Genomic DNA, 72089 nt, shown 5'->3' with positions numbered 1-72089 from the left:
ATTTTTTGGGGTGGGGGTGGGGGTGGGGGTGGAAGGGTCAAAAATAAATAAAATGCTTAAGGTCGCGGACCGCACGAACACCTAACAGTTCCTTATTACTAATTATACATATTAATTAAAATGCATATGTTCACAAGAACTCCATACATGGCCGGAGGCTGCACAATGTAACGGACAGAGCCTCATGCTGCCCGCGGCCTCGGGTTGGACACATCTGATGTATGAACTTCCTTATTCTAGTCACTTATATCGACGCACAGACTTCTTTATTCTAGTCAGGAACATCAGTGTACGGGATTTCTTCGTCTATTTAGGCACATAAATGTGCGGGTTTTCTTTTTTGTTGTTAGGGGCATGAGTGTATGAGCTTTCTTAGTTTATTTAGGCACATAAATGTACGGGCGTTCGTTTTTATTGTAGGGGCATCAGTTGAAACCCAAGTGCAAAGTAAAGAATTCTATGCTGTCCGTCATTCTTTTAATACTTTTACTTATTTCATGTCTAAATCAGGTATGTAAAATGTTTAATAAATGTTCATGTACATTATTCATCTGGCTTGTATTTAAATAATTTTGTTTCAGTTTTGTTTTCCTTCGAGCTAAAGATTTCCATACTCAGTTTGCCCTCCTACCTGGTTATTCCGTAAGTTCGATCATTAAGTCTAATTAAATCTATAGCGGAACAAAACGGTCAAATTTTTAATGATTTTCTTCTTCAAACACGGTTCAATGTCATTGCAAAATTCATTACAAAAATTGATTGCTACCACAGTAAAATCTACTCACATCGACGTTTCCGACTGACTAATCTCGTTGTCCTATTGTTATTATTTTGTTTAAATTCAGTATAGTCATACTTCCTAATATTTCTTTTAATTTAAAGACGTATTAAAGGTGGTTGAATTATTTTCTCACTTGCGAAAGTGTTTATGTTGGTTGTTTTGACAATTATATATTTCCATAACATTTGACCTTTGACTTTATAAATAATATTGGCACAATGTTCACATCGCATATGTATGTATGTATGTATGTATGTATGTATGTATGTATGTATGTATGTATGTATGTATGTATGTATGTATGTATGTATGTATGTATATGTGTGTGGGGGGGGGGATAATGAGCTCCATTCCTTTTTGAGGGTGTTAAAGGCTTGTCTGGCGTTCCCAATTTTGTTTTGGATATCTTGTTCGGACCTTCAAACAGTCGAGACATTATTCCTTAGGTAGGTGAAATGTTCACCCTCCTCTAGGTCGATTCTGTCGAGTTGTGTTGTACGTTGTTGTTTATTGTCGATTTTCATTATTTTTGTTTCTCTGCTGAATGCGAAATCCAATATTTCCTGGTTCATTTGGCAGGCAGGCTGGTCTTGTCCTGTATACACTAGTGTTTGAGAGACATGAGGCCCAGGTCATCTGCAAAGTTCAAGTCTTTTAGCTGTTTTATGGAGTCACAATGCATTTCAGTTCGTGTTCGCTTAAACGTTGCCTTCATTATTCAGTCTATCACCATCAAAAGGAACATTGGCGAGAGTAGGCATCCCTGCCTGACTCCAGTACTGACTTGCAAGTATTCTGAGAGTTTTCCGTTGTGGATCATTTGGTAAGGGGATTATTGTACAACTGCTTCATTAAAGATATGAGCTCTAATGTGGTTCCGTAATGATTCATCAGTCTCCGGATTACTTCTCTGTCCATACAATTATAGACCTTATTAAAGTCCAAAAAGTTAAAAAAAATAAATAGAGGGGTAATAACATGGATAGTTGGGTCTATGCAGGAGTTGTCTTTGCGGAATCCTATCTTTTCTTTTCTCAGTCTTGCTTCAAATGAATTCTTCAGTCTTTTCAGGATGATTTTGGCGAGGACATTTCACGTAGAGCAAGATTTCCTTTCATTTTTAGTTTGACCATATAGTCCTTGTCCCATTCTATGGGGACTTGCTTACTCTCCGTTATTTTAAGGAGTAGCCCATGCATCCTTTATGTTGTCTGTTCAATGTCAGCTTTATGAGCTTCTGGTATGATACCGACTGTGGATCAGGCCCTGTTGTTTTCTTTATGGCTTTCAGAGCTTTTAGAGTTCTGTTCAGGATGGAGGTGGGTCGTATTGTCTCGTCGGATCAGTTCCTCTGTATGTTAGGCATTTATTTTGGTGGAAGCCTGTTGAGGATTTCTTTTGCTATGTATATTTGATTTAATTATATCTGATTTAATATATATTTATTTCAATTTAATTGTTAGTCAGTTTTAAACAATTTATTTTTCATTACATGATATTGTAATGTAAATTTATTCACTAGAGATGATATTTTTTTAGAAAATAGTTTGACCTTGACTGTTAGTTTATAAACACCAGGTGTTTCAGAATATGTAGCAACCTTCGTAAACAAGTTCTAATTTATTTTAAAATGATTGGTTGTTACCAAGGTCATGATGGGACCTTATCTTTAAGATATAAACAATAGTTTTAATTGTTTTATTTCTTAGCGTAAAAATGATTGGTTTTCGTCAGGGTCACACTGGGTAAACGTGATATGTAACAAGTATTTGCTAAACTGCTAAAAGATGATCACGTGATTCTTGGTTACGTTTTAGAAGGCCCGAATAACCCATGTTTTGGAGAATTAATCTCATTAGAAGCTGGGCTGTTAAACTGTTAGTTGTATGTTGTGCCTGTTTGGAGTTATTTCCAATTACTTGGTTTGGAATTACTTGGTTTGGAATTATTTCAGATTACTTGGATTCAAAAGGATTAATTCCATTATTTTTTTGGAAAATACGTGTGCTCGTGTAATACTGTGGAACAAGAACAGTTTTCTTTATAAAAATATATTCAGCTATCAGAAACCGGAGTTATAATTTTATTTCTACAAGAAACTGTTGACTTCAACACTACAGAAATCAGTAGAAAATTTTGTTATTAGGACTACTGAAATTGTATTCTCTGATTATTTTTTAATTTTTACAGAATTTTCCGGGAAGTAAATTATTGTATTTTTTCAAAGCTTGTTGTTTTCACTCTTTCTTGTTTTACTGTTTTTTCGAGCCTAAACAAGTGACATAAGACTTTGAATTACTCATTTCATCGCCGTCGGTGTTTCTTCTCTTTGTTGAGTATTGTCCCTTCTTTGTCTCTGACAAGTTGTAACTAGTTACTTTTTCTCTCTGAAAGTGTGCGCGTGATGTCGTATAGTCTCTTTATATCTTTCTTTCCTCCTGCTGTCTCGGCTTCTGTGATCAGCCCATTTTTGTATTTCTTTCTTATCTTTCTTGACGCTTTGTTTACTTATTTGTTAACCTACCCATACCGGGCTCTGCGTTCCTGTTTATTTTGTTAGTCTGTGCATGGATATCTTCGTGAGTCAAGGCTCCAATGTTATAACCCCACCTACACCTTGGCAGATCGTTCAGATATTTTGGTGCTTCGGGTTGCGAATTTCAGTCGATACGGCGGCCGCATCCAATCCGAATCAAGTTGTTAAAATTTGAACACTGTTCCTTCAAGAGAAGTGGAGCACACCACTGGAATAGACTCATAAATAATTTTCCACTGCCGGTCCATGTTTGTACAAATACATCCTTTCCGTCAAATACACACGTAATGGCATCTCTTTGGCACGTAGTCATACTTTCGATGTTAAACTTGCAAAGTATCCTTTTGAGGTAATTCCTCCGCCATTTTCAACCGACGTACAACGCACCGTTGTTACACGCAGTATGTGAGTATGTGAGTTGGCATTACATACTAAAGGAGACAACTCATGAAATCCAACAGATGTCACTAGGACAGAGCTCTCAAATTCCTGTACGGTCCGCCAAGGTGTAGATATGGTTAACATATCGGAACATTGACTAGCGAAGACGGTGCATTGATTAATCTGTTGTTTCAATGTTCTACGATCGTTAACTAGCGACTAGATCTCTGGTGTCAGCCATTCTTTGTCTTCTATCTTTCTTGTCCATAATTGTGCTACAAAGATACTGCAACAGCTCTCTAAGTTTGTTCTAGCTGATATCGATGGGTTCCTCTCTCAGATTGCCAAGTGTAGTGTGTCTGTTGCTAATTTTGCAGCTGAATTCCTTATTTTATGTCTTAGTGCTTCAAATTGCCCACTTTGAACTTTGTACATGTCGCACCTGTCTCTAGTTCCTGAGTTCCGTTTCGTAATGAACCCACTACTAGGTGGTGAGCGGATGTTGCTTTTGCGTTTCTTTTAACGCGTATATATTGGAAAGGTCTTCGCCACTTGCGGCCAATGGTTATGTGGTCAATCTGATTTTCTACTTTCCCATCCGGTGAAACACACCATATTTTGTTGGTTGGTTTGTGGGGAAATACAGTGCCTCCAGATATATAGTTGTCGGATAGTATATAACTGAGTGTTGAAAGTAGATATTTGGTTGGTAGATAACAGATAACTAGTTGGTTGAAAGTATATTTAGTCTGGGCTCTGGATAGAATATAACTAGGTACAGAATAATATATAAATGGTTGTTGAATAGTATATAATCGAGGTGTTGGTGGTATATATTATATAACCTGGTTCTGGATAGTGGATACAAGGGTGTTGGTAAAAGATAACTGGTAGGTGGATAGTAGATTACTGGGTACTGGATAGTAAATAACTAAATATTATATAACGCTTTATTCATAGTTGATAATTGTTTGTTGAATAATAGGTCCCTGGATGGAGGATAAGTATATAATTGGGTATTGATAGAAGATAATTGGTTGTTTGGTAGTATATAACCGAAGGAGGTACAGTAGAGAACTGGATACTGATAGGAGATAATTGGTTAATAGATACTGTATAATTGATTGTTGGATAGTAGATATGTGGGTGTCGGATAATATATAACTGGATGGTAGATACTAGATAATTGGTTGGTGGATCACTGGGTGTTGATAATAGATTATATGTTTGTTGATTTTAGATATGAGGGTGTTGGATATTATTTGCCTGTTTATAGTAGACAACTGATTAGTGGTTAGTATATACATATTGGTTTTGGATATTAGACAACTAGGTTGTGGATAGTATATAATTGCGTATTGCTGCTTACAGAGTTTGAGGATATTATTATTTTATTTAATGATGTTATGGGAGGTAAAAGGCTATTATTGAATGGGTTTTATCTTTTATCTTTGTAAGAGGTATGTTGTTGATAGTAGAAAACTGTTCTTTAGATAGTAGATAATTGGACTATAACTCTTGCTCTCTTTCTCCGTGTGTCCCCCCCCCTCTCTCTCACACACACACACATGCTTTGGTTGGGTGGTTTTCAACAACTGGAAACCAAATTTAGATTCCCTTGGAGGGTAGGATACTTATAGATGAAAACAGAAATTAGGATTGCGTTTTAAAAAATTAGACTCGAATGGGATGCCATGTTTCTTAAAAATAGGGACATTAAAGATGGAAATAGAAGTTATGGTTATTAGATTTTTAATACCACTTGTGTATCTTACTCTGGGTGTTCAGTGCATATCTGAATGTTAGTCATTACAATAGTTGTGTCGATGGATATTTTAACAATACATTTTTTATATATACAAAGAAGAAGAACTATACACATGATAACCATTATTACCCGCTTAATGGGGACGGCATGTCTAATAGTCATTTAAGAAAAGGAAGTTGGTATGTGTCGTATTAGTCAGAGTCGAGTCTGTCAAAATCTAACGGAAGAAATAACTATCTTGGGGAAGAAGTTAGGAACGGCTGATTACGATTGGTCAGTTTAATTTAAGGCGTACACCCTGGAAGAAATGTTGAATTTAAAGTAATGAATTTGGGCGAATTTCCTCAGTCCGAGATTTTTCATACAAGAGAAGCACGACTCGTCTGATTCCGGGGAAAGCAAAAAAGTAGTTCTTCCTCATTAAGACAAATAAGGGGACCAGGTGGCTGTCTTGTAGGCAAAAACAGGCCTTTAGTGCTATGACGCACATTTTCATGGAAAGAACAATATTTAGGGAAACATCTCTCTGGAACAATCCGAAAGACGGAAGTCCGGCTAAGAGATCAAGCGTTTAGGATAAAAGGATCAAGAAAGCTCAAACTTATACACGTGAAGGTGGGAAGACCTGGGATACACGGAGACGTAGACGGGAAGCGACCCTAGGTGATGCAAATCAGGCGTGGACATTGTGGTCGTTTCACCACTCTCGTTATCATGATGAAATGAATCAAAAATAGGACACTGCTATTGAAATTCTATAAACGTAAATTTGTTTGAATTGAAGCTGACAGTATTAGCTTTTGTCATTGATTAAATTGTTATTCTCTTGTCTAAATGAGGCTCGTATTGTGTTATTTCTTCTCAGTAGTTATGCTCAGTTCTCTGTTGACGTTTTATCTATCAACTCTAGATTACGACTGCCAAATCTGATTAACCACCCCTCTTTTGTGTAGGGGGAACATCGTTATAAAAGGTTTACTACTGAACCTTGTAGATGCGAAAAGAAGGAAAAAACATGCCAGTGTGAACTTAGAGATACTTTATGTGTAGTCACTAGGTGACTGGAGAAAAAAATATCTCTTGTACTAAGAACTCTTCAGTTGAAAATGGCTGTTGTCTTGAGGTTCTTGAAAAAAGGGAAACAATGGCTTTCAAGCCCCGCTCAAGGAAGTATTTGATTCGCTCATTATGAGGTCGATTGCGTGCAATAATGCATTTTAAGGGAGATCCAGTGTGCTACCTTAATAAAGATGTTTTCATTAGAATAGTATAACGTCAACCAATAAAATATCCAGCTATACACCACCTTAGTGGACCTGACCAAGGCATTCGACACTGTCAGCCGGGATGGCCTTTGGAAGATCATGGCCAGATTTGGACGTCCAGAAATCTTTATTGAAATGGTGAAACATTTTCATGATGGCATGCTTGCCAGAGTCCAGGACCAGGGTAACTATTCCAAACCCTTTGCAGTTACGAATGGTGTGAAACAAGGATGCGTCTTAGCCCCCACTATCATCACCATCATGTTTTCCGCAATGTCGATGGATGCTTTCAAGGACAGCGATGTTGGAGTAGGTCTCCGATACCGTCTGGATGGGAAGTTGTTCAACCTGAGGAGGCTCCAAGCCAAAACTAAAGTCCAAGTTGAGAACATTCGCGACCTGTTGTTTGCAGATGACTGTGTAGATGACTGTGCCCTCAACTCCAACACGGAGGCAGGCATGCAACAGAGCATGGACATTTTTTTCACTGCGTGCTCCAACTTCGGACTCGCCATCTCTACCAGCAAGACCGAGGTTCTGTATCAGCCACCTCCTGGAGAAGATTACCTGGAACCATCCATCACTGGCAATGGCCAAAAGCTCAACATTGTAGACAGGTTCACATGCCTCAGCAGCACCCTCTCACAACCAGTCCACATAGACGACGAGGTCAACACTAGGATTGCCACAGCCAGCATATTTTTTGGTAGACTCCACTCTAATGTCTGGGATAGGAAAGTCATCAAGCTTGCCACTAAACTCAAAGTCTATGCAGCGGTTGTTCTCCCCACCCTCATCTATGCTTGCGAGACATGGACTGTGTAGCCGCCATGTTAAAAAACTGAACCACTTCCATATGAGCTCCCTGAGGAAACTACTGAAAATCAGAAGGCAGGACAAGGTACCAAACACAGAGGTGCTCACTAAGGCCGGCATGACAAGCATCCACACCATGCTGTGCAAGGCACAACTCCGATGGGCTGGCCATGTTGTCCGCATGCCGGTAGAACGCCTACCCAAGAAGGTCTTTTATGGAGAGCTACAAGAAGGCAAAATATCTCAGGGTGGTCCAAAAAAGAGGTACAAGGACACCCTCAAGGCTTTGCTGAAGAACCTAGGCATTGATCCTGATAGCTGGGGGAGTGTCGCTACTAACTGATCTGCTTGGTGCAGTCAAGTCAACGCTGGTGCGGAAGCCTTTGAGCAGAAAAGACTGGTGGACGCAGCTGAAAAACGTGATCTGCGCAAATCGAGGAACAGCAGTCCCGCAACTCCCGACCAGCAACCTCCCCACGTATAAGAGCATAACGGTGTTAACCAAGTTTTAATTATGTTTTAAGATATTATAATTTAAAAAACAAATACAAATAATAAACAGTATAACTCATATCAGCAGATATTGCAAATTAAATGTTTCCATAAATTGTTGTTGTGCTCTTAAGCAGTTCACGTGTCCGTAGATCCCGTGCGCTATAGTGGTCCCACAATATGTGTAGTCTTGTTTATAGGTTGCATATTTGTGCCGATTGTTCATTGAGTACAGAGCATAATTTACAAGGTGCGTCTGTGTTTCCGCACAGCCTGCTTCGTGGCGCATAAAGGGTACTAGAAAGCAAAACCCTGGTGCGATCCCGTCGCCCTCTTATTAATTATTTGGTGCCAACCTTGGATTATACACAATATTATGGCAAAATGTTATTTGATGCGTACTTTATTTGTATAAAACAAAGATCGAGAAGAAATCACATTTCATGAGTTATTGATTTAATTTGATACTACTATTACTACTTACCGTTCCGGTGGCCCAGTGGTTAGAGCGTCCTCTTCGGATGCAGGAGGTCACGGGTTAGAGTCCCGACCGAGTCAAACCAAACACTTATCAAAATCGTACAGGCAGCTGAATCGCTTGGTGCTCAGCATTAAAAGATTAGTGTTAGGCCTGGTGGCAGGATAGTGTGACTAGGTAGGACATGATGCTACATGATGTCTGCGGCATGATGCCCCAGTGCTAGACATCACTATAAACTGTCATACTGCAGACATCTTAGCGATATGACTGAAAAATTGTTAAAAGCCACGTCAAAAATCGCACACACACACACACACACACACACACACACTACAACTACTACTACTATATGTATCTTACTCGTGCTATCGCGAACACAAGTCGCACGTGATCCAGTGACGTTGTAGTGGAACCACATAATTACACATAATGCACAAATTATTCATGGTGAAAACAATTTTATATTTAAATATGTTATTAAATTGTAAAATGGTTAAGCCACGTATACCCCAATCCCAACAATTTGCAGCAAGAAACCACAGTACATACATCAGTGTTTGTTCAACATTATAAAAAGGCACACTTTTTGCCGGTATTTCAAATGTTCTACTCTCGAATGCTTCCGAGCATAAATTTTTAAGCACTTATTAAAGGCTATTAACTTCAAGAGACTGCAATTAAATGAGCGTTTCATTAATGGTCCAATTAACGATCAAAAAGATGAGATTTTCATGTTCATATAAAGGTGTCTTTATTTCAAAGCGGATTAGTGTCAGTGCATGTTTCTAGCTGTATTTAACACTTTAATTTATATCGATTGTAATGGTTCTTGATATGAACTCAGAGAGAGAGAGAGAGAGAGAGAGAGAGAGAAAGAGAGAGAGAGAGAGAGAGAAAGAGAGAGAAAGAGAACATGAATAATGTAGGTAATGCAATTCGTCACGTACAAGTTATTCTGACATTTGGTACATGACCATTCTTCATTTGCATTTTTACTGCATCGATCACTTTTCAAGTGTTATATATATATATATATATGATTCATTTCATATTTATTTTAATTTAATTGTTTGTCAGTTTTAAATTTTTTATTCTATTATATGCTATTATAATGTAAATGTATTCACTGGAGATGATATTTTTCCAGAAAATTAGTTGACCTGAATTCATTCTTTCGTAAACACCAGGTGTTGATATAAATCTTGACCTTGTTTCAGAATTTGCAGCAACCTTTGTAAACAAGTTCTATTTTATTATAAAATGATTGGTTTTCGTCAGGGTCATTTTTGGTGTACGTGACATAAACACGATCACGTTACCCTCCCATTTGATTTTGCAACTCCGCTTTTTCCATTACTGCGCGTTTGTTAGTTTTAATAGAGATTTCTCAGTTTTGGGCTTTCTACACTGATGTCAAGCTATTCTGTTGTAGCCAGATCTTGAGTTATAATTTTCTTCAGATCAGTTGGATTTCAAAAGGATTAATTCTTTTTTCTTTTGAAATATTTTGAGGAGTGCTCACACATACATTTTGGAAAGACATTGCTTATAAATTTAATAACTTGAAATTATTAGACCATATATTACTAGGACTTTTGCAATTTAATTCTTTGATTTGATTCTTGAAACCGTAAGTTCTTCTCATTTTTTATTTTTACAGAAGTTTTCCAGGAAAAAAAATATTTGTTAAATTTTAAAAAGCTTGTTGTTTTCACTATTTCTGTGTTATTGTTTATTCAAGCCTAAACACGTAACACAAGACCTGAATATATATCCTACGTGTTAAATTTCAAGATAAGTAAGTATATATTTTAAATTAAATATTCTTCCTATTTTAATAAGTGTTTTATAAAATTTAATTGTTTTCCTTTTTACGATGTTTCTTTTCCTGAAACATATAATAATAATAATAATAATAATAATAATAATGACTTTGTATAGCGCCTAATCTTTAGAAGCTCTAAGCGCTTTACAACATTAGACAACACCTATAAGATAAAAAAAAACATATAATGATATTATTACAAAAACAAACACCATCAAATTAGAAAACATTAAAAAAAAAACATGCTTAGAACATTTAAGGTAGGAAACATTATTAGGTCTTTAAATTTGTTCTTGCAGTCGAAATAAGTGAATTTTGAGAGCTTTCTTGAATGTGATCACTGTCTTTGTGTCTAAGTTCAGTGGGCAATTCATTCCACGTTGCTGGGCCCTTGTATGCAAAAGAACGCTGTACATATGAGTTTGTTTTCATAGTGGGAATAATGAGCATACGATTGTCAGAAGAGGAGCGTAAGTATCTTGCTGCTGTGTACAAATGGGTGAGGTCGGATAGGTATGTTGGACTAGAGTACGACAATGAAACGTAGTACAGAGAACAAATTTTGTGTTTGATTCTGGATCGAATGGATAGCCAGTGTAGGGTACAGAGCAGCGGTGAGGTGTGCTCTGATCGTGGTACTCTAAGTATGATCCGAGCAGCTGTGTTTTGAACTTTTTGAAGTTTCTGGAGCAGATAATGAGATGAACCAGACAGAATTGGGTTACACTAGTCCAGTCTTGAAAGTACTAATGAACACACAAGTGTTTTAGTGGCATCAGCTGAAAGATATTTGTGAATTAAGCTGATGCGTATCAGCTCAAGATATGCAGCATTGCATATGTTCATGACATGTTGGTGCAATGTGAGAGTACTGTCCAGAGTAACATCTAGGTTTCGTACTGATTGTGTGAATTTAATGTTGGTGTTGCTGATATTTATTGTTTGAGGTAAAGGATGTGAATGAGAAAGTCTTTGTGTTGTGATAAGAATGGCCTCAGTTTTATCATCATTCATCTGCAGCTTGTTACATGTCATCCATGATTTCACATCAGAAATGCACCTCTCTACACCTTGGATGGTAGCATCAACTTCAGTTGGGTAGCTAGATTTGTATATTTGGGTGTCATCAGCTTACAACTGGTGAGACACTGGGTGATGATCTATGACACTTGAGAGCGGCTGAGTGTACAGAATGAAGACAACAGGTCCAAGAACAGACCCCTGTGTAACACCACAACATAGATCAACTGGGCTGGAATGTATTCCATTTGCAGATACAATTTGTGTCCTGTTCACCAAGTAGAACTTGAACATCAGTAAGGCTGTATCATGAATGCCAAATACATGCTGGAGACGGTGAAGTAATATATCATGGTCTATTGTGTCAAACGCTGCAGACAAATCAAGGAGGGTGAAGACTGTAATCTTTCCGCTATCCAACGCAGAGAGAATGTCATTAACTACTTTTAGAAGAGTAGTTTCAGTACTGTGGCAAGGGCGATATGCAGATTGTACATTGCTAAAAAGACTGTTTGAATTTAGATGAGATACAAGCTGGGATAGAACAACCTTTCCTAAGATTTTTGATATGAATGGGAGATTAGAAACTGGGCGGTAGTTCTTTAAATCGTTATGGTCTAGTGTTGGTTTCTTCAGCAGAGGCTTTACAATGGCAGTTTTGAAAAATGATGGGAATTCCCCGGATGAGAGAGAGGTATTAATAACATCAGTTAGTGAAGGCAATACTGGATCTAAGCGCTCACGCAACAGTGATGTTGGAATTGGATCAGGTTCACATGACTTTGGTGCATTCTTCATCACGATTGTACGTACGAAATCCATAGAGACAGGTTCAAATGCTGCTAATGGTTGCCGCTCAAATTCTGTACCCCAACTGTATGGTGACGACGAGTCAGTTGAAATTGTGGTGTCAAGCTTATCTCTAATGGTTTGTACTTTGTCACGGAAGAAATTTGCAAACATGTCCGGAAGGTCGACTGGAGAGAAGGTAGTTGGAAGTGGTGTAGATTTGTTCTTTGACATTAGCTTGTTAGTAATCTCGAAGAGCTCTTTGCATCTGGAACTTTCCATGATCTTAGTAGTGTAGTGGGCTGATTTCGCTGCATGGACTATATTTGTGACATTCTTCTTACATGCATCATAGATTTGCTTATGAATAGTGAGTCTAGTGGAAAGCCAAAGCCTCTCAGCTTTACGGCGATCTCTTTTAGCAGTGCGAAGCTGGTTCCTAACACTGCTATACCATGGAAGTAGTGAATAGGGGCACTAGAGCGTCAATGGGACTTAGCATTAAAACACCCCCTGGGCAAATATAGCGTCAAGGGAAATTTAACATGGAGAAAAATCGTGGGCAAATATAGCGTCAAGGGAATTGAACATGGAGAAGAATCGTGGGCAACTCTAGCGTCAAGGGGAATTGAACATGGAGAAAAATCGTGGGCAACTCTAGCGTCAAGGGGAATTGAACATGGGGGGGGGGAATAAAGTGTGGGTCTATCTAGGGACAAGGGGAATTGAACATGGGATTTTTTTTTTTTAATTTAAAAAAAAATGTGCTAGGCAATTGAAAGTCATTCTCTTTTCGAGAAATATGGATGGCCCTGAAAAGGGCCTTTGGGTTTATGTTAATATACCCTTAACATAAAGGGCATCTGCGGCTTCTTCTTGTCCTCAAGCTGCGTCTTACTCGAGGGCCATAAATCAGTGTCGTCTTGAGGCAACCTTGTCTTTCTACGTACACTCTTCGTATCCACAGACTGGTGTCTGACTTGTCGACAACGGTCCACTTGGACCGGACATACATGAGCATGTCCGTCCTAAACATCATGGAAGACACAAGGGTGGATGATTCGACTGTGGTCCACATCTTGAAGCGACGAGAACAGGTGAATCAATGCAGTGAACTGCGCTTATTTATAGGTACAGGAAGGATTGAAACGGATCGAGTTTGTTGACCAATCCAAACACGCGTTACAAAATTCAGTCAGCCCGCATCCAATCCGAAGAGAGCAGTCTGTGACGTCACGTGGTCTATATAGATTCGCTAGCGCTTGTGTGCAGTCAATCTATGCAACAGTGATTCAGCATGACGGAAACTCAGAAAACGATCCATTGGGGTGCACCAGCAGGGGAGACCGCCCAAGGGAACCCGGACTTACTTTCAGAAGAGGTGAATTGGGATTTTGTGGATTTTCTTACCTCGCAAGAATTTGTTCCGGAACCTTCGTTACCTTCTTCATTACCGCAAGTGGAGAATTTTAGACAGAGACAGAAAGAAGAGTTGGAGAAATTTATACAACGACAAAAGGAAGCGGAACAAGCTTTTCTCCTACAGCAGCAGCAGCAAGAAGAAGAGGTAAGAGAAAAAAACAACAGCAACAACAACAAGAAGAAGTAGCAGCAAAGAAACAAGAGGGTGAAAATCAAACGGTCGCGGTACTGTTGGATATTTTAGCGGAGTTAAGAAGTCTGCAACAAATGTATCAGACTTCTTTATTACGACCGAAGAGAATACGACCTTCCCGAGCTAAACACGTTAACCCTGTGACTAAGCCTACCGTACCACCCTTAGTGATTTCAACGCAATCATCATCAACATTACGCAGTCCAGAAGTAGGCCTTGGCCGTGGCAAAGGCTTAAGGCAGTTAAAGTTGATTGCTTGAACTCACCCCTGCACCAAAAAAAGGCCCTTTTCAGGGCCACCCACATTTCTCGAAAAGAAATACAATTTCAATTGCCAATAACTCAAAAAAAAACCCAACCCATTTTACCCCCTATAGTACGTGTCTGTGTATGAGTGCGTGAGTGTACGTTCTTATTTTAAAATCAAAACTCAAAGACACTTACCTTATATAATTAATTTATTCTTTTATCCATTGTTACAATCCAATTCACAATTCACAACACAACACTTTAATAAAAAGTTCATTGACTTCTTCTTTCTCCTTTTTAGTCTCTCTGTTTTTTGAATTTCTTCACCGTCTTTTCCTCATTTTCTTCCCTTCTTCTTTTCTTCTCCTGTTTCTTTGCCTCTTGTAAATAGAATTGTCTTCTTTCTTCCTCTTCTTCCTCTGAAGAATCCCTCTCTTCCTCTGAAGAATCCCTCTCTTCTTCTGAAGAATTCCTCTTTTCTTCTGACTCCTCTTGTTTCTTTTTTGGGCAATCTGGAGACCAATGTCCTTTTTCTTGACAATAATAACGGGTATCTTGACTTTTGTCTCTTTTAGCCCCTGTTTTTTTTTCTTTTTTGACGGTCTGGACACTCTGAAGACCAATGCCCTTTCTTCTGACAGATATAGCAAGTATCTTGACTTTTATCTCGAAAGGAAGGAGAGTAGTCCGTGGGCTGGTCTGAAGAGAATTTTCTAATCACCCCTCGCAAAGCTCTGACGAAACGTTCGATTTGGCTAGTCTCTTCCATCGTTGTGCTCAGCTTGAGAGTGAGATGAATAGTGAAAGGACAAGACACACACACCCTTTTATATACGCTGGTCTGCCATGACTATAAATGAGTCTATGGTGTTTAAACTTGAGTCATTTGACGTTTTGCACTCAAGATGAAACGATCCTATTCATTCGAGAAGAAAGAAGAAGAAGAAAGTAAGAGGCAGAAACGTGATCTATCGCCTCGTACCAGGGCTGAAATCTTGGCACAAATTCATGCCAGTGATTTTGAAGAGGACATGAGTGAACCAGAATCCGAACCCTCTAAACCAAGTTCACCACCCTTAGTCAACCCTGAAAAATACTATTCCATTCGAGAGACGGAAAAGCGCTCCTCTAGAAAATTTAGAACCACGGCTTACAAATACACAGTGAAGTTTAAAGATTTCAAGGCTGAAGTGCCGTTAGAGAAAGCAGAAGTGTTTATCACTGGGGTGTGGGATTCTTTGCTCACCGCACTCAAGCGACAATGTCAACCCAAAGAAGACGATCGCTTGAGACTTTCCATACAACACGACGGTTTGAAATCCCCTGTTTGGATCGAGTTTAGCACCCCTGCAGAATTGACCGCTTCCAAAGTCATGGACAAGATTCAACACGTACAACAATCTAATGATCAGTTTGACATCACCGATGGTAAAGCCACACTGGACATGACCCACGTCTCTCATCCTCAAGGGACTGGACGCAAAAAGATGTTATTGGTGAACGAGCTTCGCAGCATTAAGCGTAGCCTTGTCCAAATTCACAACGCTCAAGACCAGATGTGTTTAGCTCGAGCCATCGTGGTGGGACGAACCTATGCCAACAAGAACGACACGGCAGAATGGAAAAGAGCCTGGAAAACTATTCAACAATCGGACCGAGCCAAACAGCGAAACGAAGCAGAACTCCTGTTGCAACAAGCTGGCCTATCCAAAGACACACCCTGTGGTATTCCTGAGATGCAAAAATTGCAAGATGCCCTAGCTCCACGATACACCTTGAAAGTGCACCCTCAAGAAGTGCGCGGAGCTCTGTTGTTTCGAGGCCAAGACTTTAAGGACGGAAAATACATTCATGTCTATTATCACGATGAACATTTCGATACCATTACCAGTATCACCGGATTCCTGGGATACAGTTATTACTGTGAGAAATGTGACCATGGTTATAATAATCGAGAGCAACACAAGCATTGTGGATTGAAATGCTCAGGATGTTTGGCCTCTTCACCCTGTCTGAGCGAAGAACCAGTGCCTTGTTCAACTTGTCTGCGCACGTTTGTCAGCCCTACCTGTTACCAACAACATCTGAAGACGCAAGGTTCACAGCAGAAATGTGCTTGTCAACTCCTGAGATTGTGCCCTACGTGTGGACAAGGCATATGTACCAATGCTGCCAAGGCACACGTATGTCGAGGAAAGAAAAAATGTCACATTTGTCACCACATCGTGGACTTGGAACACCAATGCTACGTGCAAAAATACCAACCTCCACCAGAGAAAGAGGACGGTCACAAGAAGAAAGGCAATTTCATCTTTTTCGATTTCGAATGCATGCAAGAGACCGGCATTCACATTCCTAATTTCTGCGTGGCTCATTGAGCGTGCGAGAAGTGCATTCAAGAACCTATTTTCAGTCATTGCCCTCACTGCAGCAAGATTCCCGGAGGGCGTGAAAAAATCTTTCGGGGACCGAACACGTTAGCCGATTTTGCCCAATGGGTCTTAGACCCCATCGACAAGACGTGGAGCCAAGAGGACATCGAACGTTACGGAGATTGTCATCGTCATGCCACGGTGATGGCTCACAATTTCTCCGGATACGATGGACAGTTTCTTTTGAGATACTATACGGAACATGGCACCGAACGTCCTAAAGTCACTTTGAACGGAGCCAAAATCATTTTCATGCAAGTGGGACAAGTACAGTTTAAAGATTCGATGAGCTATTTGGCCATGCCTTTGAGCCGAATGCCTAAAACGTTTGGAATGACAGAAATGGCTAAAGGGTACTTTCCACACTTTTTCAATACGGAAGCCAATCAACACGCCGTTCTACACCATTTGCCCGAGGCTCACTATTACGACCCCGACAACATGTGTACCGAACAACGAGAAGCTTTCTACGCTTGGTACCAGGCTCACGCCTCCGACCCTTTCGACTTTCAGGAAGAAATGCTAAAGTATTGTCGTTCCGACGTGAACATTTTACGGCGTTGCTGTGGAAAATTTCGAGAACTGTTCATGGAACACGGAGGGGTCGATCCTTTGAAAGAAGCTTGCACCATTGCCAAAGCATGTTCCTTAGTGTATCGACAACGATTCATGCCTGAAAACACCGTTGCTGTCATCAGCCCTCAAACGACCCACTTAGTCAAACGTCAATACTCGGTCAAAGCCCTACGTTGGTTACATTACTTGTGCGACAAGGAAGACAAATGGATTCAGCATGCCCGCAACGGAGGGGGTGAAAAGACCATCGGAACGTATTCGGTCGATGGCTGGGACTTAGAAAACCCCAAGATCGTGTACGAGTTTAACGGTTGCTTATTTCACGGATGTCCCGTCTGTTACCCTGACCGTGGCACTAAAAATCAGTTTTTGCAACGGACCATGGAAGACTTGTACCAGGACACTTGTCAGCGACGCCTAAAGTTAGAACAGCAAGGACACCAAGTGGTGGAAATGTGGGAACACGAGTACGATCACCGTATGAAAACCGATCCCGAGTTTAAACGCCTCGTGGAAAGTTACCAGTTCATGGACCCGCTGAACCCGAGGGATAGTTTGTACGGAGGAAGGACCAATGCCACCTGTTTGCTGTACCAAGCCGACGAAGAGAAAGGAGAAGAAATCAAATACTTGGACGTGTGTTCGCTGTATCCCTACGTGTGCAAATATTGTCGCTTTCCTGTAGGGCACCCGCAATTGTTGACGGAACACATCGACCTGAAAAACATTCGACAATACGAAGGCTTGATCAAGTGTAAAGTTTTGCCGCCCACGGACTTGTACCATCCCGTCTTACCTCACCATTGTCAAGGCAAACTGATGTTTCCATTGTGCCGTACTTGTGCCGAAACGTGCAACCAAGACCAACCTTGTCAGCACACCCAGGAAGAACGTGCCTTGACGGGAACCTGGGTCAGCGTAGAATTGTTCAAAGCTCTGGACATGGGATACCAACTGTTAGAAGTGTACGAAATTTGCCACTTTCCCAAGACACAACAATACCACAAGGGTGACCCCAGTCAGAAAGGCATTTTCGCCGACTACGTGGATGCCTTTTTGAAACTGAAGCAAGAAGCCAGCGGCTATCCGTCCTGGTGTCACACTCCCGAAGACCAAATACAATTCAAAGAGAAATACTATGAACAAGAAGGCATCACTTTAGACCACATCGAGAAAAACGAAGGCAGGCGATCGTTTGCCAAAGTGATGTTAAATTGCTTGTGGGGTAAAATGGCACAACGACCGTGTTTACCCAAGACGGAATATTTGACCGAACCTTCCCGCTACTTCCAGATGATTCACGACAAAACCAAATACATGAAACACGTGGTCAATTACGAAGAAGATCTGGACTTTGTACAAGACGACCCTTTTGGAAATGTCATCATTGCGGCTTACGTGACAGCTCATGCTCGCTTAAAATTGTACGAAGCTTTAGAACTGTTAGGGGAACGCGTCCTGTACTTTGACACGGACAGTTGCATTTACATCCATCACCCGAGTCAACAGCACCCTGACATCGAAGGAGACCGTTTAGGAGCCTGGACAGACGAGCATCCCGACGACAAGATTCTAAGTTTCGTCAGTGGCGGTCCCAAAAATTACGGCTACGAATACCGGGACCCACAAGGAGAAGTGCACACGACGTGCAAAGTGAAAGGACTGACTCTGAATTATCGTACCAGTCGTGTGGTCAACTTTGGGGTATTGAAAGAAGCCTTGCAATCGGGAGAGGATGAACACTTTAAAGTGACCACCTATCAACCGAACAAGATTGTACGTTTACCCACTCACCACATCGTCAGTCGACCCTTGGAAAAAGTCTATCAAATCGTGTACCAGAAGCGAGTGCGACTTTCCAATCATTTCACCTTACCGTATGGACACGTCGGTATTGGTTTGTATATAAAAAAGGAACCCTAGGCAAGATCGATAGTTCATTGGGACTACCAAGACCGAGCGAACAAGATGAATACTTTCAGATAAACACAAAACAAGTTGTTTAGAAAGGCACAATTGAAGTGTAGGGCTTCTGAAGTGGAATGCGATTGTGAGCCTTGCGATGGGTACGATGCTGTACGTTGTGACCTTAGCGATGCCGTAAAGCATCATGGGAACTTTGTTCTCACTACCCCTATCATGGAAAGTGATGCTGTGCGTGTCAAACCTGAGGGATGCGAAAGTGATGCCGCTCGTCCTCTTGGACATTTTACTGGGTTTCGTTTTAAAGGGGAATGTTCACCTTCACGTCTACCCCCCTACGGATGTCATCCAGCCCTGAGCAAACTCCTGTTCATGTCACCCAACCCTCATCGAAACGAATCTGTGAAAGACGAATATTCGTTTCCTGTGCGTTTGTCGGAATACTGCGACTTTGAAAATCGTCTTCAATCGTTCAAAGGAAAATGGCCTAAGTATCTGGGAGGACCGACCCCCGAAGAATTAGCCAGAGCCGGATTTTTCTACTTGGGCGAAGGAGATAAAGTCAAGTGCTTCAGTTGCGGTGTGTCACTTCATTACTGGGAACCGCAAGATTCGGCCTACGTAGAACATGCTCGATGGTCACCGAATTGTCACTCCTTACCCTTAGTAGGACCGCCACATTGAAGTAACTTACCATAATCTGTTTATGGATACTTTACAAGAGAACATTCGTGCTTTGCCTGTGGAGTTGAGAGAACGCATTTACCGAGAGCTGGTCAAAATACAAGTGAAACGTAAAGAACAATTGCATCCGTTACGTCACCGGTGTTTGAACCACTGGTACCTGAAGGCTATACAAGGACTGATTCAATTGAAAGTGTTCCATTGGACAGACATTGATCAACGATCCCCTAGTTTTAAAAAGGATTGGTTTGTTATGGACGATTCTATCTACTACATCATTGTAAACTTACTGCATCGAATTCCAGAGGAAGAGTTAACGAATTACCAACATCTTGAACAAAATGTCAACTTAGTGAAAGAGGAAACTTCTGAACGAATTGTAATGTGTAGATTAGTGACTAAACGATTTAAATTCGACACTGAAGTAAAACCATGTTTGTGCAAAGAGTACATTTCTTGTGTCAGACCAAAGAGGATTTAGTATGACCTATTCATGGATACTTTGCTAGAGAACATTCGTGCTTTGCCTGTGGAGTTGAGAGAACGCATTTACCGAGAACTGATCAAAATACAAGTGAAACGCAAACGCAAAGTTATTCAACCGTTTTTAAATTATGCTCTGTTCCAAAGTATAAGAAGACTGATTATGAGTGGTTATTACATCAGGCACAAAGGTAAACGAGGCTATTGGCCACCACCCAAGGATTCCAAAAACAGTGTATATACTTATGGATACTTTACAAGAGAATATTTTGGGCTTGCCTGAGGAGTTGAGAGAAAGGATTTACCGAGAACTGGTCAAAATACAAGTGAAACGTAAAGAACAATTGCATCCGTTACGTCACCAGATCTTTAACCACTGGTACCTGAATGGTATAAGAGGACTGATTCGTCAGAAATTTTTTCAGTGGTCAGACCTTGTTGAACACTTTCAGTTTGTGAATGATGATGAACTAGACGTTCGTAATTTTGGTTACTTCGAGATTCACTTACTGCAACGTATTGAGGAAGACGAGTTAAAGGATTACCAACATTTGTTACATGGAATCTGCTTAGAGAAAGACGAAACATCTAGACAAACTCTGACGTTTCAGTTACAGTATGTAACATTTAAATTCCCTACTGGAGAACGAACATGTCTAGTTAGAAATTACCTTTATTGCTTCCGAAACAAAGAGACTATAAAATCAAGTTGCCATGCCACGGATTATGTCACATATTATTGAACAGATTCCGTGGAAGGAACTCAATGACCATATTCAAACCGTGGATCGTTACCATCGATTATTACAATAACTGTATCCATTCAATTTGGGTCGACAAGTGGTGTGTGTCTTAGTGACTTGTTTTCCGGGATTTCGTTTACCAGCCGATTCTTTGTGGACTCTTTACGATCAGTACTTACCACCTCAATGGCCTTAAATGGTCACGAAAAACTCCTTTTGCTCAAAGCCTTGCGTTTTCATCTGGATACTTCTCGACCTCTACGGGAAAAAAAGATTCGTCAACTTTTAGCTACCCAAGACGTGTATGACGATGTGTGTGTAGCTTGTGACTTACATCCCCATTGGACAGATGTCCGTGCCTGGAAAGAATGGGATTTTGAGGCTTGGATCCAAGAAGTGGCCCAGTATGCACGAGAGTTATTCAAGGAAAAAAGTTACTTTTCAACCCGTGTTAGTGACGGTGCCAGAAGAACCCATCACCCAGGACAGGACTGTCGTGGACAGGCCTGAAAGACCCTTTCGGGAGGACACTTGTGTGACCTTACCCCCCTACTATAGAACTGGTTAGAACATTACCCAAAACATGTTGTTGTACATGCACTTGTGTTTATTCCACGTTAATGGTTATCATGTGCCTTTTATTCTTGTACTTAAGCCTTTGGCTTTTATGTATTTTTGTCTTTCGTATTCATGTTTGAAAAAACATTCAATAAACGTGTTCTGAAAAAAGTATATAAACTCTTGTCTTGTTTGTTTTCGTGTCACAAGTGACATTCCTAACACTATGGCTACCTCTGCTGTCTCTGCTCCCTCTTCCTCTACTGTCAAAGTCATCGACGAACACTTAGATCGTGCCAGTTGGGAAGCTTTGTATCTTCGCCATCCCTTTAACATGCTCATTGCTGGACCTAGCGGTTCAGGCAAAACCGAATTCGTCAAACGTTTGATCGAACATAAACATCATTTGATCGATCGGTCACCTCAACGAATCGTGTGGTGTTACAAAGAGTGGCAATCGGCGTACAGCCTCTTGCGAGAAAGTCAAGGCGATTCCATCGTGTTTGTGGAAGGCATTCCTAAAGAAGACGACGGTATCGTCTCTGACTCCCGTCAAACGCATTTGGTCATTTTCGACGACATGTTAGGAGAAGACGAAGAAGAAATTAAACTGTGGTTCACGCGCAAAGGGCATCACCGTAATGCCAGTGTCGTTTACATCACCCAAAATTTGTTTCAACAAAGTAAAGCCCATCGCACCATCAGTCTCAATGCGCATTACGTGGTCTTGTTTAAAAGTCCTTGAGATAAATCGCAAGTGCAAGTCTTAGCCAAACAGTTAGGAACACCTTGGCTGACTCAGGCGTACGAAGATGCCAATCAAACGCCACACGCCTATTTACTCGTCGATTTGAAACCTACCACCCCCGAGGATTTGCGATTTCGTACCCACTTGTTTCACCACTGGTGCCAAGACGGAGGGCCTGTCCTGTACACGTCTCCGTCCTCGACTTCATTTCACTCCACATAAAAAAATCTATAAAAACCTCAGACCCTTTTTCGTCTGTCTCACACAGTGTGAACATGACGTCCCTTCAGTCGCATCTTCCCGTCAAATTGATTCGTGCCTTGTATGGCATCAGTCGAGAAAAAAATCCACAAATACGAGCTCGTGTCTTAGAAGTTAGTCTCAAAGAAGTCTTACGATGGTTCACGGTGACGGCACGTCAAATACTCCAAGGAATCATTCAGATTCCTCATCAAACCAAACGCTTTTTCGATCGAAACAAAGTCGCTTTGGTCCAACTGGCCGATCCCCGCATCGACACTCAAACCAAAAAACAAATCATTTTGAAACCTGGAGGGAGCGGTACTCTAGGAGGGGTCATCATTCGCTCTCTCTCTTAAGATGGGATCCTAATGCCCCCAAAGTTATCCCCAAGAAAAAAGTCCAACGAAGCCCCAAGAAGAAAAAGAAAAAGACCAGGTCCCCAAGAAGAACGTCTCCAGTGGCGGGACCCTCCTCTTATCAGACATCACCCCGGAAAAAGAAAAGAAGCCCCCAGAAAAAGAAACAGAGAAAAAGTCCCCAGAAAAAGAAAAGCCCACAGAAGAAAACTAGTCGCAAGAGAGGCACTTCGGCCAGGACGCAACTTTATACTCGCAAACCACGACCTGCCACGGCAGTGACTGCGTCTCCGGCATCCTCACGTTCATCCACTTCTCCGTTGATGACACCAAGAACTGAAGAGTACTTGGAGACGTTGATCACACCAAGAACTTCTCCGTTATTGACCCCAAAAAGAACTTCCCCAGTGGCAGGACCCTCCAATTTAGCGGCAGTGGCTGCTGCTCACAAAGTACCTTCTCCCAAAATCAAAGTCCAAGAAAGATCGGGCATGTTACAAAGTTTACTGGATTTGTCCAAGCAAGAACTGGCTCGATTTAGTCCGTTGCGTACCCCTGCACGACGTGTCATGCTTGTCCTCAAACTAATACGACGTAAAGACAATCAGTGGCGACGCGTTCCAGTATAAAAAAGGTGTGTGACCAAGTAGGGTATCAGTGTTTTTTGGTGCTCCTGAAGACTCAAAGATGTCACCCTCCAGAAAACCCCAAGGAAAGAAAAGGAAAGGACTACCACCACGTTTAGTCAAACATGGGGACATGTTATCTGTCCTGTCCAAAGCTTCTCCACCTCTACGAAAAAAACTCATTCAATCGGCCTCCAAAGAGGTCATCGATACCGTGTGCGAATGTTGTTTGAACGTTTTGAAAGGCACGATCCCTTTGTCCAAACACCAGAAACAATGCTTAAGCAAGCATCGTCACGTTCTTCGCCAAATGGTTCAAAAGAAAATTCCCATTCGTCAAAAGAAGATGTTGGTTCAACGTGGAGGCATTTTACCCCTCTTGTTAGGCCCCATACTGAAAGGAGTCTTGGGAACCATGTTGGGAGGACTGGTGGGAGCAAGATAAAAAGGCCCTCGGAAGTCCCAAAATCTCAGAATCGACCCCTGACAACCCCATGGAAGGACGAAAACTAGCTTTAGTGCCTTACAAACGATGGATGGAATACCATCGGTGGCAAGAACAACGCACCCCGCATTTACCTCCCAATCCCAATTTGAGCGAGATGTCCCAGTTACAACACGAATTGCAGTCCTTGATGGATCGCCAAGATTTGTCCGAAACAGAAAAATCGCAAAAGTACGGTCAACTCTTGCAACGACTGCAACTCTTTCACCAGAAAGCTTTAGACGAAACAGCTCTACCCACTCTGAGAGATTTTAAGACCTTGATGAAAAGTCCATCACCATCACCAGTACCAGTACCAGTACCACCACTACCAGTGACCAAGACAGAAAAAGGAGAAGAAGAAGAAGAAGGGTTTCAAACTCCACCAGAAAAAGTACGCAAGTTAACAACACCACCTACCTCAAGAATTGGATGGATTAAAAAGATGATGGCCACCCCTTCTTCATCACAAGAGAAAAAGAAAGTGAAGACAGAAGTGAAGACAGAAGTGAAACAAGAACCGATATCCCCCGCTCAGACATCCTCCTCTTCAACACCTATTGCCGGTCGCACACGCAAAGCATTGCAATCCAAGCAAATACCCCAAGAGAAAAAGAGTAGCATCCTCCAAGAGTGGGTGTCTTATTAACACACCAACCAACACAAAAAAATGGAAAAAGTCTTAGCCAGCATTTACTACGATCCCTCCCATCCTGCAGGTTACGCAGGAGTTCAAAAATTGTATCGTGCTGCCAAAAGTCGACTGAAAAGTCTCCGTTTACCTCAAGTGCAACGATGGTTACAAGAACAAGCTACCTACACTTTACACAAACCCATTCGACGCAAGTTTGCCAGAAGTCGCACCCGAGTGGAAGGCATCGATCATCAATGGCAAGCCGATTTAGCCGATGTCTCTCATTTGGCCAGCTACAATCGTGGCTACAAATATTTGTTTTGTGTCATCGACGTCTTTTCCAAATTTGCCTGGGTCGTGCCCTTGCCTTCCAAATCGAGCAGCGAGTTAGTGCGAGCCCTGCAACGGGTGTTGAAACAAAGCGGTCGTCACCCTCTTCGATGGCAAACGGACAAAGGCACCGAATTTCTGAACCAAGCTTTCCAAAAAGAATTAAAGAAACGTGACATTCATTTTTTTACCACCGAGAATCCCGAAACCAAAGCCAGCATCGTGGAACGTTTTCAACGCACTTTGAAAGAACGCATGTGGAAATATTTTACGCATCACCACACTCTGAAGTACATCGACATCTTACCGCACCTGGTGCAAGCGTACAACCAATCTTACCATCGAAGCATCGGACGTGCCCCGCAAGACGTGACTCCCGACAACGAAGTGTTGGTGTTTGAGCGCCTGTATGGTACGTCCCCGACGAGGGCTGTCCCCAGGAAAAGTGGAGAGTTGACCGTAGGAGATTGGGTGCGCATTGGCAAAACCAAACGCACTTTTGACAAAGGTTACTTACCTAACTGGACGACCGAATTGTTTCGCGTCACTGGACGAGTGCATGGCCGTCATCATGCCGTCTATAAATTGGAAGACACGAACGGAGAAGTGCTCAAAGGAACGTTTTATTTGCCCGAGTTACAACGTGTCACCAAAAAAGAAGACGACGTGTACGACATCGAAAGCATTCTCGAACGCAGAACCCGTAAAGTGGGCAAACGACGTGTCAAAGAAATCAAAGTACGTTGGAAAGGATATCCACCCAGTTTTGATTCTTGCTTCGACGCTTCGCAAGTCATCGACTATAAAAAGAAGTGACCATCATGCCCTTTCACACAGACGCAGCTACGTCGACCACTGCTTCACCTAGTTCTTCTGTGCAAGATTTACAAAAACAACCCTTGTGGCTGTGGTGTGGAGAACGTGTGCCTAAAACGCAAATCGTCTTTTTCTGCCAAATCTTCGTGGTGTATTGTGTCATCGGGGCAGCCATTGCCAATTTGAATTTGCAACAAGGAGACAAACAATTGTGGACCATTTTATTGAGCAGTTGCATCGGTTACCTGCTTCCTAATCCCTCCCTGAAATTCTCTTCCAACGGGAACCACGGGAACCTTGTGTCCAGTGCCAGTGTCAGTCACCACTCCAACAACAACCAGAACCCCATCTTGGGCGGAGACACGCCTCTGACGTCCAGTAACCCCTCGGACAGCCACAGAACTCTGGAATTATGAGTCACCAAAACCAATTTTACTTAACCTTACCCAGTGACAGTCCCATGGAGGTGTTTCCCCACAACACGTTGTGCTGTTACACGGCCAAATTACCTCAGGGCATCCCCTTAGATCACGAAGCCCATTGGGAAGTGGCTTTAGTGGAAATCATTCACCCGACCGAAGTCCTCAATGTCCTTCCCAATCAAAATTTTTTTGATGTGGAAGTTCATGACGAGCAAATGCAACAGTGGATGGATAGCAATGTCAAATATGACAAGAAAACCCGTACACAAAATCAAAAGTACACCACCTATCACTTGTTCATTCCCCCAGGCTATTATTTTAGTGGTCAACATTTGGTCAGCACCATAGCCACCAGGTTTAATGGCGTGTTTCTGAAAGCTTTGGAGCATGTCAACAAAAGTGTCACCATGGAGTACCACAAAGCAGCTCGTCGCTTCTCGATGAAATTTGAACGGAGTAAATCATGTCCATTTTATTTTGTCCTGAATTGTTTGACGTGTCGGGCGGAGACATGAACATGAGAATGGCCATGATGAGAAAAAAACGAATTACCCATCGTTTACGACAACGAGTCTTTTACCAAGTTATTTCGTACCCCAGTAGAACTGAATCAAGGACTGAATTTGATGTTCGTGTATTCCAATGTGGTGGAGTACAACGTGGTGGAAAACACCTCCGTGCCGTTACTGCGTGTCATTCCTTTCAAAGTGGATTCTGCCACGAACGCTGACGAGGAAGGTGGAAACACTTACCACGTCCACCGCGAATTTGTCCATCCTCACTATTTGCCCGTCAGCAAGTCGTATTTGGACACGGTCAACATTACTATAAAAGGAGATTTGGGACAAAATATTCCATTCACCAAAGGAAAAGTCACGGTGAAACTCCATTTTCGAAAACGGTTTTCTCACGACTCTTAAGTCATGTATCCAGTGTACCGAGGGGTTGCTCGACAGCGAGGACATGGTTTAGGAGATATGTGAAAATCGGCCTTTCGTTCGGTGGCCCCGGTGTTGAAACCGATGGTGACACGCGAATTGCACGCCTTGAAAGATGCGGCACTGACGCAAGGCAAAGAATTTCTCCAAAATGTCATCATCGACAAACAAAACCCTAAAGAAGCCTTCATGAGGGCAGGCAAAAATGTCTTGCTGCAAACAGGCAAAGACATTTTAGGCCGACGAGACACACCTATAAATGCCCTGCACGCTACCGAGTCAGGCATTCAGCAAGGACAAGGCAGAAAGAGACGACGAAGAAAACACCTTTTCACCAGACTTCAAGCGAGAAAGGCCAAGAAAAGAAGAACCGTTCGAGACTTAGACGTTTTCGATTATTGAGAAAGAGAAAAAATGATGCACCGAGAGTCTTGCGCCTGTTCCAAGTCGGAACTGGATCTATTTGCCATGCCCCCCACCATGATGACCATGCAAGAATCCCAATGGGTGGAATTTCATCCCGTCTCCTCTTTGACAGCCTCAGCTCCCATCGAGTTTGAAATCAAAGGACAGCCCGAAGATTACATCGATCTGAATAGCAGTTACTTGTACCTGAAAGTCAAAGTTGTCGATGAGGACAATTCAACCCTAGATGGCGATGCGGTAATAGCTCCCGTCAACAATTTCATGCATTCCTTGTTCAGTGGAGTGGACTTGTACTTGAATAACAAACTAGTCAGTAGCAGCATGGATACTTACCCTTATCGAGCGTACCTGGAAAATCTCTTGACGTACGGAATAGACGCCAAGAACACTCATCTAAATGCCTGTGTGCTATGGGAAGCTGACGAAGCAGATCAGTTTGAAAATTTCGAAACTAATGCAAGCAAAACACCAAGCAATGACGGATTTGTAGAACGAAGAAACAGAATCATAGAAACCAACACAAGTTTAGAACTAATGGATCGTTTGCATTTGGACATTGTTTTTAGGGGGATGTTTTCCATCACGTCCGCGCTTTCACTATAAATTGAAACTCGCTGGACAGTCTAGCTACCCTGTTCATTCGTTGACAAAACAATGAATACCAGAACTGTGAAACTGCTAGAACTCCAGATGCACCTGGAATATGCCAGGCGCATACTAAATGAACTGGCCGCGGAGGCCATTGTAGAAGAAGCAAGAATGAAAGAGGAGGAGGAGGAAAGAAGAAGAAAAGAAGAAGAGGAGAGAGGAAATTTCAGAATCCCAGAGACAGAAAATTGGGATTCTGAAGCCACATATCCCGCCTCTGCACTCCCAAGAAGAAAGGTGAAAGGAGACTGGGGAAGAAGATACGTGTGTGGCGCCAGGCCAGGAAGGTGCCATCATTAGATAGGTGCATCTGGAGTTCAAAAAAAAAAAAAAAAAAAACCAACAGCCCTTTTAAGGGCTACCCAATACTCTAGAAAAGAAATAACCATCAATCTGCCAATGTGTGTAGGTAGAGTAGTGTGAATATAAACACTAACTCTTTTTTTTAATAGTGTGAGTGTATGTGTTTGTGTGTTTGTGTTTGTAACAGCTCACGTATGTTTGTGTGAATAGTAGATTATGGGTTTCTTAATTGTTTCTTAGCGTATGTGGAGAGTATAGTTTGGGTTTTATTATATGAAATGAGAAAGTGGGGGATGTTTTCCTTCACGTCCGCGCGTTGTTTGGTCATGATCTAGGTAAGATCAATTTTATGTTTTTAGGGGGATGTTTTCCATCACGTCCGCGCTTTCACTATAAGAACCCACCACGTTCGTCGTTCGAACCATTCTACGGAATAACAGATACAAGATGGAAGTGTCGGCGTTGTTTAATGACTTAAGAAATGTTTACTTTTGGATGATGGATGGAGAATATACTATTGAAAGGATAGAAAGAGAATGGAGGTTGAGAAAAAGTCTTGACTATGTCAATGAACTACAATTAGCGAGGAAGATGATAGAGGAGATGATAGAGGAAGAAGTTAAGAGATTGAGAGGATTGATTCAACCAGAGTATGTAAGAGTGGGGACTATAAAAGAGTCTATGGACAAGGTAAAAGCAGTGAGATGCTATTTAGAAGAGCTAGAGAAATGGTCAGAGTGGAAGTTCGTGAAAAGGGGCATTGAACAACTAAAGAAAGCGGAAGAAAAGATGAAAAAGATAATAGAGGAAGAAGTGCAGAAAATTAAGGACAGGTGGGCAAAAGATAGAAAAGAACAAGAGAATAGAAAGAAAAAAGAAGAATATGAGAGACTGAACAATAACTGGATAAAAATCTAACAGAAGTTCCGAGCCCGGACTGGATACCGGAAAATGAAAAGAAGAAGAAAAAAGGAATTTGGGGAAAGATTAGGGGCTGGATGAGGAAATGGAGGAAATAGAAGAAAGCCAAAGGCCCTTTTCAGGGCCACCCATATTTCTCGAAAAGATAATGACTTTCAATTGCCTAGCACATTTTTTTTTTAAATTTAAAAAAAAATATAAATCCCATGTTCAATTCCCCTTGTCCCTAGATAGACCCACACTTTATTCCCCCCCCCCCATGTTCAATTCCCCTTGACGCTAGAGTTGCCCACGATTTTTCTCCATGTTCAATTCCCCTTGAGGCTATATTTGCCCACGATTTTTCTCCATGTTAAATTTCCCTTGACGCTATATTTGCCCAGGGGGTGTTTTTAATGCTAAGTCCCATTGACGCTCTAGTGCCCCTATTTACTCATGGAAAACACTTTTGAATTGATGCTCTGCAGTTGGTAGCTGGTGCATGTTTGTCAAGCAATGATCGCAGGCAGTTATCGAGTTTATCTGCGGTAGGAGGCAAGCAAGTTGTTAAGTTAGCTTGGATGTCGTGCATTAGTTTGGTTCTATTCATCACACGGAGGTTTCTCTTAGTAGCAGATAAAGGTGGAGGGTTAGGGACTGATACGTCAAGATGGCAAATAATGCAGAGGTGATCTGATGCAAGGTCATGGGATACCAGGGAGGACCGTAGAATGTTATCATCAGGTCTATGAAGAATCCAGTCTAAAATGTGACCGTGTTTATGGGTGAGTTGGTTAACTGACTGTTTCAGATTGAAAACATTAATGGAATCTATGAGTTTTTATGCCTTTGGGTTTCCGGGACAGTCAAAGTGAAAGTTGAAATCTCCAAGAATAACCAGGTTGCCACCTATGGAATTTCCATAGTCCTGGAGATTCGGAAACTGCTTCAAAAAGAGAGTCAGCCAATCTTGTTTGTGCTGATCTTAGCTAACTATTTGATAGAATTCCTATTATCTCCCTTCATCATGAAACTACGAGAAAACCATTTGCAGATGTTTTGCAATTACACTTTTACAAAAATAAACTCTAATTGTTTAAAAATAATTAAAAAAATATGTAACAAATTTATTATATATAGAAATTATTTACTTATTAAATACGAACGCAAATAAACATGAAAAATTGCAGTGAATGTAGTCATTGTAATTATAGCACACACACACACACACACACACACGCGCGCGCGCAACAACCAATAATATAGAGTGATATTCTGTCGGTCTTTCTTGTCAAAGATTGAATTATAAGCCAGAGCGGAAAGATATACCGTTAAGTTATACACTAACAAAATCACCGTTCTGCAATCAGTTACATACACTACTCAATCCAGTAATAAAACCGATGAAAAGATAAACGAAAAATTGTTAATCATGTGCATAACTAAATTTAATTAATAAATTGAGTAAAATCAATACACTGTATCATTAATCGTATTTATTTATTTTTGACGTCGTTAACATTACAAACACAAAACATATATGCACATGAGTGTTATATATTATTCACTTTTGCACAATACATACATGTACATATGTTTTATTATAAAAATTACACATTCACATTCTCCTTTTCTTTCAATCTACAAATTCAATAAATAGTAAAACAGGCAAAGTACACACCCACAAACTAAACATAACATTTGCACAAAACATTTATTAAAATTAGCAATTAAAATTGCACAAGACAAAACCATAAATACTACAAACGCTACATATTATATGTATAATAAGTAACAAATGTTCTTATCAATAATCACTGAATCTCTACAAGAACGTTTTATGTATTGTCTATAACTGAGTTTAGTGGGCGGAAACAAACCCGAATGGCACAAAAACGATCGAAAGAATCCGACCGAATTGATCCGGGATGAAATAGTCTGATAAATCAAATCCCCAAATATGTTTCGATACTGATGGATGATATCAATCAAGTCGCCAATCAATATCATCACTATCATCACGGGTGAGGGGCTGATTTATTGGCCTAGGACAGAAATGGTTTTGTCGAAATGATCAGAAGATGACTGGTCAGTGTCTTAGGTAGGACCCGTCGATTACAGTCTGGTTGTCGATTATAATACCATATGATAATACAATTATCAAAAATGTTTACTACCAGTCAAGCATTATGTACACAATATACATGTTGACATACATTGGCCGTTCTTAATGAGAGCAAAGTAAACACGAAATGCAAACAGTGTACTCCATCATGGGAAACACATTTGGCAAAGCTGTGGCGATTGATTTCGGGATACAATGGGCATGCTGGCTCGTGGCATCAATATTCAAAACAGAGAAATTTTATGATTTAGCGGGTTGGCAGCATTTAAACGTTATAACTCCTTTCCACATATTTTTGTGATAGTTATTACGTAACATCTTAACGTAGGGGGGTGTATGTATGTATGTATGTAAGCATGCATGCATGCATGTATGTATGTATGTATCTTTTTTTATACTTCAAAAGTGATATTCAAGGTGACTGGATATATTATTGGCCAATGTAAGTAATTTTAGTACCCCTAATTCGTCCACCATGTTGAGGCTACGGCATAGTAGCAGTTTTACTGTAAATCCATTATCCATAGCAAAATCGACGCATTACAGATTCAGTATATACACTTAATTAAGAAATAATTACTGTCATGATCGGTCCCAACTTACAAACAATATCCATTATAATTCTTGTGTGATTTTGTAACTCTTGTTGTTATTGAATAATAAATGTTTATTATAAACATGTTATATACTGACTAATTCATTAGTCAATACAGTAAAAACTGTTATGAGTGACCTCTGCTGTGAGGACTACCTGTAATTTCTGACCACAATTGTAATGCATGGATCATTTTTATTATATAAATGCTTTGTTGTGAGTGACTACCTGCTGAACATGACCAGTGCCCACGATGTCTTGCCAAAATATGCATTTCAACACTGCTATGAATGACCGCATTGCAAAAACAGGGATAAACTCCACCAACCATTATTTAATCCAATGACCATAGTTACGATGGTCCTGCAAAAATAAGGCCTGGAATAGTGTACTTTTGTCTGGTCTTAAATAGAAAATATGAATCAATATAAGTGTGCCCACAAAATTTCAGATACTGATAGATAGCCTCTTCTTTTTTTTTTAAATATGTATATTTTTTATGTATAATCGATATGTATGAGTAGGACACAGTCTATAAACGACCTTGAGAACAGAGACAGACACCATTGACCTTTATCTAATCATTTGTAACAACAATCGCTTGAATAGTAAAGATTGTTCTGATCAAAAACACACATGAAAAGAAGAAAAAAAAATTAAAATAATAAAAAGGATTCAGACTACTGGTTTGTATATAGTGTAGATGGCACAGTCCATAAACCAGGCTAATGTACATTTTGCGAATTTGCCAGTGTAGTGCCAAAAATAAGGTAAATGAACGTGTCATGAATTTGCCAGTGTAGTGCCGAAAATAAGGTAGTGGTCATGTATATTGTTTGTCTTTAGAGTCCTTGGGGGTACATACGGTCTTTGTCAATTAAACCATCAAGTGATAATCATTTGAGGGATTCAATTGATAGTGTTAAAGGCGTGTGATGTTTGTTTTTGATCTCCCCCCGATGTTACAGTAATTACATCCCAGTCACCAAGCTGTTGTCTATTCAAGTTGGTGCAACCAGGTTGCACACTTTGTTTATAGAGTTAATCCCTGTATGTCTTCTTTGAATTAAGCCATTGACTTTTGTCTCTGAGTTAATGAGTTTGTTTCTGGATGAGATAACTTTTTCTTTTTATTTCATTAATTGTTGGGCCCCCTAGTGGTCTAAGGCACTCTCCGTTACGGATTACTGCCATCTCACCTCTGTCTGCATGTGTTTGAGTCTCAGATTCGACCAATGTGGGTATGTGAGAAAGCTTGCCAGTAGCTTCTTATGGGTTGGTGGTTTTTTCTGGAGTTTTCCCGGGTTCTTCCTCCACCATTAATGCTGGCCGCCATATATAGACTATCTTGTGCTCAAAAATGGCATTAAACCCTACAACAACAACATCATTAATTGCTAGTTATGCAATGCACATGTATAGATTTGTCATATTTTTCCCAAAGCGTAGTCAATTTTACAACTGAGCACTAATACTGTTAACACCTGGTACCTTAAAAACAATGGATGAACCTCCAACTAAAAAGAGACAAATTTTAATGCTGGAGAGAAAATAGTTATTGTAACTGAAAGAAGTGAAATAGAGCAGGCGAATTTGCAAAATAGCAGTTTAAACATCAGTAAAACAAATTTAGGGTGTTATAAAGGAAAAGGAGCAAATCAGAAATGATTTCATATGCTAATACATGTACATGTGATCTTCAAATGTAAATGTGATTTCATGTTTAATGATAGAAGTATATCTTTATTGCTATATAATCTTGTTTTAAGATGAATGCATGGAGTATTTTAACAAGAACTATTAATAAAGAATAAGATTATATGTGCTGTGATTGTGGTTATTTTTCTTTAAATTGTTCTGAAACTGGACCTTGCAAACTGGTCTTTTTATACAGACCTGTTATGAGAGACCACCTGTCTTGAGAGACCATCTTTTATTGGCAAAGGGGGCAGTCTCTCATGACAGGTTTGACTGTAATGATCCTGCAAACTTAACATGTTCGATTAAGCAAAATATTGTTTATAATAACAGTCATAGTATGTTTTGCTCAGTGCCAAATTTTTTTCTCAAACTGAATACATGTACACCACTCCCTCGATAACTCGCGCACATCGGGGTCCAGAAACATCGACCGCACTATAAGCGAGGGGCGAGTTATCGAGGGACATATAAAATAAGCCCAAAACCAATAAAGTGATTGACGACATAACGGAAAAATAAGGGGGGGGGGGTTTTAGGCAGATTATGCTGTTGAATACTCACTTTATAATCGTTCTGAGATTAACTGTTAATAAATATCTCTTCATAACGGTGTACTTTATTATTTTCTCATAGGACAACATTAAAAATTTCAGGATAAATTACAGTATATTGAGGCGATCATCGAAAACATTATTCCACGTGGTTTCCGTTCGCTGAACATGTGTACCACTTCACACATTGTGTACTACGTCACTAAGGTTTATGTTGAATTGTATAGATTCTAGTTTTATTGTTTGAGCCAAATTAGAAGTTTTTTATACACAAAAGATCGACTTTTTTCGAGAAACAGTGTCGATCGAACGATAGATAGATAGATAGATTTGAATGCGACAGAAGTAAAATGGAAAACAAAAAAAACAAGAGTTAATCAGTACTGCCATATTTAATTGGTCTACAAATTTAAAACAACGTAAATTAGAACAAGTTAATACTTGCCGTTTGTGCCACGCTTGACAAATATCAATTCACTTTTTGAAAAAATCAGTTAATTTTTTTTGTGTGTGTTACTCCTTGGTTTCTCTGCCGCCGAGCAAAATCCCTCAGATTTCTCAACTGCATGAGCTTTACGTAGTCAACATTTTGGGTCTCCAGCCACCTTATGGCAGTATCAAAATATTTGCTTCCTGTGCAGAGGGGTGGGGGTGCAACATCTGTGTCTGCATCACTTTCAACACTTGTGTTACTCCAGTTAGAATCGTCTTCTGCTGCAAATTTGTTCGCTATAGAAATAATTATAGTTTCATCTGACATGTATTCGGCTGTAGGGCAATCATTGTCAGCACAAATCCACTCCTCCATCAAGAGAAACGCCCATCTCAGGACCATGAGTCTGTACTAATTTCTCCCAAACAGCCTCGGCAGTAATGACATCAGTTTCATTGAAACATTCGAAGTCACTATCGTCGTCGTTGTCTCTGTTACTGTTTTGCTTTACGTCAAAGGCAGCTCCAAGACCCTTAATTCAGCACCCGAGGTCTCTTGTAATCGATTTTTTTTTAATGCAACAAACACTTCCCCAAGTTGTTGATCAAAACAAAGCCGGCATGTACATGTAATTAGGTTCTCACAGAATTACTCACGGGTTTCGATGTGACGGTCGATTGACTCTTTTCATGTTTTCAATGAACAGACTATGTTGTGATTATAATGTTTACACTGAAACGGAATTAAAGGATTAGAACGTGACTTTCACACAGGAAGTCGTTTAATTGGTGTTTATTTCATTATCTGTTGCCACCTGTTAACATTTACCAAAAGTTTTCATTGATCGCTATTTCACCAGACTGTTTATTTACAGTATACTGACAACTATTTATCCTAAAAACTTACATAATATATGATCTCTTTAAACAGAGGTCTCGCTAGGATTTTAAAACTGGGTCTTTCTGCCTCTGAATTCAATCACTAAATATCAGTATATTTTCTCACTCGGCCGCCAAGTCAAAGCCTTTGAACTAGCCGCCTAGCTGTTGCATCATGTTCTTTTTTTTTTTTAATGTACTCTTATGAAATAGCAACAGTACATCAAAGAGTCTTTCAGTCACTGAATTCTGTAATTGTAAATATCAGCACAGTAAACTGATCAACACATTTTCCCACAAAGCAGGTGACTGAAACAGAACCGGCAAATCTTTGAATTTTCCCGCGCACCTATTACATGCGTACGGAGGACTCCAGCCTCAGTGATTTTCTGCGTCCCAGATCAAAAATTGGCGTCCAAATACGCGTAATTAAGCGTTTTCGAGATCTCGGAAATTAATTCTTCTCTAGAGCTTGCAAATTGCAAAATATGGATTATATTTTTACGGGCATTAATCACCATTTTCGATGATAAAACGAGCAATGTATCAAGGTTTAATTTATCAATTCTTATCGTGATTTTTTTTCATGTTCAGCGTATTTTAAAGATATTTTAAATACATTTTGTCTGGAAAAAATCGGGAGCCAAGACGGACACCGCGTTATAAGCGGGATCGCGAGTTATCCGGGCGCGAGTTATCGAGGGAGCGGTGTATGTAGAAAAAACTTTTTTAAAACTAACTTGAAATACAGTTTTTGATAAGTAGAATTCCAACCTTTTGAATTTATTTTTTAAATTGATTGAAAACTTTATTATCCAGTATCAGATGGTGTTTTAAATCCAGTACACATTTAAAACATTCATTAAAAATATTAATTGATTATATTCATTATAATAAAATAATACTTTTTTATTGGCATGTGCTGGTTTTCATAGGATTATCATTTGATAAAGGATTAATAAGTGAACAAATAAATATTTCACTAAATACCCTTTTCCTTTGATCTTTGGCATGCATGGATCCAGGATATTCAAAATGTGGGTGAACAAAGTTGTTTTTATGAAAATGCTAAAACTTATCCTGGTTATCCAGTAATATGCATCAAGTTTAGAAGAAGCATTTTTCTCTTGATTTCAGCAGAATGTAACATGTATTTTACAATTTAAGTTAACTTGATTTAACTTGTTGCAACCCAAATGAAACCCATACTTTCAATTTTGAAAGAGCTCTAGGAAGACTACTGGGGATAATTTAGTTTGTTTTAATTGTAATATTTTATATAAGTATATATTTACAAAATATATTTTATTATTTAGTTGAATTTAGTCAAACCAAAATATTTGTAAAGTGTTACGTCTAGGGGCTTAAATTATGAAACAAGACAAGGTAAAACCAAACAAGCATATAAGTTTCCAAAATATAAATTTATTTCCCTAAAATATAAAATAAAAAAATTAAAGAATTAAAAATAACTTGCAGTGTATGAATTCCTATAATATTATCCTTAAATATAATATCAATTTCACATCAATCTGGAAACTATGCAGATTTATTCAGAACGAAGGTTCTGATGTGTTGATGTGCTAACATTCTGGCACCAAAATATCAATTTATTTTCCTGAAATATAAGATAAAAAAATTGAAGTCATAAATAACTTGCACTGTGTGAATTCCTAGAGTATCATCCTAAATTGCACTAAAAATTTCACGTTATTATGGTGTTATGTATATTTGATTTAATTATGGTGTTATGTATATTTGATTTAATTTATATTTGATTTATTTGAATTGTCTGTAAGTTTTAAAAACTTCTAATTTTTAATTTCATTACATGTCAAAATAATGTAGATTTGATTACTAGGAACTCAATATTTGTTCAGAAAATAGTTTGACTTTGACTCGTCAGTTGTAAACATCTAAAGGTGACCTAGTTCCTGACCTCGATTAAGAAATTGGTGAGAGAAGTAAACAATTTTTATATTTTTTTATTCTCAGAGTAAAGTCATACTAGGGCTATGTGATTTTTAAAAAATATGTAAACAGCCTCCAGTTTGCAACTCTGGGCTTTCTGAAATTGTGCATATGTTAGTTTTATTAGTGATGCTTAGAGAGAGATCTCTCAGTCTGGCTTTTTTCTTTGCACTGGAAAGTGTCTGTTGTGACAGTTTGGAGTTATATGTTAAGTTTTATTCAAATTATTTGGATTTTAAAAGAGTAATTCTTTTTCCTGGAAATATTTGAGTGCTCATACCCAATTCTTGGACAAAGACATTTCGGTAATTTTATTCGGAAATTTAAACACCAGAATATTAGACTAATTTTTCATACTAATATTTATTTTGTATTATTTGTCAAAAAAATTTAACCTTTTAAAAATCTACAAAAACTGAGTAATTGTTTTTCAGATTCAGTATTAATGATTTTGTTTTTTAAGTAATTGCATTTGAAACATTTATTCTTCTAAAAATTCTTAGGATTACTCCAGCTTCATGTATGCGATAGAATTGTAGTACTTTAAATTTTCCATACCACATGTCCTGCTTAATTAGCTTCATGTCGTTTATTATTGTTTTTTCAATCATAGTGTACTATGGCTGGCAGCAAAGTACATATTGGGCTAATTTTCTGTTGCATGATTTTATTATGGACTGAGAAGTCCCTGAAAAATATTCAGCTATATAAAAGAGTGGTAGCTAACTGAAGAGGACTGAAAAAGGGGTGATGATCACAGTCACTTTGGAGATAAGTACAGCCTTTGGCAAGTACATATAAAGTTGGTAGACATAGATAAACTTGATGTACAGTATGGTCACAGTCGAGGTATGAAACGTAATTAACATTATAAGTACACTAGTAACTCTGTTGGGCAGTTTCAAAATGTATATGCATGGCTTCTGAATTTTGCTTAGGTTGTTTGGAAGAGACCTTACCATTCTGATGTATATAAGTACCTGATAGTTTAAGTCCTTTGTCATTTAGATATGTTTACTAATTATCACTGGTTTCATTGTAGATCATTCTCTGTTCATAGGGGGAAAAATGAAGAGGAAAGTTCAGCTTTTCTTGTAGTTTCTAACTCTTATTTCTTATATGTCAGGCATTACAGGTTTTATAAAAGTCAGCTTTCCAGGGTAAGCTGACTGGAAAATTGAACTCTCTGAGCTTGCTAAAAAAAATAACATTCCATTTCGAGTAAATAATAAGGTAAAAAAATATGGGATAAATGGTGATCAAGTTTGGTTTTCTACCACATGTTAAGGACTAGTGGTTTCAGATAATAACTTTTCTGACCTATATTTTCACTGGTCGTAATATTTTGGTCTCATGCATAAATTCAATGAGATGTATGCATTTTAATGCATAGAAAACAAGAAATAATATAGGACAAAGAGATTCATTTTTTTAAGTTCTTTTTTATTCTCAGATTATCTTATGTACACTATTTCTTGCTCCAATATGGCAGCATCAGTATGTCCATCAGCAAGAACGGAGAGGAATATACTTGAATTTAAACTTTCCCTGACTTCTAAAAATTGAACAGAACAAATTATCCTGCCCTGGGAATGATCTTGTAATTAGCACCAAGTTTAACACTATTCTTCTCCTGGAGATACTGTCTGCAATAATTGCGAAACATGTTTCCGTCAGAGTCAGTGAATTCAAGCCATGGATGATTATCAAACCTGTGTGCCTGAAAATTTCTTTGCCGCTTGGTTGTTTCATTTTTGATATTTTTTGCTTCACAGAATCAGGGCTAATGTCTCTTTGGAGACATGGTTACCTCAGATTCAGTCACTTTCTGAAGTGGATGGCAAGGCACCTGCTTGGGGTGGCAGATATTAAAGTATGAAAACACTTTATTAGTGATTACTGGCTAGTTTTAAAATCTGAAGGGTTCCATTTGCATCAGTTTTTAAAAGAGTACAGATGTTTAAAAGCTCTGGTTTTAAGACTTTCTTGTTGGCAGGTGGTAGTGGTTTGCAACAGTCAGAGTACCCAGGGGTGGTAAAATCATAAATCTGTCACTGGACTTAGTGACAGCTTTACATTTTATCCCTCTGATTTGATGTAGATTTTCCTTCTATGAATCACTTTTACAACCTTTGTTGCAAAAACAATTGATACAAATAGAAAAGATGACCTCATCTGACAACTACTTGTAGCAAAGTGATGATAACATAAATTTTGTCATTTAAATGCAAACACAAACTGCTCTTTAATTAGAATAATTTTTTTCATATCAAATTCAATATCTTAATTTGATGTTAAACATCCATATAATCAGTTAAAACAATTAAAGACTGATTAGTTTCATTCCATTCCCATGGTGTATTGAAATCATGGGGTGTTCTGCTTGTGAGTATCTTGGTGGAGTAAATGCAATATTACAAGGTTGTTTTATTGATTGTAGAATCTTGATAATTGGATTGCATATTTAGAACATGAGACGTTTGTTAATGACCACAAACTGTAACATCACAGGTTATGATTGAATAAATGAACAGAAGTAGATTCAGAACAGAGGTAGATTCAGAACAGAGGTAGAATCAAGAATTCAGTATGATTGAAGGCATGAATGGTCAGCTCAGGGTAGCATACCTGTCCACTTTTCAAAAGCCAAATAGGGAGATTGGGACCTAAAATTGGGAGGTATTTACGAGGCATTTTTAAACCTGGTCTAAAAAAATATTGACCAGTTTTCTGGGTCCAATATATGTGAAATTCTCAAACGATGTGCTAGGGGTGCCTGCAGAAACTTCTGTGTGTGTGCATGTGTGTCAAACATGTAGTGGTCAGCCATTAAATTTTATGGATATAGGCCTAAATATGATTAAAGGTGAAATTGGTAGGGGGGGTAGGGCTAGTGCCCTCGCCTCTTTGCCCCTATGTGTGAGCACTCATGGGATGCACCTTATTTTTCACCAGGAAGTGCCCCTTTTCATATTCTGGTCTGCTATGGCCAAACTGTATCACAGCTAAAGCCAGGTTAGTCTCAAGTAAACCAAGCAAGAAAGCCAGTGTGACTAATTAACCATTATTCCTTATCACTGCATTTAGCTTGTGACATACTTCAGAGAAACCATGTTCAGCAGTGTGTGTGTTTGTGTGTGTGTGTAAAGCACCATCAGTTGATTGGCAAATAAACAATGCCCGATTTTTTTGTAACTTAGATGTCTTTGACTTAATTTTACAGTAAGTTTGTAAGGTATGGAACACTGTTTACTAAATAAAATATTTATTCTAAATTAGTTCTTTGGGGGCACATACACAGCGAGGTATAGATTTTCATTCCTTGTTTTAATTTAATAATGGTAATAAAAGTTAATATATATGTTACAGAATGCCAGGTGTTTTACTAAGTTTCTTTGGTGGGAATGGAGATGCTATTTTGCTTATAAAATGACACACCATTGACAGTGATCATTCATCCTACTGAAACTAATTGGTAACAGTTATAATGTTATGGATTAATTTTTTACTGTAGGGGATTTTAAAAAAACATTCTGAAATTTATGTGAATAATGTTTAAACTTAACACTCTATTATTGAAGAAAAAGAACTTTTTAGTATGATAATAATTATTTCATCACAACAGTATTCAAAGGTGATAAAATAGAACATGGCTTCTGTGGATTGCATATGATATATCTATATATGGATGACTTTTTCAGAGAAATGAAAATTGACAGACATAATTTAATAATTGGGAGTTCTCTGCAAAGAATCAGGAGATGTTATGAGATCAGGTGGTTGGCATGGAATGACCCCAAAAATCTAGAGGTGTTTTCTCCTGTTGTGAGTTAGATAAAGTAATTCAATTATGAAAATTAGTGCTAATATGATTTATTTTAAAATTGAATAAAAGCTCCCAGACTAACACCTTGGAAAAATTTACTTGTCTGACTGACCTTTCTGGTGGCCTAGTGGTTGTAGCATCTGTCTCAGATGTGGGTGGTCGCTGGTTCAAACTCCAGCTGAGTCATACCAAAGATTTATAAAAATGGTACATGCAGCTGCTTTATTTGGCACTCAGCATTAAGAGGTTATTGTTAGGACTGGTCAGCCAGGTGTCAGGATAATGTGAGTGGGTTGGACATGATGCTACATGTCTGCATCATGATGCCCACTGCTAGACATCTCTATAAACTGCCACACTTTAGGCATCTTGCGATATGACTGAAAAATTGTTAAAGCTACATTACAAATCCAACACACACGCACACACACACACACACACACACACAATTGTCCAACTTATAAAATGAATAGTCTATGATGTTGGGCCATGGGATTTGATCAGCCCTGATGATATATTAAGAAAATTGCATTATTTATTATTTTCAGATAAAATAACATTTGTTTTCTTTTTATCTTTCTTTGCACTTAAAACCGTATGTCAATAATTGAAGTCGTCAAAGCAGATATACATAAATAATAGATGTAGTTGGAGGAGAAAGGGTTAGAATGCAGAAGACCAAAGACAGATATATTCTGACAGATAAGTGGATAGGCAGGAAAAAGTTTTGGAAATAGGTAAAACATTTTAGTAGGACTAACAGGGTCTTATAATTGTCAGTCCCTGTGGAAAATGGATTTGCGATCCCTTGTTTGCTTTGAGTAGTTCTGGGATATTTTCTGCAGTGTCTGCTGAACTTGAGACCATGAGAACATGAGACCATTTTCTGAGACCATGAGAACATTAGACCATTTTCTGAGACCATGATAACATGAGACCATTTTCTGAGACCATGAGAACATGAGACCATTTTCTGAGAACATGAGACCATTTTCTGAGACCATGAGAACATTAGACCATTTTCTGAGACCATGATAACATGAGACCATTTTCTGAGAACATGAGACCATTTTCTGAGACCGTGAGAACATGAGACCATTATCTAGCAAGGGATACTCATTGATCCAAAACGATTGGAATTTTTATGCACATTCAGATTGTACTTTGTTTGAAGCAGGTTCATTAGATTTGGCTTTAGAACTTTGTTAGGTTTCCTTTTTTGCCTAGAGAAGATATCAGACTAATTTCTTTTCACCTGAAACAACAATAACTAAGTTCGACTGTTTTAAATAATTTATTTATATTCGCAACAGAACTCTTATTTTATCCATTTGCTTAACAATTATTGCCAAGTCACTTGTCATCAGCAACATGCATTAAAATACTTGAGGTGCCAACTTTAAAGAATGATTTGAAAACATTTTTTTTTTTAATCCATTAAATTTTTGGCCCAACATTATGTATAGGTCTTTTGTAATTTTCACTTAAACAACACATTACAAACACTTATTGTGGACACTACATTTTTGTTACATCGGTCATGCTTTTCATGAAAGGCTGGTGGTTAATTGTTAAAGATGAATGGCAGTTATTTCCAGACACATCTGACAAAGAAATCTATTGAGATAAATCATATACCAGCTACTCACACTGATATTGATAATGGGTGCAAACACAATTATTGACAAGCCAATTGTTTTGAGTCCTGCAAATTCACAAACTGCTGAGGCAAGGTTCGGACTTGGAAATTAGCAAATCCCAGATACATGTACATACAAATACTATAATTAACATGTAACTGCATGTTAAGTTAAAATATAAATACATGTTCCTTATTTGTCAAAACTTATTTTTTGTAGTAAATAGTCACATTATTACCGCTACATAAAAAAAGGTGAACTAATCTTTACACTGATTACAAGATGATATAACACTCTGACAGTACATATTGTTGAGATAAAGGTTTGATTGGTAAAAAAAATCTGTGGCCAGTTATGTAATAAAATTATGCTGTACATGTAAACACCAAATAAAGGTGCTGATATATATATTGCGTCTAGATTGCAGAAAATTTACCAAACATAAAGTTTTGCAAACTGACCGTTATCCCTTTCTATTTGTTTTGGATTTGCCTGCAGGCAAGAATCTTTCAAACTTGACTGATTTTGAGTTTGTCCAGGGAATCAGCAAGATGAATCTCCACATGTATCACAATGCATGCTATGTTATGAGTTGTATCAACACAGTGTCCCTTTTCCTAAAGTTACTGACTCCATCAAATTACATGCATTTGCAGAAAGAAGGTCATTTTACCACTATACTAATATTTGGATTTAAAAAAACAAGCAGCAAAATGAAATCACCATACAATTTAAAATTAAGGAGTGAGCTAAGCTTTCTGCCTGCTGTGAAGCCTTTATATAGTTAAACTGACTTCACTCATCTGGCTAGTCGACTTCACCCCTCAGGTTGGATGACTTCACTCATCTGGCTAGTCGACTTCACCCCTCAGGTTGGATGACTTCACCCATCTGGCTAGTCAACTTCTCCCGTCTGGTTAGTCAACTTCGCTCATCATCCTAGCTGACTTCACCCATTAGGCTGGCTGAATAAAAAAAATCATTTCAAATTATATTTATATTGTCAATGAATATTTTGAAAAATACAAATTTTGAGATTTTTGCAACAATGAATATGTTGATTGACAGTAAATAATATTTGGTGGTTTCAACAGGTAATTATTTGTGTTCACTCATCTGTAATATATTTGACTGGAGGCATTTTGGGTGCCACTGTTTTCAGTCTGTTTGGGGAACAGTTTCAGAATCCTTTGCTTTAAAAAAATGCAGTTCTGAAAAAGCTAGCAATATGAGGGCTTCAGACTGATAGAAAAGCTTTATGAATGAGGCACTTTTCTTCTTCTAGAAGATAAAGCTATAAAAGTAGTGCATAATTCTGTTGTAAAGGTCTACTAGTGTGCTCACACAACTTTTGTGTATGTGATAAATTTAACCTTCTAGATGTGATTTGTAAAGGTATTATGTCAAAATACCTCATCATTAATGAAAACAATGACTACAAAACATCAATTTTTTATCGCTTGAGGCAGCACATTCCTAGCACACTCAGTCATCTCTCTCTGCTATTATAAGTTTTCTTGTGGCAGACCTGTCAGATGTGCCATTTTTTAAGTGAGGCTTTAGTAGGGCAGAGTGGCAGACATATTTAGTGACTTTAATTTTTCAGGCACATCATGTTTCTTGCTGGAGATGAGGTAGAGTACTATTAATAGCCCAGAAGGTAGCAGAAATACCTCAAGGAACAGTCTTCTTCCAGTTTGCTGTGTCATTTTCTGTAGACTGGTCTAATGAATGTTGTTAGATTAGAACTTAGTTCAAATTTTTATTTAGGAAGTTGATAACAATAAAAGAATCAGTATGAAATTTAAGGGAGCAGCAAAATGTAATTGGAAACCTTTGTAAGAATATAAAGTGGCCTTGCTAAACCAAGCTTGTACAACTTTGACTTTTTTAATTTAAATTTTAGCCAATTTGTTGGAAGTATGAATTTTTTATATCAAATTTAACTTTATAAAAACTATTTTAATTAAAACACCAGCAATGGCACATATGTGGACTATAGTACACAGTACACTGACTAAGAGTGTAGATTTATGGTTTACGTTACCAATATTGTAGTTGGATTACAGTAAATTGCTTTGCACTTTTATAGTTCTATACTTGAATATATTATTAATGTGCAGACATTCTTTACCATTTTACACTGATGTCTGTGTGGTATCAACTAAGTACACCAAACTAAACGGTGACATTTCAAGGATTTGCAGGTGGAATCAGGTCTGATAACAATTAGTTCACTGAACTACACCCCACAGCACCCTCCCCCAACATGAGTGAAAAAATGTAAGTACACTTTGTGCATATTGTAATAATAATAATAATAATAATGAGAACTTTGTATAGCGCCTAATCTTTAGAAGCTCTAAGCGCTTTACAACATTAGACAACATCTATAATATAAAAAACAGATAATAATATTATTACAAAAACAAACACCATGAAATTAGAAAAAAATATTTAAAACTAAAAAACATGCTGAGAATATTTCAGGTAGGAAACATTATTAGATCTTTAAGTTTGTTCTTGCAGTCGAAATAAGTTTTGAGAGCCCTCTTGAATGTGATCACTGTGTCTTTGTGTCTAAGTTCAGTGGGCAATTCATTCCACGTTGCTGGGCCTTGGTATGCAAAAGAACGCTGTCCATATGAATTTGTTTTCATAGTGAGAATATTGTACATGTCTGTATTACTATGTACGCATTTCTAATTTTTCATATATATGTGTAATTTGATTTTTAATTTGAAATCAGAAAAAAAATTAAGTATGAAAACACTTGCACAAGTGATTTAGGAAGGATGTGCCAATCTTATGTATTGCCCTTTCTCTTGATTGCAAAAGTAGATTGGCATTAGTGATCAAACTTGCTAACTATGGTAAGCTCAATTGGTGGTAGTGAAAATTTTCTTAATGTTGACAGGGGTTGCCCAGGGCCAAAAATGAAAATTTTCTTAATGGTGACAGAGGTTTTCCAGGGCCAAAAATGAAAATTTTCCTAATGGTGACAGAGGTTTTCCAGGGCCAAAAATGAAAATTGATTCTTAATGGTGACAGAGGTTGCCCATGGCCAAAAATGAAAATTTATTCAGAGGATAAACATAATTTACTGTTTTGAAATTGGTATAACTATTTTGCATTTCAGGTTCAGGCACATTTTTCCTCCTTGCCTACCAGACGCTGAGATGGGGTGGAACCTACTTTCTGAGACAGAGAATTCAAACTGGTCTTGTGATGACTTGGGCAGCCAGGTAATCTGTGAATAACCCCACACCATTATTTATATCATGCTGTATAAGGGTCACACTGTTATTTATACCATATTGTTTAAGGGATACACCATTTTTTTTATGCCTTGCTGTGTAAGGGACACGCCATTATTTATATTTTGCTGTATATAAGGGACACCATTATTTATACTTTGCTTTATAAGGTACACACTATTATTTATATACCTTGATGTATAAGGGACACACCATTATTTATATTTTTGCTGTATAAGGGACACACTATTATTTATATGTTGTTGTATAAGGGACACACCATTATTTATATTTTGCTGTATAAGGGACACACCATTGTTTATACCTTGATGTATTAGGGGCATACCTTTATTTATACCTTGATGTATTAGGGGCATACCTTTATTTATACCTTCATGTATTAGGGGCATACCTTTATTTATACCTTCATGTATTAGGGGCATACCTTTATTTATACCTTGATGTATCGGGACACACCATTATTTATATTTTGCTGTATAAGGGACACACCATTATTTATACCTGGGGGGCCCCGAGTGGCCGAGTGGTCTAAAGTGCTCTCCGTTACGGATCACTGCCATCTCACCTCTGTCTGCATGGGTTCAAGTCTAGGATTCGGCCAATGTGGTTATGTGAGAAAGCTTCCAGTAACTTCTCATGGGTCGGTGGTTCTTCCTCCACCATTAACACTTGCTGCCATGCATAGCCTATCATGTGCTGAAAAATGGCATTAAACCCCACAACAACAGCAACAACAAATTTATAACTGGATGTATAAGGGACACACCATTATTTATATTTTGCTGTATAAGGGATGCACCATTATTTATACCTTGATACATGAGGGACACACCATTATTTATATTTTGCTGTATAAGGGACACACCATTATCTATACCTTGATATATAGGGGCGCTCACCAGTTATTATGTACTTTTCAGAGAGTGATGTATGTAAAGTGAAGTTGTTTGTATTTAAAACATGCAGAGTGGAGATAATGTTGGTATATTCTATGTTACTTTAACGTGGCTAACATTTCTTTGGATGTTGTATTTTTGGAAATTGTCCATGATCTAAGCACTGCATTAGTGGCCTAGTGGTTGGAGCGTCTGCTTCAGATGCAAAAGGTTGTGGGTTTGATCCCTGGCAGAGTCATACCAAAGACTTGCCAAAAATGGTACTAACAGATGCCTCACTTGGCGCTCAGTATTAAGAGGTTAGTGTTAGGACTGGTCGGCCTGATGTCAGGATAATGTGACTGGATGGGACATTACGCTACATGTCTGCAGCATGATGCCCCATTGCTAGACATCACTTTAAACTGCCACACTGCAGACATCATCATTGTATGACTGAAATGTTGTAAAGCTACGTTAAAAATCCAAATCACACACACACACTCACATGATCTAAGCACACTGCTAACTAAAATGACTGCTCCTTTCTACTAAAAGTTCTGTCTGAATTAGTCTAAAGTACACTATCCGTAGCAGCTATTAAAATAGGGAAAATTAATTTTGCCAGACTAGACAATACCAGCTTCTGAAAGTGCATTGAATGAATTACTAAATATATAAAATGTAAAAAATGTTATTGGCTCTTTGTTAGATAATTTACTTTCGAAGTTCAGAAAGTGAAAATGACCAAGTGGAGCTAGCACTTTTTTGAACAGTGTCCATCTGGAGTAAGGCCAGGTTGTACACTCTATAACCCATAATACACCCATAAATCATAACCAAAATAAAGGGAATTAAAGGTTCTTTGAACTGTACCTAAGATATGCAAGGTCTTTTTTAAATAGCCAGTATAACTAGTGAAGAAAACCAGGGAAATTCTTTTTCTTTAAAATTCTAACCCTATGCAAAATACAAAACTGTAGAGTGCCACCTTAAAACAAATATAAAAATGTATGCAATTTTTTAAAATATTTTCATATCATTATGTATGATGTTCTGAATAAAATGGTACATTCATATTGATGTTAAGCATGAAAATAAGCTAATTATGCTCATTTTGCTTTTGCATACATAATTTGCCATGAAGCATGTTTGTGTGAGTAGTGACCTTAATTATGGGGAAATTAGAAGTCTTAGAATATAGGAATAGAATCACCTTTAATTTACAACTGTGACATTAAGTAAAAGAAATATTTAGTGAAAATATTTCTTTTTATTTATTTGCAATGAAATTAAAAAATAAACAATGACAAAGCAAATTTGCTTCTTCCTTATTAAACAATAGGCAAATATTTTACCATTTGACCTTTATGAACCTCATCTGTTCCATCCCTTTTCAAACTGATGAGTTACCTCCCTTTTCAAACTGTAAAATTTATTGTTGACATCTCAGGAATAACTCTGGTTAGTTTCATGTTTCTGTCTTTCAGCATAACATTATTTACTATGTTGACCAAATGTAATGTGCAGTTTTAATATAGCTCACTTTTTATCATAATAAATACTGTTCTGTAGGAGGAAATACAGGAGAATTAGTCAAAAGAACTGTTTTGATGCTTGTGACTCAAATATTTTAGCCATACAATCAAATTAAATCAGACATTAATAGTACTTATGTTCTCTTTAAGGGGGAGCTCACCAGTTATTATGTACTTTCCAGAGAGTGACATATGTAAGGTGAAGTTGTTTGCATTTAAAACATGCAGAGTGGAGAGGATGTTAGCATACCTCTATGTTACTTTAATGTAACATGGCTGACATTTCTTTGGATAATGTACTTTTGAAAATTGTACATGATCTAAGCACACTGCTGACTAAAGTGACTGCTCCCTTGTGCTAAAAAAATCAGCCTGAATTAGTCTAAAGTACACTATCCGTAGCAGCTATTAAAATAGGGAAAATGAATTTTTCCAGACTAGACAATACCAGCTTTTTAAAGTGCAATGAATGAATTACCAAATACATGTATATAAAATGAAAAAAAGTTGTCAGCTCCTTTTTGCACAATTTACTTCTGAAGTTCAGAAAGTGAAAATGATTGAGTGGAGATAGCACTTTTTTGAAAGGTGCACAGCTAGAGTAAGGCCAAGCTGTATACAGTGTACTCTATAACCCATAATACACCCATCAATCATACACCAAAATAATGGAAATTAAAGGATCTTTGAACTATACCTAAGATATACAAGGTCTTTTTTAAATAGCCAGTATAACCAGTGAGGAAAGCCAGGGAAATTCTTTTTCTTTAAATTCTAACCCTATGCAAAATACAAAAGGTGGCTCTCTACAGTTTCATATTTTGCATAGGGTTAGAATTTTAAATTTCCCAAACTTGATTGTTTCTGTGTATCTTACTTATAATTTTAAAATGAACCAAATAAACAGAACTAAAACTGTACATCTGATGATCAAACTGTTATAATTTCCTGTTGCCAAAAATACCTGATACTGTATATGGTTATTCATTATGCTACTTAATGTAATTTTACCTTCAGATTTCTGAATGACAAGATTTTGGAACAATTTTAAAAAGAAACTGTAAAGATTGAAAGTATCATTGATAAAATTTCAAGGACCTTATAGGATATCTGAACACAATATAACATCATTTGTCTGAATATTGATGTTTTAAACTGTAAATAATGTTTTGGTAAAATAAGTCGAAGCACAGCATTTATGTAAAGACAAAGACAGACTTGCGTATCATTAGATACTGCTAAATATACAGTTACATAAAAGTTTCTTAAGTATAATAATAATAATAATAATAATGTGTGTGTGCTTTGGATTTTTAATGTAGCTTTAAAAATTTTGCAGTCCTATCACTACAATGTCTGCACTGTGGCAGTTTATAGTGATGTCTAGCACTGGGGCATCATGCTGCAGACATGTAGCATGATGTCCCACCCAGTCACATTATCCTGACACCAGGCTGACCAGTCCTAACACTAACCTCTTAATGCTGAGCGCCAAGCGAGGCAGCTGTTAGTACCATTTTTATAAGTGGTTAGTATGCGTTGGCTGGGGTTAGAACCCGCGACCTCCCACATCCGAGGCGGATGCTCTAACCACTGAGGCAATGAAAGCGGTAAATAATAACAATGATAATAATGTGGATTTTGTACAGCGCCAAATTTTGTACTGCTCTAAACATTTTACAATATTAGATAACATAAAACAATGACAGGATTACAAAAACAAACATGATGAGATTGCAGACCAAAAACAAACTGACATTAATTAAGGAAATAAACATTATTAAGTCTTTAATTATGTTCTTGCAGTCAAAATAGGTGAGTTTTAAGAGCATTCTTGAATGAGATCACAGTGTTTTTGTGTCTAAGATCTATGGGCAGTTTGTTCCATATAGCTGGGCCCTGGTAAGCAATAGAACTTTGACTTCATTTTAAAATTGGGAACTGATATCTGCTGTTTTCATAATTGCACATTAATTCACTATAAAGCATACTGGATAGTTTATCTTTCTTACAGATCCAAGTATTTCAATCAAGTAAGATATCAATATATAAATTGCCACATTAGGACCCTTTTAAGCCAGTCCTTTGAAAATATCCGAACTTTCCTTGTTTTTTGGTGTATTTATTCAGAACTTATTGTATTGAAACATTCAACCATGCTGTCTAAGGCTGTAAATAAACTGTTACCAGCTTACAGTATATAACAGTAAAATTAATTTCAAGGACTCCTGAGCATCATTATTGTCATGTGCCTGAAGTTGCTGTTGTTGTTGTTCTAGGGTTTAATGCCATTTTTCAGCACAAGATAGGCTATTGATGGCGGCTAGTATAACATGGTGGAGGAAGAACCCTGGAAAATCCAGGGAATAACCACCGACCCATGAGAATCTACTGGCAGGCTTTCCCACGTACCCATGCTAGCCGCATGTACCTGAAGTAAAATGTTACTATCTGTTGCGAAAACATTGTGTTTTAACAGAGTTAAACACTGACCATCAACATACAGTAAAGGTGATAAATTTTCCCTTGTCTGACACCTACAGTACCAGAGAAGAAACATATTAGAGGAGATCAATGTGGAAAATATATCTGTAGACAAGATTTTGCATTTTTATACAGATTGAAAAGAACATTAAAATTCTTTCCATGGATACAGCTTGACAGAACCGTATATGCCTATAAGTATAAAGTATTTGACTCTGTTAAAAACAAAGATTTTGACAAGAGAAAGGTTTTGCATAGCATATCATACAGATGTTCTGAAGAGTTTCAAAGTGTTCTACATGGCATCTGGAAGTAAAATAGGCTTGAATGATACTACTACTACTACTTCTGCTACTACTACTACTACTACTACTAAAAATCAGGCTTGTTTGTTAGATCAGTATTCAGTGGGGCCTTCTACCACTATGGTACGTACAATTTTACAAGATGACTGTATTCAAGAGATAGATTCTGGATTCAGTTTGCATTTTTCCTTGGACAGATTTTTTTGAAGCTTTAAATAAGTTTTGGAAACTCATCATGTGATCTGGTATGGTATGTGTATAAAAACAATAAGTTAATTTTTTCATGCCTGTCTGATGGCTGTGTTTCTGGAATTTGAAATACATTTTGCTGATATGACCTATTTAATTTTGCAGACTGGGTATTTTCCTGTTCACCAGAGTCTTAAAAAGTGGACAAGATAGCAGGTTTAACAAAGTCCGAGGAAATCCAGCCATGTTTTGGATCTATTGGACCGTTCAAGGTAATTGTGAATCTTGTTAAAATATGTTTTTAGAATTATTTTGGAAACTTTAGCAAGTTGTCTGCAAGTTTTCACACACTTTGTTAAAAATTATTTGGCACTTGATTTTCTTTAGTAAATGTCTGTACAATTTGCAGATTTTAAATAAGAAAATTTTCTGTGCAAACTGTTATAGGACTAAATTATAATTATAAGTCCTCTGGGCTCAATGTTTGTGAAAAATTAGAGTGGAAAATTTACATTCATTTGAGTAAGTTAATAAGACAATAGTACCTGCACATTAAATTTAGAGTGGAAAATTTACATTCATTTGAGTAAGTTAATAAGACAATAGTACCTGCACATTAAATTTAGAGTGGAAAATTTACATTCATTTGAGTAAATTAAGAAGATTATTATATATTCATTTTTTTTCTGTTAACTTTACATTGTCAGAATTGTGCAGTATTACCTGATACTGAACCCGCACGCCAATACACATATAGCATTCACGTCCATAAAGGAACTACTTTCTATTGTAAACAAACAATGACGCAGATGTCAGCACTTCTGATTTGTAAACAAATCATGTACACTTGCATAAGAGGTGCTTTACATTGTGGTTGTTTAAATTTGTTTCTGTATGAACTAAAACAAATATTTCGTGGACTGCCACATACCAGCTGCTTTGGTACATTCCACGTTGATACAATGTTTCAGATTTAGGCTAGTTACAGTATACAACAGACGCAAGAAAAGGTCCTTACAAATAACATACAAGTGACAAGTTATATACTGTCTTCTTTAGCTGGTGAGAAGAATGGCACAAAAAAAATACTTACAGTATTACATCCAGAATTTCTTCGAAATGTACTTAGTTCTGCAAATCTGAACTACATGAGCCATGTATAGGTTCTCAATCTTGATTACACATTTCGAAATTGTACTGTAATTTTGATGATAAGTGCAATTACATCCTCCTTACTGCACTCAAAATGAAATAAGCATTAAATTCCATAGCGTCTTTTTGATAATTGCAATTGAAAAACTTCATGTTTTTCCCACATTATGATTTAAAACATTCAATGACAGAAACAGAAACACATTTGCATATGTCAACACGCTTCTCCCTATCTTCTTCAATCCCATGTATTTCATGTGGAATTGTCACATACAAATCCAGTCCATAATCACAAAATTTTGTAGAATTGTAAAAAATACCAAATTCTATTCATTCCAGATCAAATGGAAAAGTTGTTGCAATGCACATTCATTCACAGTATGACTCCAAATTTCAATTTTAACTGGACACACCATTTTCTTTCAAAAGTTATGTCGAGCGCGCGACTAAGTTCAAATTTATCTGGGCAGAGTTGTGTGCACAGTAATAATGTTGTTGTGTAATGATGAATATGTACTTTTGTATTTAGTTTGGAATACGGCTTACATTTATTTACGTTGTTTCTTGTAGTGTATTTTGTTTATATAATTAAGCCTTATGCAGAACAAAAAAATGAGCATATAATAAAAAAGTTACTGCATTTGTATGGAAAAATATGAACTCATTTTGTCGGATGGATATACTGCGCTCCTATTCATATTTTCCCATACAAATGCAGTAACCTATAACAATAATAAAATTTAGAGAAAAGTAAGTTAAGTAGTATGAAGAATTCTGATGTTTAAAAATGGCATTCATCACAATATTATACACACAGCTCTGACACTTAGTTTTTCAAGGTACCAAAATAAAATGATTTGTTTAAGGTTGTAACATTTTCCATTTAACAGAGAAAGGTATATATGCATGTGATATTTTCCAGGTACCCAGTCCATATGGTATGCCACAAAAATTTGTACGATTTTAATTATTTTCTCTGAGAGTTTTGAGCAGATTGTGTGTGCAAATAACTTCAAGTTATCTGTGCAGTTCACTGGTACCAGATGTAAGGGTTTACAGCTTCATGATCAAAGTTATTTGTGTTTTAATTGTCTACATGTTACGTAAAGCTGCATCGTAAGTTTGCTAAAATTGACTTTTCGACTCGCATGAATTTGTTCTTTTGCAGATTTTTAGTAAAATTTGTTAAGAAATAAATGAGTCAGTTTCTTCGCGTGTAATTTGAAGATTTCTTATTTAATTCATTGTGTTTGATTCTTCCAGAATGTGTAAATAATTTAACAATGATTGAAAAGCAACTGAATTTAAATACATTTTCAAACAACCAGGTAAAGACATGTTTTTGCCTTGAAATGATCATTTTAAGTAATGATTTGTTTTTATTTTGGTCCTGATTTACATACATAAAGTACTTAGTTTATGTGAAAACAGACAACAGCTTCTCTAATCAGGCGGTCCCTACCCCATTAGCATAAATCTATCTCAGTATTAATATGCATGCATGGTTTTCACTAAAAATTATATATGAAATCAAAGAGATTGTGTGAATTTGAGAAGGAAATAACAACAATTTATGCTGACATTGCAGCTTTAAGTGTTGACTCAAGTGCTGTTTCATTAAAACATTTGCAAGACACGTTCATTAAGTTTAGACTTAGATTTAAGAACTGTAAATCAAGAAATTCTGTATCGGAAGCTTATCTTTCAGTGGTAAACCATATTGACAGAGTGTGAAAATGTCCAGCTCTTCCTTCTGCGGTTTCAATTAAATTTACCCAGAAAGTACAGAAAATATGTAAATTACTTTCTTTTTAGGGTAAGAATCAGTAGATGAAAACTAAAACTTGTTCTTTAGTTGGAGAGAGACTTTTAACATGATAGTGGAGTATTAAAGTAATCACCTTGTCCTTCCATCCATTTCGGTTCTCTGTGTGACAGTTTGTCTGTCCATCCGTCCAATCCATTAACACTTCTTGTAATCACCAGATCTCTGTTAGCCATACACATAATTGGGTGACATTGTTTGCCTTTTAAAGGTTACATTCCAGGCCCAATTTGGATAAAATTGTTGCCCTTTTTCCAATAATTTTAAGAGCAGATCCTACTAACCAGCATAGCTTATGAATCATTGAGCATTTTCTGATGCAGTTTGTTGGGTACATTGCGTCACTTACCTAGATTTGCCCTTTTATTGGTTTTATGTGATCAGTTCTATTACTTGATAGAGTTAGTGCCCTTGACAGTTAAACTTATATCTTCTTTGAGATTTTGCTTGTAACTGGCAAAGTTCAAGAACCTTTCAAAATATTTGAAGCAGTTTTTGGTATGAAAATTTTCTCATAAACTTACATGTGATTTTTATGGGTTTAGTCACATTTAGAAAAGTTATGGCCCCTTATTGCTGTATCAACCTGGGAAAACCTTGAATGACATGGATTTCTGGCATTCCTGAATATCATTTACTGGAGTTTTGATTCCTGATTGCCCGTTGTTTGGACTTTGGTATCTGCAGCATAACTTCATGGAGCTTTATTGGATTTCATCCAAATTTGATGTGCTGCTTATTATTGATAATTCCTAGAATGAGTTCCTTTTCACTGTTCTGCAACAAGAAGTTATGGCCCCTGATTACACATTCTCCATATTTTTTCTCTCCATATCATAACTTTTTAAGAGATTCTGCTTTTTATTCAGAATACCTTGAGTGATTTTGATGTATAATATTTCAAAACTTCATTTGCAGGATTTATCACTCCTAATTACCCATCCTGCTATCTTCGCTTTTCACAACCTTAACTTTAATAATAAAAACAAAAACAGATTTTCTCCAGAGCTATCATGCATCTTTGTATTGATGAATCCTTGATTTTCCAACATTACTTATCATCATTTTGAAGCATTAAGGTCCCTGAATGTGCATGTTCTTAAAACTTGGTTTTCCAAAAGAAGTTCTTCAGTTTAAGGTTCTTTGGAGCAAATGATAAGGAGATTCCTTCGCAATTCTAACACCACTAATAGCTTTAGTGAATAGCAGTGAGCTGGAAACTTTACAATGCTGCCATCACTAGTGAATAGCAGTGAGCAGGACACTTTGCATTGTACACAATACTAATAGTTCAAGTAAGTAGCAATGAGCTGGACACTTTACAATGCTCCCATCACTAGTGAATAGCATTGAGCAGGACACTTTGCATTGTACACAATACTAATAGCTCAAGTAAGTAGCAGTGAGCTGGACACTTTACAATGCTCCCATCACTAGTAAATAGCATTGAGCAGGTGACTTTGCATTGTACACAGTACTAATAGTTCAAGTAAGTAGCAATGAGCTGGACACTTTACAGTGCTCCCATCACTAGTAAATAGCATTGAGCAGGACACTTTGCATTGTACACGATACTAATAGCTCTAGTGAATAGCATTGAGCAGGACACTGCATTGTACCTAATACTAATAGCTTTAGAAAATAGCATCGAACTAGACACTTTGCAATGCTGCCATCACTAATAGCTCCAGTAAATAGCAGTGAGCTGGAAACTTTGCATTGCACCCATCACTATTAGCTCTAGCAGAAAGTAATGATCATAACTGGTTTGTTGTGTGTAAATATTTGATGAAACATTAATGATATTTCTAATTTATGCTGAAACTACAGGTATGTGGGTTTTCCTGACGCTTCTACCCACCATAACGCTGAATGACAAGAAAGAAGATAAACCACTAACTACAAGAGACTATGTTGGTTGGGGCATATGGGTCATGGGATTCCTTTTTGAAGTGATAGCTGATTATCAGAAATCCGTCTTCAAGAGTGACCTTACCAACAAGGTATTTTCTTTTGCTTTATTTGTGTCAGATGTTTCATTTCATTTCACACAGCATTTCTTTATTTGTTTTTAAAAACATACAGATTTTTTGATGGGACATAAATTCTCAGTACTTGAGTGTGAACTTTGTCCTTAGGCAGTCGACTCACATTTTCATTATACTTATCTGTGATTGAACTTATCCTGAATTGGTTGACTCAAATTTTTATTATACTTACCTGAGAGTGATTGGTTGACTCAAATTTTTATCATACTTACCTGAGAGTGAACTTTGTCCTTAGGCAGTCGACTCACATTTTCATTATACTTACCTGTGATTGATTTTATCCTGAATTGTTTGACTCAAATTTTTATTATACTTACCTGAGAGTGAACTTTGTCCTTAGGCAGTCGACTCATATTTTCATTATACTTACCTATGATTGAACTTATCCTGAATTGGTTGACTCAAATTTTTATTATACTTACCTGACAGTGAACTTTGTCCTTAGATGGTTGACTCACATTTTCATTATTCTGACATGTGAGTGAACTTTATCCTGAATTTGTCGACTCACACTTTCATTATAATTACCTGTGACAGAACTTTGACCTTAGGTGGTTAACTCACAGTTTTATTATACTTACATGAAAGTGAACTTTGTTCTTTGGTGGTTGACTCACATTTTCATTAGACTTGCTTGGATTAGAGAGTTCAAATATAATGACTTCAGGTTTGATGTTTGTTGATGTGGATTAGACTATGTATTTGTGGAAGTAATTCCATAAGGAATAAAGACAATAACTGAGTATGGTTGGGTTAATAAATCAGCTTAAAACAATAAACATTACTTTTGATGCTACAAGGTATGTTCTGCTTCAGCGCCTGAAGTTGTGGAGATGGATTGGAGTTTATAATTGTATGATTAGAAGTAACTTGGACAGGATTAAAGATGTTAATTGATAAGGTTTATATTAATCAGTAACTCAAGTGGCAAAAATCTGGGTCATTTTGACTATGGAGTTTAAATTTTGTTGAGATGTCTAAGTGTGCCAAAGCCAAATCACCAATATCCAAGCAACTGAAAGTAGATGATCGCTGGAAACAGAAATTTAATTGGTTGCATTCTGCTCTTCCTGTAAAGCTGATTTTAAAGTTTTTAAAGTTTGTTAGGGTGGAAAAAATGTCATACAGAAACCCCATCTAATAAAAGTATGTTATCTGTGACAACAAATATGCCATCCAAATGAAATCCATGTTTGCATAAACTACATCAAATGTGGATAAAGTTACATGTGCTGAAACAGTATTTTCTAATTGTATAGCTGAATATAATATGCTGTTTCTGGTAGCAGATCATTTTTCAGATATAGTGAGAAAAATGTTCTCTGACTCATAAATCACACAAAAGTTCTCATGCAAATGGACAAAGCTACTCGCATGATGTTTTCTGTCAAATTCAAAATACAAACAGTATCGGTAAAGTGAGAGCATGACAAGTTTGGAATATACTTATATTTAAGCTTTTCAAGACACTTTTGTTCAAAAATGATATAGTGTTCTCTGCTCTTGAGGAACCAACATTTTGTTTTGCTTTCATGTATTCATATGTCTTTGTATAGGAAACTTGCATAGATTAAGTCCTGTAGTGATCTAAGATAGTTTTTATTACCATCAGTGAATGATGTACCCTTCAGATTTTCATGTTTCTTTTAATTCTTAGTTCTGAGACATATTTCAACTATTTATATTAATTTCCCAACATTACTGGTAATTTCTCACTCTCGTGTCTTGATCACATTTATGGTCCTGCTTTTTTTATCATCATCTAAATTCAGAAAGTGCATATTGCACAAACCTCCACAACACCTTGCAATGCAGTGAATATTCGTCAAAAATGATCTCAGAATAAAATCTGTTATTCAGCATATTTCTGCTTTATTTATTACATTAGCCAACGTCTTTCTTGGTTAAATTTTGTCACAAACAGTTGAAACTTAATACCCTATGTCATTTTATATTATCAGTATTGGGATTAGTGCATTTGGACTGGGCATTAGACTAGTTTGGTGTGCATACTGCATGTTTTACAAGCAGTACCCATATTTACTTGATACCTGGAAGAACACATAGTCATTTCCACTGTGTGTTCTCATTATACTTTGTAAAGTGCCTGGTCTTGGCAGGACATTAAATTTATCATTTAATCATGAAATGTAATACCATCCCATTTTTTGTTAAATAGACTAAAGCAAATAGTACTTGCTTACTTTTTATAGTGACTGGTGGAAATATTTACTAATCCAGTGGGGTTGTGAGGGCTGATCATTCAGAAAATTTACTTATCTTGGACCAGAGGATTGGCATTAATTTTGAGCCATACATTACTAAGAATATGAAAATCTAATGTAGCTAAAATTACAAAAGAACTGTAACAACTTTTTCTGAAATACTGCTTATCATAATAAAACTATATTTGATAAAAGCATTTGAGTCTTTAAAGCAGATGTTCCCATCTAACTACTATCAGTTTAGGAAAACCAATCAAGAAAATTTATGTAATTTGAAATAAAGTGTCATAACAAGATCTGTCTGTAAAACATTATAATTTTAGCATTATATCTCTGTTGTTGGCTGGAGGGATTCTGTTTTGATTATGGTATGTGCTACCCATAATACAATAGCAACAATCTGTATGACCTTTCTAAATTTAGAAATAAGCAACAGATCTGGTTGCCTTGCAGGTCAGTTGTATATGTCAAGGGAGGCAATCCAAATTTTTATAAATGATCAGACCTGACAGCTATTCATGTGAAGGTAGTATATTTAAAGGGGTATAATCACAATAAATCAATAATTCATCAAATTATGTTTTGACTGTTAATATAAATTCTCTTTTGAGATACAACACTTCCTGATATTATTGCTATTCATGGAAGCAATTGAGTATATAACCTTATAGGACATGGTTCAGACATAATTTCACATAGTGAAAGACTTGCCTTATAACAGGACATGTGTTGTAATGAATGCCAATGGCCTTATTGTGAGGTAGAGTTGTATAAGAAAAGAATGAGCTTATGTTGATGGATAATTAGATATTTAATATCAAGACAAAGGTGATCAGTATTTTATTGTACTGAGGAGAATTTATATAATCATGTTTAATGGAAATTGTTGAGCCTTTTTTATTAGCACGACAAAACACCTTTTTGAGCAATTGTAAACACAGTTAGTAATATGTTATAGAACTGTCAGGAGTATTTCACAACATATAGAGAAATGCAGGGTAATGTTATAGTCACATGACAGTACCTAGTAAATATTTGTTGGCATTTGCAAGGGGGCAGTATTACATTGCCTTGAAAGTGATATTTAAGATTTTTTAAAATATGTAACATGTTTACTGTTAGGTGTTTTAATTTTTAGCATTGTCATGTGGAGTTTTAAAATTAGTTTTTATTCTATTTAATTCCTTCAGTTTGGAACCAGATATCATGGGTAGAAAAACAACATAGATTGGTGTATTGGTTCTACTGGTGGTGTGGTATTATGAGGTTGTACCTTCTTACAAGGTGTCCACTTTATTTGGCCATCATTATTTAGAGGGTGATCACCCTCGGTATTGTTGCCCAGATTGAGTAAATTTTTAAATAAAATGAAATTATAGATGGAATAAATAGAGATCTGAGTAGATATATAGAACAGAATGACACGAGGCCCCATACATGGAAAAAACAAAAATTTAATCAATTACGTAAATGACTGGGATAATACATTACATTAGGAAGATACACTTTTTTCGGAATAAATCTTTTACCAAATTTCAAACACAAATATATTTATATAAATAGCCGATCTATTTTAAATGAGAGAATTAGTTCATCATATAATTGAGTGAACGATCGAAGTCATTACCTTGTACAACTTCATAACCTGCTTATTCCAGTCCACTCCATTTTCACTATGGTAGTTTATACAGGTCCTTTCCCTTTTTCCCTTTTCCGACCTCTCTAATGTCTCGCCTCTTTTCAGCCCTCACTTTATGTGGGTAGGTGGATATGTAAATAGATACTTAAGTGGATACCTCAGTAGATAGTTCAGTGGATACGTCAGTAGACACTTAAGTGGATAAATCCGTGGATACATCCATTTCCCTTTACAAAATAAACAGAGACAACTTAAATATTCTGTCAATTGTCCTACTGGGAACAGCTAAACATGGCAGACCATAAACAAACCTAGTTTCACAAGATTAATGTACTTCCTAATGGCTATTTCATTATTGATTCCCATTATCATTACACAAGACATAATGGTTCTGTTATCGTCTCAATTACACAACTGAAATTGAATGAATGAAATTCATTACTTGGCTTAACTACATTATTTTCAGTGAATACACACATTCAAGTCTTTCGCATACCAGTACATGAAATCATCAAAGATTGGTGAATTCAAACGGATTCTCGTAACCTCATATCAACTAAAGTAATGTATGAAATTCTTAGATTCCTATAACAATCAAGACGATAAATTCAACAGTTTGTCAAACTCATATAAAGAGGATTATTGTATGATAACACAGTTATATGCATATCAAGAATAATGATCTACGAATTTAAACAAATAAATTTGTGCAAATATAAAAAATTAAATTCAAGCAAATGATTATATTGGTATCAATGAACTACATGAAATTCATGTAAATACCTTGTGCTTCAAACTTTGTTTGCTTCTACCACCAAAATTGTGTCAGTTGACTTTCCAGACATCCTTATATTTTTTCTCTTGCAGGAAAATTGGAGACTGACTAGATTTCTTTCGATGAGGGCAATTTAAGTCCAAGGATTTTTTGTGTGGGAACCATGCCTCTTTTTTTGCATAACCAATCAGGATTAAATATATTTACCGCCTTTTATAACTAGGCTCCAAAATTGTGGTCTGCATGACTTAAAGAATTCTAAACAACAGATCTGGAAAATTTAAAATCTGACAGTCCCAATACAAAATCAAAGTTAAACGTCCCCTTTTTAGTCATCTAACAGCTAAGTAAATGAGGGCTTAATTAAGAACAACTTCCTCTCCCAACACAGACGTTAGAAATCATTGCAGTATAGTGATTTAACAAGTGCCTGTCCCCATAAATCTAATTCGTTGTTCTCTGGCCCGAATTAATGTGCCCTTCATAGATCGACAGAAATTTGCATCCTTACAATTGGTCCCTAGAGATTATAATTTTACTATTCATTTCTTTTCAGGGCAAGTTCATTCAGAGTGGTCTCTGGAGCATATCTCAACATCCAAACTACTTTGGTGAAATTCTGATGTGGATTGGCTTATTCATCTCAGCGACTTCAATCATGAACAAACCTAAAGAATATGCCACTGTCATATCTCCCATCTTTGTCATTCTTTTGTTGACCAAGGTCAGTGGAATTCCAATACTTGAGGCTCAGGGAATGAAGCGATATGGAAACAACCCACAGTATTTAAAATATTGCACGAACACAGCCAAATTATTACCTTTCATTTGGTGAAAGACAGCCAAATTATTACATTGCATTTAGTGAAATATGGAAATTATTACCTTTCATTTGGTGAAATATGGAAATTATTACCTCTCATTTGGTGAAAGACAGCCAAATCTTTCCCCTTTCATTTGGTGAAAGACAGCTAAATTATTACCTTTCATTTGGTGAAAGACAGAAATTATTACCTTTCATTTGGTGAAATATGGAAATTATTACCTTTCATTTGGTGAAAAACAGTTACATTATTACCTTTATTTTGGTGAAAGACAGCCAAATTAATACCTTTCATTTGGTGAAAGACAGAAATTATTATCATTCATTTGGTGAAAGACACCTGATTTGTTTGGTGAATGTCAGACATATTTGAAAACTTTCTTCATAAAAGTAAACGACTGCATGACATTCCAGAATTGTGACATAGATTTGAGTAACTTGGTCATTATTTCTAAGTTTTGTATTAATCTCTTACATTATGTATGATATAATATTTCATTAACAGATTTTATAAATAACTGTAATTATTCAGGTGTCTGTACTTTATTCTGTATGTTTTTTTTATACAATAATTATAGAAAATTCTGTGATCTATTTTTAACCACATAATGAATTGTCCTACTTAGTTTATCTAATTGTAATTTAGGACTACTGTTTTGTATATACATATGATATTCCTAGAACAATCTTCAGTCATCTTTCTTCATTTTCAGGTGAAATTTTTTCAAAATAGAGGAAACTTCATTCATAAAGAAATTCAGGGAACATGAAAATTCATCTCATTTTATGTACAACAGTTATATTAAAATATGTAAATGAAGTCACAGTTTTCCAAAGGAATGATAACATGTTTATTATATCATTATATGCAGTTTCTTGCTATAATCAGTTCTTAATGTATGTATAGTCTACATAATTTAAAAATTATCAAAATTCTTGATTAACTTTAAAGAGCTGTTTATTACCCTTTTTTTGTTTTTAGTGTCAGAATTAGGGAGCCTCCCAAATGATGAGGGAGATATCACATGCATTAGTTATTTTTAGGTTCCAAGAACATAAGCAAAAACCCAAGATTGCTGTCATTTAAATTTACAAGCTCAAAATTCAAGCTTACATTTTGTTTTTACTTCTGTCTGCACTCTCATACTTTAAGTTTACTTATATTATTGAAGTTAAGCTTGCAACAAGGGTACCAATGTTATAGTATCATTTAAGTACAGTGATTCAGATATGGGGTAAATCTGAAATATTCAGAAGCAACAACAATAAGAATGTTACTTTAAAATTACATTCGTAATAATAATAATAATAATTTTGGGGGCCTCGATGGCCGAGTGGCCTGCAGCGCTCTCCATCATGGATCACTGCCATCTCACCTCTGACTGCGTGGGTTCAAGTCTCGGGCTCAGCCAGTGTGGATTTGTGAGAAAGCTTGCCAGTAGCTTCTTGTGGGTTAGTGGTTCTTTCTGGGGTTTTCCTGGGTTCTTCCTCCACCATTAATACTGGCCACCATTGTATAAACAATACATGTACTAGCAGAAAACAAATTTTGAAATAGAGAGTTGGGAACCAAAATAAAATGTTATTCAAACAGACAGCAAAGAAATGATAAACAGACCAGATTTCATTGAACAGAAATAGCTCGAGCTTGTGGGTCTAAATTGATAAAGGTAGATTAAAATATTGTTTCTTTGTTATGTGACAAAGGAGCAAATATTACAGTTTGTAGCAGCAAGGTAGTATAATCTTGGTCATAAAACTCTCAAAATGAGGTGAGTACGGTAAAAGGTATGATTTTAACTGTACCAGGATGAAGTCAACTTTTCGATGATAACCCAGTGGAGAAAGTTATTTTAGGGACTCATACTTTCACACATGAATAATGTTAGCAGACATACGATAAGAAGGTATACTTGTTATTGATGAAACTCAAATGTGACCCTATTATCAGTATAGGTTATTTAAGTGTAAAACGAGAAAACATACCATGTTATATAAAATCAGATAAAGGGAGAACCATGTTTTAATTTATCCTCGGAAAACTGAAGTTATTGTAAATGGAAAACCACTTTACCTGTATGGGTCAACTCAACGATTCTTAAAATATATCGAGAATGCTGGTTTGCTAGCAGCAAGAGTTTCAATGCATCGTAAAAATGGATATGTTCATCCCAGAATATCAAATTTAGGAGAAATAAAGAAGTTCAGTGATACTGTTATTGCAGAATTACCAGTTCAATTTGTACACAACTGTTAACAGGAATAAGAGAAGTGTTTAAAAAGTACCAGAACATCGGAATGTTTAAGAGATTTCCTAACATTCGGAATAGCAAACACAATGAAAATTTAAATTAATTATTGTTAAAACATCACAATATCTTTTCTGCATTATCAAGTGACATGTTCCGTTCAACAGTTATAAATCATGAAATTGTAACAAGAGATGAAACGCCTGTAAAAAAAAGTATCCATACAGAATACAACTTGCAAAATGACAAGTAGCTGAGAATAAAAATTACAAAAAATGGCAGAAGATGGGGTTATATAAAATGTCCACAAAGTAAACAAAATACTTTAAATGTAATGGTGACTTGAACTGATGGTTCATTAAGGTTATGTTTCGAGGATTAAATGATGTCATTGTCAAAGACTCTCAACCACTACCCAGAATAGGTGATAGTCGTGGTGGTCTAGTTTGGATATGAAATCAGGCTACTACCATGCTGGGATTGAGGAAAACGACAAGGATAAAACTCAGTTCTCTATATTAGGCGGGGAACAATAGTGCAGATTAACAATGGTTCAACGACTTATACCCATCTTGTCCATATTATATTTTCAGATCTCGTATTAAAAATGATCATTTTGTGCATTGGTGAAATCATTTGCCATTTAAAAAAACCTGAAGACCATTTTGCAAACTTGCAGATAGTTTACAAAGACTGAAAAATGTTAGCTTGAAACTCAATCCTAAGAAATGTAAACTTTCAAAACGAGATCACAATTCTAGGTCATACTATAAGTGAAGCTGGTGTGGGTACAGGTAAAAATAAAATTACAGTAGAGTCAGTCTACAATGATGCAGCAATGCCGGAGACAGAATACATGGACATTTGCATTCAAAACACCACATGAACCAACCAATGGAATGCCAAAATCTTGCACGTTTAAAAGGATTAAACACAATCTGCATACTGATTGAAATACACATTCTAGCTGTTGATGACGTCCGGTCTGCCTGTTGATAATTCCTACATACAATTTGTCTCGTGTACAATATTATCGTAATATTTCAAAGAATACAGAACTGGACAATCTCTCTACACCTTCTTACAGAAGAAATCTAGGGAAAGATTTTCACGCATAAAGGTTTATGCAAGTAACAGGGTTGACCAATGGCAGGCATGTATTTTCATATACAAACCAATGAAAAACATATATTTAGAAACGTGTAAATTTTGACAATGGTTTCAGCTTATACGTTTGTTGTAAAAGCAAACCAAAATAAGTTTTAGAAGGAATAACGCATTAAAAGAAATCTTCAAAGACAGGATTCCGAAGAAAGACAAAGCTTGAAGACAGAAAAGAGTTTTATAACAAAAGTATTTATGCTATTTGTTGAGTCGTGGTCTTATTTCGATTTAAAAGCTAATGTAGTAGAAATAAATTGTAAGTATAAATCTGAAGACTACAATTTTTGGAAGTATTTATTTCAAATGAAGACAAAAAATGCATTAAGATATTGCCACAGCCAAATTGATGAATACACTAACCTCCCTCACATATGCATATACATGACTCCTGTATAAACAATTCGGTTATTGACCTCTGATTGGTGAAAAAGTATTGCCAAATATTTAACCATCTCTGCAAATTGATACCTTCCTAACATTAGCAAGTAAATAATCAAATTTTGTCAAGATATACTAGATCATGCTGTTCACAAATTAGTAGATCTAAGGGTAAAACATATTTATGGCATGTTTAACAAACAAGAGTAGTTATCTCTATACAACAGGCAAGATAACAAAATTGAGTAACACGATAACGAGAAATATAATAATCCAAAAACTGAACATAGTTTGTGGACTGAGAGAATGAAAAATTAAAGAAAAATGACCTCAGTAAGAAAGTTATGATGAATTGTTCAACAGCTAATAACCAGCAGAAAAATATGCATTAAAATAAATGATGTCTCCATGGAGATAATGAAGAAGCTGCAATAGTAGCTTCTGAACAATATCAGTTTTCTAGAATACACTAGATATGGAAAAAACAGACCACTAAAAAGGTGTTGAAATGTTCACATTACGATATATTGTATTGTGAAAAACAAGAAAAGTTAAATGGTAAGACTGTCCAGACACACTTAAAAGTAAAAAATTCGCTCAGACTTTTTTAGGGTGCGAATATGCATCTTCGCTATCCAGGGACGAGTACATAGAAAACTATCACTAGTCCCAGCCAACTTGTATCCTCGCAGTACGAGAGGACGAGTAGTTTTCCTGAGCCTTGCAATTATGCATTTTCCTATACAAAATATTTGCTATGAAGAGCTTAACTCATCTATAACACCTTAAATCTAAACAAATTTCACAAAATTAACCGAAATGAGTAACGGGGAAATATGTTTTCACTGTTTGAAAGAACTAAAACCCAGTATGCCTTTCATATGATATTATATATTAAAATACTGAAATAAACAGTACACTCATATTCAAAGGAGATGCTGTGCTTTTGCAATATTATTGCAAGTTTGGAAGGATAAACACTAGTTGTAAAACGCTACTAATGTAACAGAAAAACTGATGGAGGAAATGGAAAAAAAAAGGAAATACAAAATGACAGAGGTGTAACGAATGTGTATAAAAACCAAAATTAATATGTTAATACAACAGATGAAATAAACAGATCATAAGATAAGAGAGACAACCAAAAATTAAAATTACACGTGGCTGTGTAAAAACAGTACATATATCTATACTGCGAAAGCTAACAGGTATAGGTCTTTGCTCTTGCCTTGCTTTAATGTATTCAAATAATTAACTCACCGTTATTAGGTTAGCATATTCTGTTGTGTTTAATTACAACAAAATTGACTAAATTCAGTATTTCTTTGGTCTTAATCCTTTTGTACGCGTCAGCCAAAATTTATTCAGTTAATCTTGTAGTGGCTGCATTTGTACTACAATAGTAGGTTCATCTAGATGCTTATCTTTTATCTCTTGTGTTAGGCTGGAGTTTGTTAAAACTCAGGCTTAAACTAAGTAACTGAAGAAGCGAAAACCAATATTAATAGTCACGATATATATATATATATATATATATATATATATATATATATATATATATATATATAAATCCAGAATGTCTTTGAATCAATTAATAATTATCCCAAAATAATAATTTTGCCCAAAAGTCAAAGTTCAATTCGTAAGTCCAATGAAGAATTTAAATAAATAAATCCTTTCTGTTACACAAAAGGGACTGATTCTGCTTGACATGTTAAAAAAAGGAATGAATTATTCTCATTTACACAACCTTTCAGAGACCCCACTTGACCTATGTTGCAATAACTCTTTTTTAAACATATACTATAATCTTGATAAAAATTTCTATATAATTTGTAGAAGAGGTCAAATCTGTTTACTTAAATTTTAGCAGCGAACCTGTCAGAAAGCAGGTAGATCATATACTCTCCAAACATAAATTATATCCTGTTGGAAGGAATGACTGTGAAATACATTACCATGTCCTATGGAAGCGACAATATACTCAAGTTCAATGACCATAACATTTTGCTGACATGCATAGTTGTGGTTACCTGTATCAATTAGAACAAATATGATTGAACAACGTACCCTTTCAAAATAAAAGAAAATGCTGATGCACAGAAAGTACTTTTACTTTATATCTGATGGTCGGGTAATATTCAAAGCAATCAATTCAGGTCAAATTTATACTGATTAGTTTAAATTTCCTTAGTCTATACTCTCTATATCCATTTTACCTCTCTATTTCTCAATATATATCTTTCTCTTTTGCATTTCCATTTGTATCTACTACATTTGCATTTACATTTGGTCTTTCTGTATTTCCCTACCTTTCTCTTCATGTTTCTTTAGTCTGTTGATCTCCTTCTTTACCTCTTGCCTTTCCTACTCAGTTTGTACCTTGTGTATTTCTGCATCTCTCTCCTCTTAGCTTTCTTGCATTTCTCTGTTTTCATCTTCCTTTTCTCTTTCTCTATCCTTCTCGTATATTTGCATTTGTTTCCGCTGAAACTGAAGTGTCTCTCACTCGACTTCCTTCGACACCCTTTATTTCCTGTCCGAACTAGATAGAGACTTCACCATTAAACCGAAAACTAACACATCGACAAAAACGCCTTTTTGAACCAAATAACGTATTAAAATGTTCCTGATCTCTTCGCCAGGAAAGCCTTCGCCTCAGCAAGATCATAACGCCCAGAAGGCTCCAGTAACTCACCATTTCTAAGGACTTTAATTTATCGTTTGTATTATCGGCGATGAAATTCTCTACTTTGAATGTCAAGGTGAAAGCTTGTTTTGTAACTATTAATTTCTGAGTCATCAAAATGTCAGATACTACTAAAATAAAAAACCAATGAAATTGAATGCTAATTTTTTTTCTAAAATATTAGAATCTCTGAAATATGAAAACTTCGAAAAAATGTTTAAAACATTCAACTCCCGAAAATATTCAAATGACGTTTAAATTCCGGACGATCACTAATTACGTTACGTATCGAGGCTTAGACTTAAGTAAACCCAACAAGCATTCGATGTTCCAAAATACATATTTATTTAAATAAAATATAAAATCAAGCAGAGTGGAAGAACTAAAAATAACTTACAGTGTATGAATTCTTATGACATGATAATAAATTATGTTTTAGATTTCGTTACTAATCCGGGAACTGTCCAAAGGTATTCCGGATAAAGGTTCTAATTTATTTATGTGCTACTATGCTAGCACCACTGAAGAATCACAGTTCTAAATCCAAATATTTTTACTTCAAGGTAATCCAGTGAAAGTAGAATATCAATATCACTGTAGTCCTTGAAAGATTCTCATAATCCGATAAAAAATTTAAATTTTGAAGTCCTTTAAAAATTCACATATTAGCCATTTATATACGCACCAAATCATCACTGTCTGATTGACTAAACCATTCAAGAACATTAAATCATATTATTTTGAAATAATCCTACAGTTACGTTATGAGATTCTCAAGCTATTAAACCAATCAAAAACTAAGATGTGCATGATAGCTCTACAGAGCAAACGCATTCCTAATTTCATGTGATGTTTTTGTGACCTCCATTCAAATTAATGCGTGGTGTTTTTGAACTAATTAGTGGTTCACTTGACCTTATCATTAAGACTTTTTATGAATAAGATTCTTACAACGTAGTGAACATTTGCTTTACTATAGTTGCAGCCTGCCAATGAATTATATTGTTTAAAATACAAATGACATAAACTCAAATGCCTTAAATAAATCTATATATAATACATGAATCCATAACTATATATATATATATATATATATATATATATATATATATATATATATATATATATATATATATTCATTCATTCTTAACATTGCAGACATAGTTCATGATATTGACATCAGTACAGAAGACAATCGTAGTGTAATTGAAGACATATTTCGGGAGAGAAGGTATCTAGTTAAAAATGTCATGATGTTGCAGTAAAAGAATGTGGATACAACATGGATGTTCAAAGTCGTATGACAGGAATGTCTAATCTGCTGAGCCAAGAAATCCCCTGTGCAACAAGTGTATGGTGTGGATATAGAATGCGTAACCCACATACGCCATTGTTTGTTGTTAATCTCTGCAGACACACACGGGTAACAGAGAAGTCAAACCTCCCAAACTGTTGTCACAACTATGAAATTGTCTATCGGTACAAACATACTCCCAACGATGAGGAAACATTTATTTCAGAGCGGTCTGAGTTATCTATAAGTACCACACCTAAGGCCATTGAATGTGTTCTGAGTTGTATGGCAAGAACTACAGAGAGACTTATGCTGGAGCATGGTAATCTTAGTATTATCGCTGCTTCCTCTGTTCAAGCGAATCTCTTTAATGGATGTAACTGTAGTCTGACATTGATGGAAACAATATACATTGTCTTCTACGTTCCTGTGAAGGGAATCATCCCAATAGGTGAGAAGGAGTTGCCAAAGGAAATGGATGGAATAGTCAAGGATGTAAGAGAAGCTGAGTTTGTATTTCATGGAGAAATTAGAGCAGGTGATTGGCTTCCTAAGTTAAGAATGGGCTGCTGTATTTCACCGAATGGGTAACAATCTTGGACCCTTGGTGGGTTTGTTGAACTGCTTGGAAAAATATAGGTTGCATTTCAGCTGCCCATATGAGGAGATACAAAAGTATGTCAAATATAAGGTAGGAAAAAAATCGTTAATATAACGATGACCTTGCATCAGGACATATAATAATAAACATATACCAGCCTTCGCCCAACACTTCAGATGCATCTAGACGCGTCCGTCAGATAGTATTTGAGGAGGGCAATGAATCTACATCTTCTGTTGACGTGGCTGTAATTGAAATCACTGATAATGCAAGAAGACCAGATGCAGGGCTTTTTCCTTTGGATAGCTCTACAGATATCGATAAGGGAGAACGAAATGTACAGCAGAAAGAAAATATTTTACTTCTTTAGCCTTTCTGTTCTTTAGGCTATAAACTACAACGAAAGATTACTTATGTTTCTTTTAAATTGTCAGTTCATGGAACTCAAAATGATCTTAAAGTAAATTTCACGGAAGTTTTATTTAAGTAGCTGAGGTTTATCCACCAACAAATATTCTAGACTTAATTCTACAAAATGGCAATATATCCATGTTAAAATTTAAACATGAATACATACTTGACAATTTGCAACATTTTTTTGAGCTACCTAACACCTTCTGCTGAAAGCTATTGATTCCATCTTCACTGCAGAAGTTTGTAAACTGAACTATCGGGATTGAATTAGCTTACATGCAAGGGTATAAGTTTGCTAGGTTTGTTAATGTCAAATTTGAAGGGAAAACATATTTGTTCTAACTTTTGATAAACAAAATTGACTTTGTTGCAAGCGCAACATAGTGATTACGTTGAAATCCATTTATTTGTTGGTCAAAATATACAATCCGTCAATCTACACCCTAGATTCCGGTCAATGTTTAGGCTTTCTTTGATAGATCTCAGTATTTATGATTATCGTTTTCTAGCTAAATAATAGACATGCTAAACAAATGGAGTATCTTATGCTAGAATAAATCTCAGGACATCTAGTGTAAAAACTGATAGATGAGCACGGGATTAATGAACGCGTTGATACGAGGAAATTCAAATCAAGATGTTCACATTATTTTTATTCGTGAGACTCTGTTATCATTTTAGATGACATTCCCGTGTTGTCCTGAGTCCTGCATATATTTTCTGGCATGTATTATATATGGTAGTCAATAATAGCTATTTTAAGCTTCTTATTAAAAACCCGGAAAATTTTAGAACTAATTTGGCCAGAAGCGCCCTGAGATAAAGGGTTTTAAGCATTTACAGATCCCGTGATTATGCATTAAGCATAATCACCGTGTCTAAAACTTGAAAACAACTTCAAACAACTGAATAACAAAACATCACAACAACGTTCTTCCAAATTTGACGTCAATCGGAGGACTTTAACTACTGTGCAGGAAATAATTATCCGCCATCCTATCTAGACACATTTACTTAAAATTGAGAGATATTTGCAACTATTTCTTCTAAAACGAAACGCTGAACAAAATTTTACTAAATATGACAGAAAACATCCTTACATAGAGAACTTTCACGTATGTGCAAATGATTCC

The 72089-nt window shown here is 36.8% G+C and overlaps 1 protein-coding gene and 1 long non-coding RNA gene across 3 annotated transcripts; one reads left to right on the top strand and one right to left on the bottom strand.

Annotated features, from left to right (window-relative positions):
• Positions 1–31477: 31477 nt before the first annotated feature.
• On the top strand, positions 31478–63118 carry LOC149776463 (uncharacterized). Of its 2 annotated transcripts, XM_089940883.1 has the most exons (6): positions 31478–31670; positions 46151–46256; positions 51846–51952; positions 56488–56660; positions 61901–62198; positions 62230–63118. In XM_089940883.1, exons 1-5 carry the CDS (start codon positions 31544–31546, stop codon positions 62177–62179), a joined length of 792 nt encoding a protein of 263 aa, XP_089797009.1. In that variant the 5' UTR covers positions 31478–31543; the 3' UTR covers positions 62180–62198; positions 62230–63118. The 2 variants fall into 2 exon arrangements, with proteins under 2 accessions (XP_089797009.1, XP_089797008.1); XM_089940882.1 differs by having other exon boundaries at positions 31479–31670; positions 61901–63118.
• Positions 60365–68716, bottom strand: LOC149776462 (uncharacterized). Its single transcript, XR_016416046.1, has 2 exons — positions 68271–68716; positions 60365–60796 (listed from the first exon to the last, which is right to left on the bottom strand). It is a non-coding gene; the product is annotated as an uncharacterized LOC149776462 (long non-coding RNA).
• Positions 68717–72089: the final 3373 nt, after the last annotated feature.

The sequence above is a fragment of the Sinohyriopsis cumingii genome, chromosome 18, assembly GCF_028554795.1.
Source record: "Sinohyriopsis cumingii isolate HCF-2022 chromosome 18, ASM2855479v2, whole genome shotgun sequence".
Taxonomy (NCBI): Eukaryota; Metazoa; Mollusca; class Bivalvia; order Unionida; family Unionidae; genus Sinohyriopsis; species Sinohyriopsis cumingii.
This window is presented reverse-complemented; position numbering and strand designations above follow the sequence as displayed.

Coding starts and splice junctions, on each gene's coding strand:
- LOC149776463 (XM_089940883.1), top strand. CDS start 31,544: ATGCAAACAGTGTACTCCATCATGGGAAACACATTTGGCAAAGCTGTG. Junction 46,257..51,845: donor GTGATGACTTGGGCAGCCAG/GTAATCTGTGAA, acceptor TTAATTTTGCAG/ACTGGGTATTTTCCTGTTCA. Junction 56,661..61,900: donor AGAGTGACCTTACCAACAAG/GTATTTTCTTTT, acceptor ATTTCTTTTCAG/GGCAAGTTCATTCAGAGTGG.